The sequence below is a fragment of the Neomonachus schauinslandi genome, chromosome 16, assembly GCF_002201575.2.
Source record: "Neomonachus schauinslandi chromosome 16, ASM220157v2, whole genome shotgun sequence".
Lineage (NCBI taxonomy): Eukaryota > Metazoa > Chordata > Mammalia > Carnivora > Phocidae > Neomonachus > Neomonachus schauinslandi.
In genome coordinates, this window is record NC_058418.1 from 17,234,243 (window position 1) to 17,306,130 (window position 71,888).

Genomic DNA, 71,888 nt, shown 5'->3' on the forward strand with positions numbered 1-71,888 from the left:
GTCAGCCGCTTGGTCGGCCAGCCTATGATTGGAAGTGACTGCGGTAAAGAGGCCGAGCTCCCCATGCCCCGGCCAGCTTCCTTCGTCCATTCATTCATTGAGCACCTTCCACATCCCAGGTCGTGTTCCAGGTGTTGAGGATACAAAGTGATAAATAAAATATATGGGGGGGTGTGTCAGAGGCTGGTAGGTGCTACTGACAAAAGGAAAGCTGGAAGGGGTGATGGGAATTGGGATTGCAATTTTTTTTTTTAAGATTTTATTTGAGAGAGAAAGCATGAGGGAGAGAGAGAGCAGGAGCAAGGGAGAGAGGCAGAGGGAGGGGGAGAAGCAGGCTCCCTGATGAGCAGGGAGCCCAATGTGGGGCTTGGTCCCAGGACCCTGGGATCATGACCCGAAAGGAAGGCAGACGCTTAACCCATGGAGCCACCCAGGCGCCCCAGGGTTGCAATTTTGAATAGAATGGCCAAGGGAAATGACTAGTGGAGGTGACTTTTTGAGCAAAAGCCTGAAGAAGGTGAGGAAGTCAGCCAATTAGATGTCTGGGGGGAAAGTGTTCAGGCAAAGGGAAGAACAGCTGGAAAATTCCCCTGCGAACATGCTCAGGTGTTTCAGAAGCAGAAGGAGGCACGTGTGGCTGGAGTGGGGTGAATGAAGGAAAGAGAAATTGAGGTCAGAGAGAAGGAAAGCAACAAAACCACATAGAACTTGTAAATCCAGGTTGCCTGGGTGGCTCAGTCGGTCAAGAGTCTGCCTTCAGGGGCGCCTGCGTGGCTCAGTCGGTTAAGTGTCTGCCTTCGGCTCAGGTCATGATCCCAGGGTCCTGGGATCGAGCCCCACATCGGGCCCTCTGCTCAGGGGGAAGGCTGCTTCTTTGTGTTCCCTCTCTCACTGTGTCTCTCTCTGTCAAATAAATAAATAAAATCTTAAAAAAAAAAAAAAAAAGAATCTTCCTTTGGCTCAGGTCATGATCCCAGTGTCCTGGGAGGCATCAGACTCCTTGCTCAGGGGGGAGCCTGCTTCTCCCTGTCCCTCTGCCTGCAGCTCCCCCTGCTTGTGTGCTCTTGCCCTGTCTGTGTCAAATAAATAAAATCTTAAAAAACAAAAACAAACTTGTAAGTCCTTGTGAAAATTTTGGTTTTCTGAGAGAGATAGGAAGCCATCGAAGGGTTCCAAGCAGTGGAAGGACATCATTTGACAAGCTTTACAAAGGATCAGACCCACAGTGTAGCAGGAATGGAAGTAAGGAAAACAGATAAGAGGCAGGCCAGGGAAGAAGGTGACTGGGTCAAGGTAGTAGGAGTTGGGCATGGTGATCTAGACACACTGAGTGAAGAACTGAGAGACAGAAAAAGAACAGTCAAGGTAACATCCAGTTTTTAACGCAAGTCCCTGGAAAAATGGAATTGTCCTCACATCTTGGAGAGATGAAAGTTCTTTTTTGGCGGCGGGGGGGGGGAGATCACAAAATCTGTTAGAAATCTAAGTGTAGATATTGAATTGGGTATTTCTTACTGGAGTATGGGGAGAGAAGTTTCGAGCTGGAGGAAAAACTTGACAGTCATCAGTGGATAGATTGCATTTGAAGTCAGGAGCCTCGGTGAGAGTCTGGATGAGACAGTATGTATATATGGCCACAGAGGAGCAGAGGTCCAAGAACTGGGCGCCCAAATTGAGCTTCTCCATTGTCTGCTTCCCCTAGAGAGGCCAGCCATCTGGGACTGAGCCCTGTCCTGCTGCCACCCCGGCCACCTCCCAGCTCCATGGAGTCACTGCCCCCTCTGACCTCTGCAAATGGCTTTTCCCTTCCTGCCCAGGAATATCCTGCCCAGGGGTCCTAAAGATTCTGGAAGAAAATAGGGAAAGGCTGAAGACTGAAGAAATGAGTGGTCAATAGGACTTTACAGGGAGCCGCCCTGTCCACATGGGCCCTTACTCACCCAGAGTTTTGAGTCAACTGTCAACTCTGAGATGTAACTGAACTTTCCAAACTCAGCACACCCCTGACAGCACTGTTCTGTTCTCCTGGAGTCCCTGAGAAATACTCCAACCAGAGTTTCCCATGCAAGCCAGTGCCTTGTCTACACAGAATAGCACATCCCATCGCTAAATCCTGTGTTTCATAACCTCATCCAAAAGGAAGGCTAGCCTCAGTAGCCACTGCCCCATCATCACTTGCCCTGTGATTCCTCAGATGACCCTAGCCCAAACGTAGCCACTGACTGCCTTTTTCTAGTAGGCTCTTTCTGGTGACCACAGCGGATGTCTGTTGTCTTTATCCAAAACCACTGCATCCCACTCCCGTGTCTCTTTCTTTGCCTCCCCGATTGCATCAGCATGACCTAAGTCAGCCAAACAAGTACCAGCAGGAGAAACTCAGTTTTGTGTAGGGTTAAGTTGCCCCTTCTGGAAGAGTAGGCTGGAGGATCAGTCCGGTCTGAAGGAAAACAATGCAGAGAGCAACCCCCGGAGAGATGCCAGAGTCAATTTCACAGGGCTCGAGTTCCTGGTGCCAGGCCACCTCCGTCTGTGGCTGGAGCATAAGTCAGTGATTTCCCTTAGTGTTGATGTTGTTTGGAGCTGGGCTGTCATTTATAGCTGCAAGTCTTTCCAAAGGTTTTCTGGGTGTTCACCTAAGTACTGCCACACTGCTTCTCTAATGTGGTCTCCTGGCCACTTGAACCCCACAGGTACTGCTTTGGTTATGAAGAAGAGGCTGGACATAAGGCCTGATGATTGCCTTTTTGAAGGCTTTATTTTCTCTTTGACATTCTCTGATATACACCTCCGGCAGTTTGGCCTCTGTGATTCCCAGCAGGTTCAACTACTCCAGATTTCCCAGTAATATTTTAAGTTCGACATTGTGCTTTGAAAACCCAGTTACATGCATTTTCTTTCTTTTTTTTTTTTTTAAAGATTTTATTTATTGGGGCGCCTGGGTGGCTCAGTCGGTTAAGCGTCTGCCTTCGGCTCAGGTCATGATCCCAGGGTGCTGGGATCGAGCCCCGCAACGGGCCCCCTGCTCCGCGGGGAGTCTGCTTCTCCCTCTCCCACTCTCCCTGCTTGTGTTCCCTCTCTCGCTCTCTCTCTGTTAAATAAATAAAATCTTTAAAAAAAAGAGAGAGAGCGATAGGAAACAAATACGAAGAGACAAAGGAGATCATTATTACTTGAAGGTCATGCATCATCCAACTACTAGCATTGTTACTGCTTCTGCTAGTTGACTGTGTTTGGAGCTCTGCGCCAAATGCTCTCCCATATAATCCTTACAGCAGCCCTGTTATCCCGCTGTCCTCCCCACTTAACAGACAGGTTAAGAAATCTGAAAATAGCCACTCTGTTGCTACGTGGAGCAGCAATCCAAGGTTGCCTGATTTCTTTATCACAAATAAGAGCCCTGTTCTTTATCACAACCCTGTCCTGCCTGCCACTCTCTGGCAATTCCCCATCATCCCAATTCTGTTTTAACCTCAATTAGGCCTCTATGATATTAATTCCAATTGACAGGGTAGAATTTTACAAGTGGAAAAGGCCAAGAATGGCATCTCAAACAGAAAGGACAGGAGCTTAATCATAGGAAACAAACTGAGGGTTGCTGGAGCGGGTGGGATGATGGACACTGGGGAGAGTGTGTGTTGTAATGAGCACTGGGTATCATATAAGACTGATGAATCACAGACCTGTACCCCTGAAGCAAATAATACATTACATGTAAATTAATTGAATTTAAATAAAATAAAAAGAAAGGACAGCAGCATGGAAAAAGTCAGAGAGGTAGGAAAATCCAACCACTGCGTTAACACTGGTCCCTTTGTACCGGATCTAAGGATTTGTGTAGGGCAACAGGGAGAAACCCTCCAGGGAAGGTGCTGTGTGTGGGAGGGTGATCAGTTACTGGAGTGTGAGGTTAGCATCCCGGATCAAATCTCGCGGGATGGTTTGGGATTTGGAGTTTGGAAAATTTTCAGTGTAAGGTAATTTTACGTTCCCACAAAAGTTAAACCCTACTGTTTTCTACCACCATGACCACCATCGCCACCACATGTTGTGCCAAAGCCCTGTGTACAACTACCCAGAGTATAGTGTTCAGATACCTTAAGATCCTGAGGGCAGTGAAGCTTGGAGGGCTGGACTAAGCCACAGACGAAAGAAAACCGGGCTCAGAGCCTAGTGCAGCCTTGGAAAACCTGATGGGTCCCGCTGAATATTTGCGAAACTAGCATTTAGTGAGCCTGTGGCGAGCGAGCAAAGTTCCAAACAAGAGCCCTGTTCTGTAGATGGGGAAACTGAGGCATGGGCGTTTAGATAAGTCAGGCCTTAATTCGGGACAGCTGGACAGGAGTCAGGCAGGATCTGGAGCCTAGGGAATCACCCACTAAAGTCGGAGATGGTGCGGGGGGAGGAGAGGGGAGAGGCAGTTCTGCGGCTGAGTTGAAGGAGCCCACGGGAGGTCGGGCGCGGGGCGATCCACGCCGACGGATTTTCGCCAGCTGCTCTGGGGAAGCGCACCCACCGGGATGCCAAGTCATGGCGGCCTGGCGAGAGCCAGAGAACTGCGCCTCCGAGGAGCCGCACGGAGCTCCTACCACGGTAGCCACTCTCAGGAGAGGGCGGTGCGTACGAGCCTACGTGCAGCCAAGGCGGGATCGGCGCAGGTCGGGGGCGGTTGCGCGCACGCGTCTGCGTGTGGGCTCGCACGTCCGGGGTGCACGTGTGCGCATGTCCCCGCGCCTAGGGGGTTGGGGGGCGCTGGGGCGCAAAGAGAACTAGCAAACGTCTCCGTCCGCACGTCTGGAATGGACGTGCGCGCGCATGTGCGCAAAGTCTGAGTGGGGCGGGTGTGCGCGTGCGCACGCGAGCAGAAACGCGAGTGGGGTCGCCAGCGCCCCCTGCAGGCCGCGGGCTTGTTCTGCGTCGCGATGTTTGCCTGCGCGACAGAGATTTGTCGCTTCGGGATGTCGCCCCCAGATTTTCCCTGTGACTCCATGGTTAGGTGCTTGAAAAAAATTCCTTACCGCACAAAGGCGTGGGTTTCCACAAGAATAGAAAACTATAGTTACTAAAAAGCTATATAATCCTGCTTGCAGTTCTAATGTCAATTTCACGTCACAGTTCTGGTACAAACTCTGGTCATCATATATTATTCTTTTAGATGTGAGAGTTAATTCTAAGTCATTTTTTTGTATTTTTTTTTTTTTTAGCATTAGAATTTGCTCAATAATTTGCCCATCAACACCTCGTTTGGTCTGGCTCCTCTGGAATTGCTTCTCACTGTTCTGCACCCCGGCCATGTGGCCGTGAACAAGACTTGTCCCCTTCTCACAGGAGGCCTTCGTTCTAGTGAGAGGGACAAAGGCAAACTCAATTCCAGGGGAGGGCTAAGTGCTGTAATGAAAACAACGCGAGTAGAGGCTGGACTCTGGCCCAGAAGAGAACAAATGGAGGCAGAAGCAGGGAGCACTGTGGGAACAGAACGCAGGTGGGCACTGGGGGAGGGACGCTGAGGTTGGCAGAAGTGTATGGGAAACCCTGAGGCCAGAGAGGGAAAGGCAGGAGCCAGGTGAGGACCAGATTGTTGGTAGAATATTTAAGAAAATGATAGAATTCAAATGTGCTTGAAGATAGATTTGTGGGACCTCTAGATGAGGAGAGTAAAGAAAAGAATTAAGAATGTCTTCTAAGATTTCTGCCAGAGCAGCTGGGTGGATGGATGGTGGCACCTCTTAGCAAGGATGGACAAGATGGGGCTGTTGCCCCTAAAAGACTGAGTTTTAAAAGCAGAGACTGCACCTTCTTTTCAGCCCTGGCTCCTAGCAAAGGCCTTGCCCCTAGGTGACTTTAGATGTTGAAAGGAACATGACCTCCTAAAACAATCCTTCCTCCTCACTTAAGCCCACATTCCAAACTCAGCCCCAGTACTAGCCACACCCAGTCCCCGCACCAGACACGCAGAGGCCTGAGCCCAGCCAGCCTACCCTTGTGGAATCAGAAGGCCAGCTGTGTGTGTTACTTCCAGGAGCCTGCCCCTGGACGTTCCTCAGCATATGTGGCTGGGAGGCAACCAGTCATGCTTTCCATGTACATGGCTTCTTGGCATTTGAGGAGCTGGTCATTGGAGGGGTCTATTTTCTCTGTGTCTCCAGATCAGAAAGCAGGTCACAACAGTGGCCACACAATGCACAAAGGGCCATCCCCTCAGAGTGCCACATCTGTTCAGGTTTCCACGCTCACCCATCTGGCACGTAGCCAGGCCCCAGGACTCCTCTTCTGTCTCCACCACTGCTGGGAATTGAAGTCCGTGAACAGCACCACGTCCTGGTGTCAAACAGGCACATGCTTGAATAAAAGGCTAGCATTTTAATATGCACTTTTAGTGTATTTCCTAGCACACTCATACAACACAGCTGTTACTAAGTAGCCTTGTCCTGAGGTGCATTTAGAAGGCTCTGGGTCTTGGTCCCCATGCTCAGCTTCTGGGCATTTCAGCAGAAAGAAGCCTGAGTGGTACTATGTTCATATCCATTTTCCTGAGTTCATGAAAGAAAGTTTTGATCTGTCTTGCTGTAAGTGAAAAGAAGTTGAAATTCCCCTGTAACCCACCCTCCTTTTGTGGTTCCCACTGAACAAGCTTTCCTTTTGCTAAGCAGGATGACATCATCCAATGAGACAAGTCCTCGTCCCTGAAAGATATGGTCTCTTTGCCAGACATGGGGTCCCTGGCAGAGCAGGGGGAGAGCTTATCCCTGGGTCCGTTCCTTGGAAAAGCGAGCTGGGCAGTTCACAGTGCCCATGGTTGGTGGAATGTGGGTGCTGGCAGACCACAACCCAAGGAGAGAACTTGCATCCTTCCAGATGGTCTCCTTCACCACAACACTGGCTCTGGCCCCACAGAGGCCTCCCTCTCCCAGCTTTGGCCTTAGGAAAGCCGACTGGAGAGGTGTGGTAGGTTGTCTGCTTCCTGCCCAACCACCGCAGCTCATTCTAACACTCTCAGTGGTCTTTCCTCTCGCAAGGCCTCAGAACCAGAGGACGAACTGACCTAAAAACCAATGTGGGTGCAGCTTGTCAAAGTCATGAACCAGGCAGGGCTTCTGGCCTGTCTGCTGCAGTTCATTTCAAACAGAGATACAAAATATTATTAAATGTATATTTTTAATAAAGCCAATAGTTATTTTACTTATAGGAGCTTTAAAAGGAAGATACAAAATGTAGAGTTCCAGTTTGGAAGCGTTTAACTATTCACACAATGTCCTGCTGATGCCCGAGCAAGGCAGTCACGCCCGGCCATGCAAAGGACACACACACACACACACACACACGCACACACATGCGCTTTGGCGAGACCCCTCTGCCCAGCGCAGCACCTGGAATTACCAGTGTTCAGAGCAAGGCGGTGCCGAGAACACAGCACCTACGAGGAGACCACACAAACAGCTTCACACAGTCTCACAGCCCACGGAGATGGCGATTACAAAATGTCCCGCTTAATCGAGAAAAACAGACTGGAGAGTGACAACGTGGCGGTATCAATGTCACCTGCACTGGGGCGTCAAGGGCTGACCTCCGTCCAGGGTGAGGTCTTTGGGGAGGCACTATGAAAACAAGAGTACTTCAGTATAATCGAACTTGAAATACAAGGTACTGTGGACACGTTACGGAAGGAAAACAGAAAACTATCCTACAAGGAAAAGAGCCACAGACATCGGACAGATTAGTGCACACACTGGGACAGCGAACAGACAAGAGCCACGCAGGGTCAGTGCAAAGCACGTGCCTGAAGAAGTCTATGTACAAAAGAGTTCTCTGTAAACATGGTGAGGTGAACGTTCGGAAGCCGCGGTGAGAGGATCGTAAGTGCAGGCAGCAACGACATCCCCACACAGCACAGAAGACGACACCCGAGGCCTGGAAACAGCCGGGCAACACAGTACTAAAAGGTCAGATGGCTGGGCTCAGACACCCGAGGGGGCCTCTCTCATTAGTGTGTATACATACATATACATATATATTTTTTCTTTTTGGTATTTTTAAATATAAATTTACTTATATCCGTAGAAAAATGAGAACATAAATGTGTTATTACAATGTCTGCTGGAAAAGCTTATATGGAGTTAGAAAGAATAAACCATTTATTAGTAGTTAACATATATATTAAAATGGTTTAATGATTTAAGAAAATATAAAAAAAATATTAATACTGTCAAACTTTCATACCAGAAAATATTATGGATTTTTCTCAATTAGACTTTTTCAAAGATGAAATATGAAAAATTTAAATAAGTTTTATATAAAGAACTTCTGAACCTCGATTAATATACAGTGGGATGTCTACTCTATAGAGATATATGTATCATTATTTCTCAATTTAAGCACCATTCAATTCTTCTGGATCCATTCTGGCTGGAAAATATCCCTAAATCCACAGGATGTTATCTCTTTAATGGCACATGTTAACTGAAAATGAGGTGGTTTTGTTCTTTTTTTTTTTTTTTAAAGAAAAGACTTTAAATTAATTCCTATCTACGTCTTAATTGGTTTGTCTTGAGCCAGCTCACAAATGTTACTGCAAGTTCAAGTGCAGGTGTCTCTGTGCAGCCTCTTGACCACACCCCCATGTTTGGAGACTGTGTCAAAGCCTCTGGCCACGTGTGGATCTGAGGGCAGCAGGTGCAACTTTATCCCGCACACAGACGCAGCCAGCTGGCTCATCTCCATGCACCATCAGGAATATGCCTCTGACATCAGTTTTACGATCCTGCTTTTGTAAATCCGGTCAGGACTGCACCCCTTGGGTGCTGCTTGGGGTGGCGAGGGGCTGCCCACCCACAGAAAACCCCAGTGATTGCTTCCAATCACAAATATTCTGTATTTTGCCCGTTTTGTATAAGCTTAAATAAAGATAGTGTTGAACAAACCTCCAGCCTCTATATCTGTTATCTTAAAATATTCAATGCTTTTTAGGCGGGAGATGTTTTAACTAGAAACCTATATGAAAAATAGCTATAAAATACAGTGATTGATGTGGTCATCACTCAACATGTTAAGAAGGGGGAGGGGGAGGGTTTCAAAAGAATGGTCAGTTTTGCTCTCAGCCTTCAGGCCTGATGCCTTCCCAACACACACAGTGGGACTACAAACTTGAGAGCCGTGTTTCTCAAAGTGCGGCCTATGGCCCACCTGCATCAGAACCACTGGGGGAGCTTATTAAGCTCAAAGATCCCCCAGCATCTCCCTGAGGGTCAGAAACCTGTTTCTAGCTGGCCCTTCAGGGCTCTGATGCCTCAAAAGTTTGAGAAGCCAGGCCTTAAAGGCTTGGAGCTGCCAACTACCCTCATGCCCAAGGATCCCTGCCTGGGACAGGGGTGCACTGGTCCTCTGGGGGTGTGGTGCCAGCTAGTCAGCCCTGGGGTGGGGACACTGGCCCCGACAGCTCTGGGCAGGCAGGCAGGCAGGCTGGCCCTGGGTCAGTACTGGGGCAAGTAGGCTGGCCTGCGCTCAGCCTTCCCGGGGAAGGCCTTGAAGCCCTTGGGTGCTGCCTTGTGTGCTGGTGGGGGCGGGGGCTGTGGTGGGGTCTGCACATAGGTAAAGGAGGCGGTGCTGCAATCGCTGGTCGCGGCCCACACTGGTGACTGCAGCATCTGCATGGTGTCGTTCCACTGGCTGCCAGGGCCGGCAACTGCGTAGAGTGGTGCGCTCGGGCTAGGCAGTGTGCTGGGCAGCGGGGAAGGGTGTTGCCAGGGTGCTTTGGGTGGCCACGTTTTGGTTTTGTTATCCTGAGAGACAGAAGAGGGTTCTTAGTGGCATTTCTGGCAATTCGTCATCTTTTCCCACCTCCCCAGGTCTCTGGTCCTAGTTCCACCTAGGAGACAGGGTAGGAGCCCCAGCCCTCCCCACAGCCCTGGAGCAGCACTGTCCAGCTCAATTTGCAGTGATGGAGGTGATCTGTGTCTGTGCTGCTCCCACGCAGTGGCCACTCACCACATATGGCCAGTGCCACTAAGGAACTCAATTTGTATTTATATTTGATTCATTCCAATTTAAATAGCCACATGTGGCTAGTGGCTATCACAGTGGATGGCACAACCCCAGGGCTTCCTCTACATTTGGCTCAGAGATGAGATGGTTAATCATGGCAGAAAAAAGTTGTTCACCACAAAGAACCCATCGTTGCTCTGAAGCCCTCTTAAAACTTAAGCTTTGGAACCTCGCTCATGGTCTGCACCCCATACAGCTGGCCCTCCGTGGCCAGAGCAGGGCCCACGGTACCTGGTTCATGTCCTCCACTGCGGTAAGAAGAGGTGGGGAGGGCAGCGTGCTGGTCTCCTGCTCTCCACTGCTGTGTTTCCTGAAAGAATCAAGAGCGCAGTGCAGTGGGCACCTGGCTTGCTGCCCCACTGACCTTGACACGCTAGCCACCTGGTTCTGGGCACTGGTTCTAGGTGGGGAGACCTTGGGCCCAGTGCATGCGGGGGGATCGGGTGGGCGGCCAGTGAATGGAGCACTCCCAGAAGCCATTCCCGGACTTGGGGAGGGGCGGGGTGGCAGATGGTGGCTGTTTCAGCTGCTCTGATCTACTGGCTTGGGCTTTTAACATATTCAACAGATACTGTTCACCATGCCCTGGGGAAGTGGGACTTAAAAGACTGTTAGTTTTAACTACAAACATGAAAAATTTCTGTTATAATGTTGAATGAAAAAGGCAGGACGGAGCAGGCTCCGAGCCAAGTAAATGAGTCTGTCCGTGCTCCTGTCCGTGCTCCCGCCTGCAGACAGCAGTCTCTGTAGAGGCGGTTCTACCATTGGCTTCCTCGGCATCTCATCGGCCTCTCCGACTGCCCTTGTCTAAAACAGACATCTTAGCAGCTACCCCTGGCTCAGTCGTGCTCCTCCTGCATCCTCCTGTCTCAGTTCATCGGCACCCCCTTTCATATAGATGCTCCAGCCAAAACCTTACATATCATCCCCGATTCTTCTCTCTCACACATACCCCATTGCCAATTTCTCACCAGTTGCTCCCTCATTTTGTTCAGCTGTCTGCTCATCAGAGGCCTCCCTGACTCCCATGTGTGTATGTGTGTATATATATATATATATATATTTTTTTTTTAAGTAGGCTCCATGCCCAATGTGGAGCCCAATGTGGGGCGTGAACTCATGACTCAGAGATTAAGACCTAAGCCAATATCAAGTCGGATGCTTAACCGACTGAGCCACCCACGTGACCTCCATATTTTTCTTCATAGCAACTAACCCAACCTGACATGTTTGATTTTTCCTTTTTCCTTTTCCTTCCTTCCCTCCCTTTTTTTTTTTTTTTTTTTGGAGTAGCCTTCATGCCCAACATGGGGCTTGAACTCATGACCCTGAGACTAGGAGTCTCCTGCTCTACCAAAAGAGCCAGCCAGGCACCCCTACTTTTAAAAACTTCTTAGACCTGAATATACTCTATTATGTTTTCTTTTCAACTTTGATGAAGAAACTAAGGATCAGAGAGGGCCAGGTTCATCTCCAGAACCCTCCCTTGCCTCATACTGGTATTTTTGGCTACTACTTGCGTGAGACTGTTCTGCCAGCAAAGCCTCAACCCAACGTTAAGTCACCTGGGCTACAAGCAAGCCTGCATGGTAGCCACAGAAGATTCAGCAAGGCTGTGCTAGCAGAAGCCCTCTGCCTCTCTCACACCAGGCTGACAGGGAGCCATGAGGTTCCTGAGCTTTCCAGAGGAATAAGCTAGGGATCACATTCATGTGCCCCTCTGTCCTTTGTTTGTCTTTAGAAATCTCTTCCTACCTTCTCTGCTTGACAGCGGCCACGAGGTCAGGCCCTGAAAACATGGAGAACAAGCTGTCCCCGTTGGCGGAAGACGTCTCATCACTTGAACTGGCGGAGTCCCCCTGAGCACCTGACCAGCCGCTGTGCAGCCCGTCCCTGAAAGCCAGAGAGAGAAGCTGGTCCCGGGCCTCCTGCAGCCAGCCTGGACACCAGCCGGACAAGCCTGAGGCCGCCCCCACACCACCAGCCCAAAAGGAACAATCTTTACCCTGCACCCATCTAACAACCAGATGGCAGTCTCTTGTCTCCCCTTCTAAAAATCCAAGCTTTCCTTCCTGTCCTCCCTTGTTTCGAAAATAACATGTACTTGTCGCTGCCCTTTATTCTTGCCAGAAGCCTGTGCTTTGCATGTGAAATTCATGTTAGAGCAAAAAGCTGAAATGGTCTTTAGCTGTCCAGATTTATTAACTGGGTAGCAATAAGAGATGTGAAAAATCAACCTCCCGTTGTCTTTGGGATGCAAATCCGCAGTTCTCTGGGTACACTGGCATCTGAGCCATACACCTTTGCTTTTTGGAGGCTACAAGGATCTCATTCCATGAATCGCACGGGTTTCACAGCCATGCCCATTTCAGCATAGAGACCGTGTTAAACGCTCAATGACCTCACAAACATCGTCAAGTAAGTTCCTGGTTCCGGGCAGAAAAGTCTGTGCTGAAAATCATCACTTCCTACCAATAGTGTGTTCACAGGGACCCATCATGCCACTTGGCATCTTCGGGTCTGTCGCAAAACTGTGACCGCTTGAAGATCTGACCAGATGTCACTCTCTCACAGGGGGCCTCGGAATCAAGTTGCCTGATAAGAGTGCACGAGGGCCCCCTGGGGGATACCCAGTCCCCAAACTCAGTTTCCCTGCCACCCCCAGCACTCACCCTTCTGTGAAGAACTCCGGGAAAGGCCAGGTCCGATGGGCATCGTCCATGGGGGGCCAGTGGCCCCGGGGGTGGCCTGGGCGGCGGCCGTGTTGCACTTGCCGCTTCTGCTGCATTGCCTGGCTCACTCCTGCCACATAGCGAGCAAACTCGGGGTCCGAACCCACTGCGTTAAGACAAAGGGACAGAGAGGGGCTGGGGCCACACTGGCCTCTCGTTTCCTTCCCTGCCTCCCGAGCATGTGTTGGTCACACATGCAGTGACAAGCGGGGAGGTGCTGCCAGGCTTGTGGCCCCGAGAGCCAAGGAGCTGGCTGCAGGATTGGGGCTTTCAGCCAGGTGTCTGACCTGGGGTACAGGGTGTGCACAGGGACTGTCAAGAAGGGTTATGCCTAGGACAGAGGCAGGCTGAATGCGACCGAAAGACAGAGAGAGAGAACACAAAAGAATCCATGATTAAAGTTTAAAGACAAATACCAGATACTTAACAATGTTCCAATGTCTGTTGCTACGTACATAACAACTTAGAAAATCACATGCTTGATGTCTTTAGCGAACTGATAACCTGCAAGTTGTAAAAGCATCAGGGTCAGCCAGATAGAGGTATGTCATTGCCACGTGACCCAACTCGAATCCAGGATTTTCCTGGATATTGGATGGCAGACGTACTCATTCCGTGTGAAGATAGTGAGAGTGGTAATGAATGAGATGACATTTCAGAATTTCAGAGGTATTAAGAGGTGACTGGAAACATAGTGGCCAGAGCTGAGTAAGGATGGGCAGGACAGTACAAGTGGGAGAAAAAACAGCATAGAGGACATTGAGAGAAAAAGTCAAACAAGAAGATACGGCAGGAGGGCGCCTGGGTGGCTCAGTCGGTTAAGCGTCTGCCTTCGGCTCAGGTCATGATCCCAGGGTCCTGGGATCGAGCCCCACGTTGGGCTCCCTGCTCAGCGTGAGGCCTGCTTCTCCCTCTCCTCCCCGCTCATGCTCTCTCTCTCTCTCTCTCAAATAAATAAATAAAATCTTTAAAAAAAAAAAAAGATGCAGCAGGAAGGTATCTATTGCTCACAAGCTGAATATGACTCAGCAGTGTATACTTCTCAGCTTCCGGCTGGGAAAGATACTAGGGCAAAATCTCATTCTTAGCTCATCCTCAGGGCACTGCCACAGGACTGCTGGTGAGTCTGCGCACTGCACAAAGATGCCCACACCAGGGGAGGGGAGGGGCTGGGCCAAAATCAAGGCCCCCTTCTCAGTGGGTCAAGCCATGCCTCCAGGGGCTGTGTGCCCTGTCCAGACGGGGCACTCTGCTCTCACTGGCCCTGAGAGGGGGCCTTCTGTGATTCATCTATCGGGAGGAGTGCCCTTCCTTTATTTGGGGAAAGGGCAATGTAGATCTTATGCCCTCAGGGCGGGGTCTGCAGGAAGCTACATTAGGGACCTGCAGGTCAGATAGGAACTAACTCAGGGAAGACAGAGCTAATAGGATTTGTAGCTTAAAGACATAGAGGCCATCCAGGCCTCATCAAAGATCAAAGACGGTAAAATTCTGCCAAACACTGTTTATACTCTGGATTTAATTACATGACTATCAAAAGATGTAGACTGTTGAATAGCAGTTGAAAAAAATGTGCCGTGCCACGCCCACCCCAGTCAGTGGCAGCTGGGTGGGGCCTGCTCTTCTAGATTGGGGTGGAACCCTGTGCCCTTCCTGTGCCCCAGGGTCCAAGGATGCTCACATCTACCACCCATGGGGAGCAAGAGCAAGAAAGCGTGAGCAGCAGCATGAGGGATTCTTAGAAGACCTAAGAAAACATTTCTTTTCATTCGTAGCTAATGCTGGGTTGTTTTAGCAGGGAATTCCTCTTCTGCTGGTTATTTATATAAATATTTGCAATAATTATATATTTCACAGTATTCTCCTTAAATGAAATATATTTTCCACCTGTATACCTTTTGCTAAATTAGAGAAAAGAGTAACGGATTTCTACATATTTATCTTGTATCGACCCACCTTACCAGATTCGCTAATTCTAGGGTTTTTATTTTTTTATTTTATTTATTTTTATTTTTTTATTATTATTATTTTAAAAATTTTTTTTAATTTATTTGACAGAGACACAGCGAGAGAGGTAACACAAGCAGGGGGAGTGGGAGAGGGAGAAGCAGGTCTCCCATTGAGCAGGGAACCCGATGCGGGGCTCGATCCCAGGACCCTGGGATCATGACCTGAGCCGAAGGCAGACGCTCAACGACTGAGCCACCCAGGCGCCCCTAGGGTTTTTTTTTTTTTAATCAAGGAGTCTCGTTGAGTTTTTTCCCCCCCTCCAATTCTATTGCCAGCAAAGAGATGTGCTTTTCAATGTATCTTTTTCTACAGCTTATACATGTCTTGCTATGGTTGCTAGCAAGTCCAGGACAAAAAGTTAGTTACACGCTATTGGCAGTAACAGTTGCCACCCTGTCGTGATTTTAACTGGAATGATTTTGTTTCACTATACAGAGTAATACTTGCTCCCGGCCCTTGGGACATAGTCTTTCTTTAATATTGAAGAAATTTATTTCTATTCATGTCTTACTTGGAGGGTTTTTTTTGAATCACTGGTGGCTTTTACCAAATGTCTTTACAGCATCTGTTGTTGTCTGGCCGCTCCTGCAAGTGGGGTGATGCCAGGCATTACTGAGCAGCGGCAGAGCTGGTCTGCTGCCCCACCTGCCACCCCCGCAGTACCAGAGCAGTAACGGAGCTGCTCTTCCCATCACGGCTCCGGGGTCCAGCCTCCACCCACACTCCTACGGAGAGGACTACGGTTTGCTTTTTAAATAACCCTTATAATGTTTTTAAATCTTTTTTTTTTTTTTTATTTGGCAGAGAGGGACACAGCGAGAGAGGGAACACAAGCAGGGGGAGTGGGAGAAGCAGGCTTCCCGCTGAGCAGGGAGCCCGATGCGGGGCTCGATCCCAGGACCCTGGGATCATGACCCGAGCCGAAGGCAGACGCCCAACGACTGAGCCACCCAGGCGCCCCAACCCTTATAACGTTTTTATGGTAAAACCATGTTGGCTTCATAATTACTGTTCCAATTTCTTCCACTGAAACAGATCTGGGCAGGTTTTCCACTTCTTGGTACAATTTTGGTGATGTGCATTGTATTAGGAAAGAAGCCATTTTTCCAATCAGTTTTCAAAGATGTTGTCATGTGTAGAAACGTCTTAAACTTCTTTTACTCTCTCCTGTTTCTGGAATGACATCTTCTTTCTCTTTCCTTTTTTTTTTTTTAAAGATTTATTTATTTATTTATTTTAAAATTTCATTTATTTATTTGTCGGGGGCGGGGGGAGAGCATGCACACAAGCAGGCGGAGCACCAGGCAGAGGGAGAGGGAGAAGCAGGCTCCCTGCTGAGCAGGGAGCCCGATGCTGGACTCAATCCCAGGACGCCGGGATCATGCCCTGAGCCGAAGGCAGAGATTTAACCGACTGAGCCACCCAGGCACCCCTCCTTTCTCTTTCCTAAATCTCGTTTCTCTTTGCTCTCTCTTATTGAGGCTTACAATAAATTGGTTTATCTATTTTGTTGGTCTTCAAGAGACCCTTCTTTTAGATTTTTATAATTTATACTATATTTTTCTTTTAAATTTCATCCATCTTGGCTTTTCTCCTTAATTACTTCCTCCTCCTAGTTTATTTTTGTTTGTTTCTAAGTTCTTTTTCTAATTTCCTAAGATAACTCTGGTGGTATTTTCACACTGTTCAGGCCAGGAGAAGCCATATTCTCCGAAGGGAGGAGGGTGCTCTACCACCTTTCATAGGTCCTAGTGTTTAAGCAAAGAATCACAGAACAGGTTATGTAATCAGAAGTGCAGCTCACAAAGGGCCTGCCCCTTGGCTCCCACAAATAGGAGGGCCCACACAGGAGCCCACTTGAACTATGAGACATGGAGCCATTCAAGGAACTTCTCTTAGCCTCAATCCAAGCTTCTGTACAGTGAGAGAAATAATGGTCCTGACCTTCTTAGCCTCACTCTCACCAAGGCTGCCTACCTTTGCTGGATGTGTCCCATACTTGCCATCCGACAGCGAGAAAGGGTCTTTAAAGAGAAATTAGGTCACTTGCCAAGTGTCCTAAGTAAGTAGGCTGTGTCAGATGGGCCCTATGAAGTCCTCAGTGATTATACTGATGTGAAAACCCCAAGGGGAGGGGAGGCGGGTCCACATACCTGCAGGATCAAAAGGCAGAATCTCTCCCAACATCCCAAAGACTCCATCACTTTGGTCACGGTTTGGCCAGGTGTTATTTCTAGGTCCCTGCGGCTTCTGCCCTAAAACCTCCGACATCACATTATCCATATAGCTGCTCACCAGACCCAAGCTGTACAAGTCAGAACTGAGATCAGATATGCCAGGCCACTGGCCAAGAGGAGACAGACCTGCTCCAACAGGCTGGGCTGGCTGCTGGGCTGAGCCGTGCAGCCACTTCCCCGGGGCCCGAGGCTGGGGCGGGGGCTGCTGAGGTCCAATGGGCTGGAGCAGGGGTTGGTAGTACTGGACCTGCGGTTGCTGCTGCTTCGGGGACTGCTGCTGGGGCGCCAGGCCCGGCTGGGGGGTCAGAGGTGTGTGGGCCCCAGCCGGGGGTGGCCGTGGAGGAGGGGGCACTGGCAGTGGCGGCTGCATGGCTCCGGCCTTCTGTTCAGTCACTGTGGCTGCGGCAGCGGAATTACGCCTTGTCACCAACGGGGAGCCCTGATGTGACTGGCCCATGTTAAAGCCCGAGAGAAAATCGATCACCTCCTGCATTTCCTGATCGGTTGGTAGGTTCATGCCCTTCTCGTCCTTGCCATCATCCCCTGGCAGGAAGCCATCACGCCTCTCCAGGAGAAAACCATTGGCCGTCTGGTTACCGGAACCCTGCGCTGACTGTGAAGGGTCTGTAGTCCTAGGGAAATTACCAATGTTCAAAATGCTTTGTAACCTTGAGTCAATACTGCTGGGCATTTTGGCCTTCTCTTCTGAACACCCAGCTACGAAGAGGTTTTTGGAAGGGGTATTTGGGATGGAATAATTTGTGCTGCTGCTGGAGCTGGTGCATGAAGCTTTCTTGGTGAAGCGGGATGTCAGTTTGGAGAAGGTCTTCTGCAGGCCGCCTGAAGATTTGTTTCCGTTCCCAGAAGGCAGGTCGGCCTGATTCCCAAAATCGCAGATCTCCCTCTGAAGCTGGATCTGTATACAGGGTAAAGCTTGTTCCCTATTTAAACAGAAACGTATTGAAAATTACAAAAAAGACAAACATACAAATTGGACAATGAAATGGATCTCTCTGCATCTAAGAAAGACTCTAAGGAAAAAAACAGTCTCTCTGGTTGGTTGGTATCAGGTACACCTATTTTACAGATAAATAAAATGAACACCCCAGACTTTTAAGTGTACGTAAGACTGATCCAGCAGAGGGATGTGGGTAAATACACACAGCAAGGGTGGGGGTAGTGGTGAGTGGGACTCAGTGACACCATGGGGAACTGTTGACCTTGGAAGGAACTTACAGACAGTGCCAAGAACAGACGCTGGTTACTTCCAAGGTTTTCCGAGCACTTTCCTAGTACTGAAAGAGAGCCCCAGGGATGGAAAGTGGTTGGGGCTGAGGCAGGCAATGGCTGCTGTGACCCGGGACAAGCCACCGCAGTGTTCTGGGCCTCAGAGCTCGTGAGTTCAGAAAGGGGGCCCATGGCTGGATGTTCGAGGTCCCTACCATTCTGAAGTTCGTAATTCCCAGAGACAGTCTCGCAACTGTCAGCTGCTTTCAGATAGAAATAAATTTCATGCAGGATATAAGTAAATTTTCTACACATTTCTCTGGTCTTCGTTCATGAGGAGAATATGAGTTGGGCTAAAATCCCCTTGATGGACTTACTCTCAAATGATAAAACAAATGAAGACAAACATGGTAAGTAACTGAGGAATCTGGCTAAAGGTCAGAGAGCAATTCTTGGTACTACTGCAACTTTTCAGTAAGTTTGAAATTTAAGTGACCAAAAATTTCTTTCTCGCCTTACTTCCTCACATACAATCAGTGATGTGAGCGCGCAGGAGACTGTACGTGGTCACACTGACCCTGAGTATGGGCCTGAATGTAAGCTACTTCAGGTGACCGGCAGGGACACCTACCTCCCTGCCCTCCAGCGGCTGAGGTCCAGCACGGCTGTGTAGAGCACGTCCACCAGCCCCAGGGTCTTCTCGGGATCGAGGCTTCTCTGCAGCAGGGACATGGTAGCGGGGTCTTCTTTCAGGCACCTAGGCAGGAGACAGGCCGCATCAGTTTGGGCGGCTCTGCTCTGAAAAAGTGTCTCAAGTAGGCCTCATACAAAAGGTGACAATGTGTACATGCTTTTGGCACCAAATAAAAATTCAGTAATTAAAGACCAGTTAGAGAAAGACAAGGCTAACATTGGAACGTGCTGCTCTGCAAGAGGAGGAGCCACAGGGGCCAGGATCTCCCTGGATTTCTAGTCATCTAGAGTCTGTTTGGTGGGAAGAGAAGGGTTCGGTGGAAGGGCTACCTTCTGTGGCCCTGATGCCCTCTTACTGTCCACACTGGCTCCAGCCTTGACTTTCTGTCCCACTGTGTTCAGAGTCTGGGATCAGTATCTACTCCTCTGCAAACCCTTTCTAAAACACCCCTGCCCCCAGGAAACTAAAGGTCAATGGAGGGAAAAACCCGGACTCACTGCAAACTTCCGGTAAGCCGCAAACATAGCCTTCTCACGTAAGTGACAGTTTTCCCTTTCCAAGCTGACCACTTGAGCCCGCATCCCCTCTCCTCAGAGCTCGGCCATCCCTGCCGCTTCTCCTCTTCTTTCCCATCACAACTCTCACATCACTGAGAGGAGGTCTGCTCCCCACCGTCCCCACTAATTCACCAGCTTGAGTGCCCGTGCTCCCAATGTGCCTCTCTGGTCACGGTCAAGGTGGAAGACAAGCCCCACTCTGCCACCGGCTGCCCCTCCAGCCGAGCACTGCAGGCTCTTGTACCCTCCTGCTTTCCCGAGGACCCCGCTCCCCTAATCTCCCCTCTCTCCCCGTGACATTCCCCGGGGCCAACAAACAGGCCTCACGGACCAGCTTCTTTCTCTTGGCTCCACATTCCCCTCCAGACACTGCCGAGTTCTGTGCTCCCCCTTTTAGCAAAACACTTGGTCTCCTCCTCTTCCTCATAGTCTCCCCTCACCCCACTCCCGCTGGGCTTTGGTCCCCATAACTGCACTAGAATGGCTTTGATCAAACACCTTTGATCTCGCCAGTGTCAAAGGTCAATTACCTGTCTCCACCTTACTCAATCTCTCAGCAACGTGGTGCAATGCTTCTTTCCTGCCCGAGCACTATCTTCTGTAGCTTGGTGACCCCAAACTTGCTCAACTTTCCTTCCACCTGGCTGGCAAGCGCCTTCCCGGTCTCCTCTGCTGACTCTTCCTGCTCCGCTTCCCCACTCTGTGTGGCAGCGCGTCCTAGGCTTTGTCCTTTCTCCCCACAAGGCTGCATCTGGGCCTGCAGCTATATAGACCATCCTCCACTCAAGACTCAAATTTCCTTCACCAGCCGACCCCCTCCCCCTGAACCCCACTCTCCTGTATCTGACTGCATACTCAACATCTCTTGGGTACACCTAACAGGCAGCTTGGTCAGCACGACTGCTTCCTCTCCTCCCCAAAAACCACTCTGAACCTATACACTTCCTCTGTAAGTCCACACACAGCTGTCTACCCCAAACTGACACATCATCCCTGGCTACCTACAGCCCACGCCAATCCATGAGCAAACCAAGCACCTCTCTTATTATGACTCTACTCCAAGAAACCACCAGCACCTGTGTCTCAGGCCCAACCTCCCAGCTGGTCTCCTGTCCCTACTCCTGTCCCTCCCAACCCTCTGCACAGAGCCAGAGTGAGTCCCTGGTAGCACAAATCAGAACACATCACTCCCCTGTTAAAAACTCTCCAGTGGCATCCAGTCATGATCGAAATAAAATCTAAACAGCCCTCGAGGGTTTCTGTGACCTGTCCCTCCTGCCCCTGGCCACAGGTCTCTCCACTGTCACCTCCATTACCCTTGTCCCAGTCACAGGCCTTGGCTTGCTCCCTGAATATGTTGGATTTGCCCACATCTCAGGACCTCTCCTTTTGCTGCCTCTGCCCAGAATGCTCTCCCGAGAGCTGCTTCCCACCATTCAGGTCCTCACTACCCATTCAGGGTACCTCCACCACGAGGACTCTTCTGAGAGGCAGAACCAGGAAGATGTTGTCTGCTGCTAGGCACTCTGGGAGTTAAATGGTGAAATCGACACTTGCAAAGCCATCCTAAGGAGGCAGCAGCACTCCCCAACGTGCCTTAGGGCTTGAGAAGAAATAGGTCTCTGAGGATATGAGCCAGCCAGCCTCAGAAACACTGCAAAAGGCAAGCTCTGCCAGTGCCCAACCAGACCCTGGACTCCTGGGAGAGAATCTTGGTCAGTAGACCCGGCCAGGGTTCACGGACCCGATTCTCTCAGCCTGGAATTGCTGATTATTAGGACATCCTTGCTCTGCGCTCCCAAGCCACTGATGGCTGTGATTTGGCTGGTCACATATGTTTGCCCACTAGGGGAGCATTTGCTGGTCATGCGGAAAGAAGCACTACACTTGCTGGTGAGAATAATTTCTCTTTCTGAAAATCAACAAATCAGCACTTTTATTTAATTCATCAGTTCGGAGAGTTGATCGACAGAATCCCCTTAAGAGACTAAACCCATTCTTTTGGCAAATCATGTAGACTTGCTTAAAACCCTCTACCTGCTCTTATATAAAAATCCAAGTCCCTCGGGGACCCTGTAAGCCCTGGTTTCTATGACTCTCTCTTTACGACCACCTACCACATCTCCAGCCATGCCGGTTCACTCCCCAGAAATCCTTTCCTCATCTGCTCTCTGCATGGCCGGCTCCTCTCCAATGTCATATCTTCAAGGAAGGACCCTTCGTGACTGACCTCATCCCAAACAGCCTCCCCTCCCCAGCGCCACCCCCGTTATTCTCCATCATATGACAGCATTCTGCTCTTATCCCGTCATACATGTGCTGGGGTTTGAACTGAACTCTTATGCTTGCTAGCTGTCCCCTCACCCTCCCTCCCGTTACAAAGTCAGCTCTATTAGGGGCAGAGACCCCATCTGTCTTGTTTATCCTTAAATTCCCAGAGTCCAGGCAGTGTGTGCCACACAGTAGGTATTTAGTAAGTATCTGTTGAAAGAAAGAATGGACGGACTAAACTTAAATAAGACAGTTTAAAAAATCTAAATAAGGTATTTGTTTGGGGGAAAAAAACATATCTGGCAGTGGGACACTCCATTTTATTAAAAGCAAAGCATATAATAAATTCTTGACTGCCTTTGCTAACAATTTCATTTTTCCGAAGATGGAGTAAAGCAATCACTTCTGCTTGCATTCTTCTCAACAAGCGTGTAATTTATACTTTGAAAGAAACAAAAACATGTATTTTGGAAACTTTGTATTTTTACTAAAAGCAACCAGCAGAGGGAGCCTCTCCAAGAAATTATAGTCTATAAGGTCTTTCGTGGAGGTTCAATGAATTACAAAGGAAATCAATCATACATGGAGAGTTCTGGAAGTAAACTGCAGTGTTAACCATTTTAGTACTAGTCGTTTGTATTCACCCAATTATTCAAAAGTTCAAACTATTTTCTCTGCAATGAGAATCCTGGTTAAGTTTAATATTTTTCAGTAAGAACCTGAATAGGAAAACAAATTAAGAATTCAGGGACACAAAAATCTTACAGAAAAGTGAGCTTTTGGTGGGAGTGAAGATATGTGTATAAATTACAGGTATGTCATCTCGGGGTGCCTGGGTGGCTCAGTCATTAGGCGTCTGCCTTCAGCTCAGGTCATGATCCTAGGGTCCTGGAATCGAGCCCCGCATCGGGCTACCTGCTCAGCGGGAAGCCTGCTTCTCCCTCTCCCACTCCCCCTGCTTGTGTTCCCTCTCTCGCTGTGTCTCTCTCTGTCAAATAAATAAATAAAATCTTTAAAAATAAATAAATAAATGTATGTCATCTCAATAATCAAATAAAAAACTCACGGGGGGAGGAAACTGAAAGAAGGGAGGTTTTGGGACATGAAGTGAACTGCTCACCCTTACTTGATACATCAACAAGTCCTAAAACTTCTGGCAGAGTCTACCACTGGACCCTCACATTTCAGGACAAATGGTTTAAATACAACTCGAACGCATTATCCAGCTACCATTTTAGTCCACAAAGGCACCAAGAGTGCCATCATGCCTTACTATCTCTCTCTCTTCCTACCAAAATGTTTCAAAATTTTTCTATATGGTTAAATACTCATTCATATCATAATCTTACTAACAGAAGTCTTCCAACACATGCTCAATTTTTATTATTTTTTTTTTTTTAGATTTTATTTATTTATTTGACAGAGAGAGAAACAGTGAGAGCAGGAACACAAGCAGGGGAAGTGGGAGAGGGAGAAGCAGGCTTCCTGCCGAGCAGGGAGCCAGATGTGGGACTCGATCCCAGGACCCTGGGATCATGACCTGAGCCGAAGGCAGATACTTAATGACTGAGCCCCCCAGGCGCCCTTCAATTTTTACTATTAATAAAGTTATGATGCTGCTCCTTTAGCTGGATTCCTATGCATATCACAAGGATAAATCCCCAGAGGAGGAACTGTGGAACTCCTGAGGTCAGATCTCTTATTTTAGGCTTCTCATACACTGAACCCCTCCAGAAAGGCTGTGTGATTTATCCACCTCCTGTGCCTGTTTTTGCACAGTCTGGCCGAAACCTTATTTATTTTTTAAAAATTTGTTTATTATTCTAAAACAATTTAACAACATCTGGGCAAAATGACATCATATTGTTTCTTTACTTCGCCTTTATTGGGTGAGGTTACTCATTTTCTTCATCTATGTGTTGACAGCTGTGCTGTTTACTATATTTTTTCGTTACCTATTCATGCATCTTGCCCATTTTCTTACTAACTTGTAGGAGCTTCTGTTTTAATAAACTAAGAAGAATACTTTATCTACTGTAAGTTTATAAATGTAATTAAATAATTAAAAATAAAAATGGCTCAGTCTGTCCCCACACTTGTAATGGCATGAGCTCAAGATCATCAGGGTTGTTACTGGAACAGAGAAGAAGGGATTCTATGTTCTGTGCTCAGCTTTAGAGAAACACTGGTGACTTAGAGAAAATGATGGACTCAGTAACAAAGAGAAGATAATATTGCTCATTATGATCCATGAGTACATAACATTTTACTTACATGATTGGTCAAAAAGACTATTTTTCAGACATCTTGGCTTCCTTATCGTGGCCTGAGAACCAGGACATACCACTGCACGTGTACCTGCCCAAGTAGCAAGACCTGATGTGCCACCTAACATGGGGTTTGTCCAAAACAAAGCAATCTTTTCAAAGATGTGCAAGCTTCAATCAGAGCCTAGGCTTGTGTTAATATAAGAGTCACGTTACCATGTGGACGGGACTTGAACCACAATTCTGGAGCCCTCTAAACTGATCTGGGGGGCATAGGCTTCTTTATTTTCAATCTGTGCTGTGTCAACTACCACCTAAGAGAAAGAGAGAGAGAGAGAGAGAAACAACAATCAGCTTTCCGAGAGGAAAATGGATCACAAACAAATCTAATACATGAGCCTGCTGATGCTGAGTGAGTCTGGCAAGAATGATTCCCATGGCAAGGAAGTTGTACAGAGGCCAGTCAAGAGTCCCAAGAAGACAAATGCAAGTAATAAAGATGACTGAAGACAGTAATACTTCAATGAACAGAAACCAAATTCTGCGTGCAGGATGTACTGAACTTTGTAAGCGCTTTCAGTACTTTTTCCAAGCCATAAATATGTTAATTAGGAATTATTTTGTTTCCTCTTAGTTTTTTGTTGTTTTTTTTCTTTTTTTACTTTACGCACTGGAAAGAAGTAAACCGTTTTTAAAAATCTAACCACAGCTTCAGAAAAGGCCATTTGTAATGCCTGAACACAAACTAGAAGTGGAGGAAGCTTTTTTAAAAGATCATTTTATCCTCAGCCATCAATAAAAACAGAACTAGCTCAGAAAGGTAAAGATGATTCTTCTCTCAATGATTTATTTTCTTTTCCTTTTTTTTTTTTAAGAGACAGAGAGAGAGAGAATGCATGAGCAGGGGGTAGGTAATGAGGGGCAGAAGGAGAGAGAGAATCCCAAACAGGCTCCACGCCCAGCATGGAACCCGACATGGGGCTGGATCTCAGAACCCTGAGATCATGACCCGAGCCAAAATCAAGAGTGAGAGGCTCAATTGACTGAGCCACCCAGGTGCCCCAGTGATTTCTTCTTATTTGGAGTAGAGTCTTTAATATTACAGAGATGATGTAGTAGCCTAGGTAATTTAGAGACTTTGACAAAACCATGAATATATTTTCAAATAACTAAAAGAATTTAAGAAAATAATCACAGAGTGCTTTAAAAATAAATCTGTTATGGCGTGCCTGGCTGGCTCAGTTGGTAGAGCATCCGACTCTCTTGATCTCAGGGTCATGAGTTCGAGCCCCACACTGAGTGTAGAGATTACTTAAAAAGAAATAAATAAATCTGTTAGATTTCAAAAGCCATGCAAAGCTGCTTATTATGATTCCAAATTCGGCCTCTAATGGAGCTGATTTCCACTGCTGTAAACAGAGTTCCCACAGCTGGTCTGCAATGTCCTTTGGAAAAGACTTCCTGTCCAAGTAATAGCCATTGTCGGACCAGGCAGGTGTTTCCTCTCTCCGCCCATCTCTAGAGCCATAATCTAAAGGTTCTTTGTCAGTCACACACAAAGGTGCCCTGGGAGCAAGGAGTAAGGAACTGGAAGAAGTTTCTGCTCTCTCAATAACATGGGCCTTTTTTTTAACCGACAATGTTTTCCCAAAACAGCCTGTGTGTGCTTCTGCCTTACTTTTTACTCCTTTCTGGAGAATTTACGCCATGTTTCTCCTAGTTTCAGCTAAAATGATCTCTGGGAATATGGATCAATTTCCTAGAGGCAGCAGGCTCTCACATACTTCAGCAGGGAGCCTCCAGCTTACTCCTTCTCTTAGGGTGTTTCTGTATCAAGAACTACATCCTAAAAAAGGTATAACTTACCACTGTGGACAGGCCCTCACCTGGCCCTACATAAGACAGCGCCACCCTGAGCTAGGCCACCTGAGCCCTCATCCGCATGAAACAAAAGGACAGCATCCTCCCCACAGTTCCATTCACGAATAAAGTAGGAATTAGAGTAAGAAACGGTTTTTTAAAATTTTCTTAATCTCGAGTTAGTTTCCTTTAACCACTGACTGAAATGCTGTATCTTCTCAAAAAGTAGTCATTTAGTTCTAGAAAGTGGGATCAAGTATGTAAGGTTTTATGGGTCTTAGATGCCAAACAAAAAGCTAAATGGTGCTTTCAGATGCTGATTTCCTGATCCCGTGCAACTCTGGCAAAAACGTCACTCTTCTCTCCTAAGGTGAGAAGACCAAACCACCTTCTGAGTTGATGCTGTTATTTTACGGCTAAGAAGGAGATGAACAGAGCTGGGATGCAAAGTGACTGGTGGGGGGACTACTTATACCACGGAGGTTTCTCAGAGCCGACATCAGGGAGCTCAGGCGTGAGTCACGCAGAGACTAGAGGGCAGTATTCTCAGGTAAAAGGGGAAGCCGAGGGCAAAGGCCTGAGACGGGAGAAGCTTGGCATGTTTGAGCATCAGAAAGACATCCACTGTCAGTCCAGGGTAGGCAAGCGAGGCAAAGAGGCCTTCCCCACCAAATCATTATGAACGTACAGGTGTCTTTAAAATGAGGAAAACCTGCAACATCATCTTGCAACTAAGATCCCAGCAAATACACACTATATTATCAATCTATAAGAGAAAGCAAAAAGGCTTTTTAATGCTGCTGTTCCTTTACCTTCTCCACGTGGTCTGCACCCTGCAGGACCGAAGAACTTTTAAAATTATTCAGTATTTCCACACCTGTGCCCACACCACATGTTCCCCTGCTGGAGGCATGGCTCCTGGATCTCTCTCCCATGCATCCCACACGTCTGCTCACCAGTCCAGCCTGGCCAAACAGCAGCTGCACGGCAGTCTTACAGGCGCCCCGCCACGTGGACGGGCACACCTGGTTCAGTACTTCGGTCACAGGAAGATCATCCCTGGGTGTGATTCCATTGTAGCAGCCCGCCTCCTTGATCAGCTGTAACATCGTATGCTACGGATTGAAAAGACGAGAGCTCACTGCTCAAGATAAAGCTGTACAAGATTCTAAAATGTGTTGAAATGAATTTACAGGCACACGATAGCCCTCAAGAAGAAAGCATTTTGTTTCAGTCCCCACCCCCCCCAAATCATGTCATTTTAATGTCTCAAGTAATTATCATCAGATACCCTCAGAGAATACGGATACATGTTCATTAATATGTACATGTGATTTCTATACTAGCAAAAAATACAGCATCATATAGCCATTTGCTGATGCAAGATGGTTGAGGAATTTTGAAATTCTGAATCCCTCTAAATAAGGAGACAAAATCATCTGGTAAAAACAAATACCAATGAAAACCTCAACTTTATTTTGGATGACCAAGTGGTCAGGTATGCAGGCTCTGGAAACAGACTACATAACCTCAAATTCCAGTCTACTCCTTTCTGGCTGTGGGAGCTTGGGCCTTCGTCCTTCTATCCGTCAAACAGAGAACAGAGCAGCACCCACTTCATGGGTGAACATTAAACAAGACAGTGCACGTGGAGCCCTTGGCTCCATGCCTGGCACACATGATGCCCCACGAATGTGCATAGTTACTGCAGTTGTATGACAAGACTTCTCATTTAATTTGTGTAAGTCCACTAAACCATCAATTGTAAATAGCATTTTATAGTGCACTTTCAAAACACTTTATGTTAAACATTTAACAAAATTATGAATAAAACTTGCCAGATGTCTCATAAGTCACCATGGTATGTTTTTTTTTTTTTTTTTTTTTAAAGATTTTATTTATTTATTTGATAGAGCGAGCGAGACAGCGAGAGAGGGAACACAGGCAGGGGGAGTGGGAGAGGGAGAAGCAGGCTCCCCGCGGAACAAGGAGCCCGATGCAGGGCTCGATCCCAGGACCCCGGGATCATGACCTGAGCCGAAGGCAGACGCTTAACGACTGAGCCACCCAGGCGCCCCACCATGGTATGTTTTTAGACACCAATTTACTAATAACACCAGCTTTGACTTCAGTTTTGTTTAACCTATATTCTTTACAAGCCCTTAGGTGTCCCTGAAGCACTGTTTCCACGTTCACACCCGGTTGCTGAAACCCCATGGAAAGCTACCGTCTTCAGTTTCAGGTTGTCGGTGGCCGATTCGTTGAAGGAGACGCCCTTCAGGAAGTGGGATCCTATCTGCACGGGGACGGTGGGAAGCTCACACTGCATGGGCTGCGGCGGGGTCTGCCGCCGCCCCGTCTGCTGTGCCTCAGCCTCGCTGCAGCAGCCCTGCGAGAGGTTTGGAGAGGAGAGGTGACCCACGGCACACCTGCCCAGATACCTGGTTCACTTGGGGTGGCGCATCTGCCATACCACAGCTCAAGAGCAACCAGAGAGAAAAGCATACCTGTAAACTGGCTTCAATTGCCTTTGGATTCAGGTGGAAACCAGCTTTCATTGCATATTCACAGTGGCCTAAGCTTTCCAGAGCTATTTTATAAGCCTGCAAAGAAATTGTTTTTTTAAGAATCAAGATTATATGGCAGATCATAAAATGACAACGTCCAGTGACAACAGAAATGGAAAATTTCTATAGTTAATTAAAAGACTTCATGTCAACTACCATCTTACTCATCTTTCCAACTGGTTCAACATCACAACTTGACCTCCCTCCCATGTTCCTGTCCTCGGATAACTATGTGCCAGTTCTAAAACACTTACTTGCAAAGCACTGTCGATTTTCACGTTCAGTTCTTTGAGCTGGTGCTCAGGAATTGCTGCGCTCTGAGAACAGAAGAGCTGCTGAACTTCAATGCCTGCCAGGTGGCCGTCGCAGCCTCTTTCCCTCAGTCTGGATGTTGCCTGCAAGAAACAATGACAGGTAGGTGACAGAGATGTGACAGACATTAGCAATATTTAAAAAACAAGAAACAAGGGGCGCCTGGGTGGCTCAGTTGGTTAAGCAACTGCCTTCGGCTCAGGTCATGATCCTGGAGTCCCGGGATCGAGTCCCGCATCGGGCTCCCTGCTCGGCGGGGAGTCTGCTTCTCCCTCTGACCCTCCCCCCTCTCATGTGCTCTCTCTCTCATTCTCTCTCTCTCTCAAAATAAATAAATAAAATCTTAAAAAAAAAAAAAAAAAGAAACAAAAAACAAAAACAAAGTTAAAGCGAGGAACTATCTAAGCATTAGATGTACACCAGACTTTCCGGATTGTCTGTATTACCAAGTGAGCAGCCAGAAATTTAGGAAGATGAAATCAAGCATCTTTTTTTTTTTTTAAAGATTTTATTTATTTGACAGAGAGAGAGACAGCGAGAGAGGGAACGTAAGCAGGGGGGAGTGGGAGAGGGAGAAGCAGGCTTCCCGCAGAGCAGGGAGCCTGATGTGGGGCTTGATCCCAGGACCCTGGGACCATGACCTGAGCCGAAGGCAGACGCCTAACGACTGAGCCACCCACGTGCCCCCGTTTTTTTTTTAAGATTTTATTTATTTATTTATTTATTTGACACAGAGAGAGAGACAGCGAGAGAGGGAGCACAAGCAGGAGGAGTGGGAGAGGCAGAAGCAGACCTCCCACAGAGCAGGGAGCCCATGCGGGGCTCGATCCCAGGACCCTGGGACCATCACCTGAGCCGAAGGCAGACGCTTAACGACTGAGCCACCCAGGTGCCCCGCTGAAATCAAGCATCTTGAAGAGAAAGCAAAGCTGACACAGCACCACTTTACTTAAGAAACCCTCGAAAGAAGATGTACCCATCTGTTAATTTTTTTTATATGTCAAACCTACACATTTTTTTTTTTTAAAGATTTTATTTATTTATTTGACAGAGAAAGACACAGCGAGAGAGGGAACACAAACGGGGAGTGGGAGAGGGAGAAGCAGACTCCCTGCCGAGCAGGGAGCCCGATGCGGGACTCGATCCCGGGACTCCAGGATCATGACCTGAGCTGAAGGCAGTCGCTTAACCAACTGAGCCACCCAGGCACCCAAACCTTCACATTTTTTATTTCTTTGCTTTAAAAGACAGAGAAGCTAGAATATTGGCACTTGGAGTTTCAAGAATAATAATAATAAAAAAGAACACATAAGGTTAGGTGCTCCTCTACACCAAAGTAAAAAGCTACACCAACACAGAACAGGAAAAAAAGGTACATTGGAATGCTAAAGGAAAAACAGTACTTCTAAAATCTGCACAAAAAAATTAAATACTTATTTTTCGGTCATTAAATATTTATGAAGAGCACATAATCAAGACAGAGAAACAAGAAAAAAATGAATCAATGTTTTGTTGCGATGAAATGTAAGTTACCTATCCATGTGGGTCAGGACCAGAGAATACAGAAAAAAATATATTTAATTTCTTAGATGGGAGGAAGAATTCAGGATGAACTGTCTTTCAATTTTTCCATGTCTATTTTTGTTGCAACAATATCTGTGCCACAAATGACATTTTTTAACAGCTAATTTTTGTTCTTCTTCTGTTCTTCTGGTGTAGGAGTTGTAATATTTAACAAGATTGCAGGAAGGTCATTAGTAGCTATAATGCTATAAAGTTCCCAAAGCTCCACAAATTACCTATGACTACCATTCCAACCAGTCCCTGAACTCTTAACAGTTTCACAGTTTAAAACCATTTGACGGGCGCCTGGGTGGCTCAGTTGGTTGAGCGACTGCCTTCGGCTCGGGTCATGATCCCGGGGTCCTGGGATCGAGTCCCACATCGGGCTCCCGGCTCGGTGGGAAGCCTGTTTCTCCCTCTCCCACTCCCCCTGCTTGTATTCCCTCTCTCGCTGTCTCGCTCTGTCAAATAAATAAATAAAACCATTTGACTCTCCTTCTAAGACTGTTTCACTCAAATATTTAACCCGCAAGGTCCTGTGTTGGGTGTCGCTGGATAGGCAGTCAGGTCCACAACCTGGTCCCTGCCATCTTGGAGCTGACAGCCTCATGGGCCAAACAAAACATTTACAGCATCTAAAATGGAGGAAAACACACCAAGGAAAACAGAACTGTAACAGGGAGCATCCTAGACACTGAGAAATCAGCATTTTGGTTATGAGTTTACAGAGAAGGAGGCAGTCAGCGGAAGTGTGGGATGGATGAGCAGACATGTCAGCGAAGAAACTAGAACCCAGTGAGCAAGGAGGAGAGTGGCCACAGATAAGGCTGCTGAGCAGGGCAGGAATCAGACTCTGTGGGATGAGGTAGGTCAGGGTGAAGGGTCTATACTTTACCCTAAGGAAATAGCATCATCATCCACTTTTTTTTTTTCTTATAGAATATATATTTTTTTAATTTTATTATGTTAGTCACCATACAACACATCATTGGTTTTTGATGTGGTAATCCATGATCCATTGTTTTCGTGTAACACCCAGTGCTCCATGCAGTATGTGCCTTCCTTAATACCCATCACCGGGCTAACCAATCCCCCCTCCCCTCTAAAACCCTGTTTGTTTCTCAGGTCCATAGTCTCTCATGGTTCATCTCTCCCTCCAATTCCCCCCCCCCCCCATTTTTCCCTTCCTTCTCCTAATGTCCTCCATGTTACTCCTTATGTTCCACAAATAAGTGAAACTATATGATAATTGACTTTCTCTGCTTGACTTATTTCACTTAGCATAATCTCCTCCAGTCCCATCCGTGTTGATGTAAAAGTTGGGTATTCGTCCTTTCTGATGGCTGAGTAATATTCCATTGTATATATGGACCACATCTTCTTTATCCATTCATCTGTTGAAGGGCATCTCGGCTCTTTCCACAGTTTGGCTATTGCGGACATTGCTGCTATGAACATTGGGGTACATATGGCCCTTCTTTTCACTACATCTGTGTCTTTGGGGTAAATACCCAGTAGTGCAATTGCTGGGTCATAGGGTAGCTCTATTTTTAAATTTTTGAGGAACCTCCACACTGTTTTCCAAAGTGGCTGTACCAACTTGCGTTCCCACTAACAGTGTAAGAGGGTTCCCCTTTCTCCACAACCTCTCCAACATTTGTTGTTTCTTTCCCTGTCCATTTTTGCCATTCTAACTGGTGTAAGGTGATATTTCAGTGTGGTTTTGATTTGATTTGAAAGGCCCTTTCTCTTGGATTTACAGAGACTGTAAAATGCTGATGGCTAATGATGATGAACATTTTTTCATGTGTCTGTTAGCCATTTGTATGTCTTCTTCAGAGAAGTGTCTTTTCATATCTTCTGCCCACTTTTTGACTTATTTGTTTTTTGGGTGTTGAGTTTGAGAAGTTCTTTATAGATCTTGGATACCAGCCCTTTATCTGTAGTGTCATTTGCAAATATCTTCTCCCATTCTGTGGGTTGCCTCTTTGTTTTGTTGACTGTTTCCTTTGCTGTGCAGAAGCTTTTTATCTTGACGAAGTCCCAAAAGTTCATTTTTGCTTTTGTTTCACTAGCTTTTGCAGATGTATCTTGAAAGAAGTTGCTGTGGCTGATGTCAAAGAGGTTACTGCCTATGTTCTCCTCTAGGATTTTGATGGATTCCAACATCATCCACTTTTAAATGGAGAGTGATGAAGGATGGCAAGACAGGGAGGAGAGAAGGGAGTTCATTTATTGCAGGGGTCAGGAGAGAGTAGTGATTCCCTAAACAAGGGCAGTGACAGAAAAGGACAGATCTGGGATAATACTTTGGGGGTGGGACCTTCAGGGCTTATGGACTGGATGTAGATATGACACAAAGACAGGAAGAGAACTCTCAAGTTTTTTGCACAAAGGACCCAGTGTGGGATAGCAGCACTTGCTAGCCTGGGGAAAATCTGGGGATCCCCAGGGGTGTGGGAAAAAGCTAAGCCTGAGCCACCTGGATACCTGAGGTAAGCAAGAGCTGAATACAGAGGCCTGGAGCCCACAGAAGTGGATGGGTCACACATATCTGCGGGTCCCCAGCACACAGGCAGTTCTTAAAGTCCCAAGGGTAGATGGCGACCCTATAGGGAGAAGGGCACCCAGAACTGAGCCTTGAGAAACTGACATTCGTAAGTTGTGTTGGAGAGTGGAAGCTAGCGAAGTAGACGGAGAGGATGACCCAAGAGGTTAACACTTGGCTCAGGGAGGCCACAGGAAGAGAGAGTCTCCAAGGGCCCATATTGCCGAGAGTGCCGACTGGAGTCAAACGGTTCCCTGGATTTGGCCACATAGAAGGCACCGGTGACCCTGACGAGTTAATGCCTGTTCTTGTGTAGGAGTGGAAGCCAGATTTCAGTGAGCTGAATGATGCCATTTATATAAAGTTTTGTACTGGGCAAAATAATAACTTATGTTATCTATGGATACATGCAGAGTAAAAATACAAAAATATGCACAGGACTCACAAACTCCTAATTCAAAAGAGGCTATCACTACAAAGGAAGGGATGGGAGTAAGACTGTAAAAAGGTACAAAGGGAACTCAGCTGCATTTGTAAATAATATTTTTTTTCTGTTAAAAATAAAAGGCATGGGCGCCTGGGTGGCTCAGTCGTTAAGCGTCTGCCTTCGGCTCAGGTCATGATCCCAGGGTCCTGGGATCGAGCCCCACATCGGGCTCCCTGCTGCTCCGCGGGAAGCCTGCTTCTCCTTCTCCCACTCCCCCTGCTTGTGTTCCCTCTCAGGCTGTGTCTATCTCTGTCAAATAAATAAATAAATTCTTTAAAAAAAATAAAAAATAAAAAAAAAAAATAAATAAAAGGCATGAAAGGGGCACCTGTCTGACTCAGTTGGCAGAGCACGCAACTCTTACTCTTGGGGTCGTGAGGTCAAGCCCCATGTTGCACATGGAGCCCACTTAAAAATAAGTGAGTAAGTAAGTAAATAAAAGGCATGAAGCAACTGGTAAAAAGTTAAGATTCACTTGAAGAAGCTAAAAGGAAGACAAGAGGGTATATGGGACATTTCCTAAATGCTTGAACTGTTTCATAATAATGTCTTTTAGAATGACTCAAAGGTGAGGTGGACAATTCCTCCAAGAAGCTGGCTGTGAAAAGAACAGAAAAACAGAGGCAGGACATCTCCAGACACCAAGGAGTATTAAAATGCCTACAAGAAATGTGTTGTCCCTGACCACATCCCACCTGGCTGCCTGGCTGAGCACTTACCCTCCGCAGCCAGCTCTGGCCCGTCTTTCCAGACTGAGGCTCCAGCCTCTTCTCCCTGGCCCCTCTTCCTTGAAGCTCTGCGGCCCTGCTCCTAGTTGGAGGCAGGGCTCCTTCTCTGGGCTCCTGCACACCTCCATCACAGCCCTTTCACCCTGTTTTTGTAGGCCCTTTCTCTTAGGAGGCTGGGAGTAGAGGCTGTCACCCCGGTGCCTGGCCTGCGCCCGGCACGAAGTGGGCATTCACAAAGGCATTCACTGTCAAATGAATGAACAAGCGAACGGTAACAGTTTAAAACTAACACCTCTAAATAAAACACCTCTTTTAGGAACCAACAGGCAAAGGTCCAGTGGAGCCTCCGCTATTTGAACACAGGGTTCCCATCTCCCCCAGGTCAGGGTTACCTCAGCAGCCCCCCGCCAGGAGCGCACAGCTTCCTCCAACTCAGGCGTGTGGCTCATGCTGGAGAAGCCGCCGCCACCGCTGTTCTTTTTCTCTGGCACAACCACCTCGGCAAAGCAAGAGTGAGCCACCGGCTGGACCTTCTGTAAGGCCTGGGTCAAAAACTGGAAATGGACCTGCACCACTGTCAAGAAACATCGCCCCAACACCTGTGAAAACAAGAAAGCCAGGGGGTTTAGCTTGTGCGTGCTACTGCATTCGTGCGATACACTGTTAACTACCAATGTGGGCAGAAAGTAACAGTCCCCGGAAACCTGAAATCACAGGGAATTAGAGAGTCACCATGCTTTAGAAGGATCTTTGCGCTCACGTATGCACCTGGGTGCCTGATGTCTACAAGACAAAATGTTTCAACCAAATAGCAAACCTCAAGGTTCAAATGGGTCTTCCCAGTTCCCACCCAGCCCCCCACTCCTCGTCTCCATTCCCCTCACGTGCACTCTGGCTCACGCTACCCCTGGTTGTCTTTGGGCTCCTAATGAACCAGAGGAACTCACAGTACCAGTTATGTACACACAGCATTCAGAAGGCACAGTAAAAGCCATGTGATTGAAAATCTGAAAGGTCAGTTTGACTCTAAGAATTCTATTAGAAATGGAATCCAAAGATACAAGTTATTTTGGTAACAGTGTTATTAACATGGCTCTATGTCATAATTTCAGTCTTAGGAAACAAAGCTGACAGACCAGTCTTCTAGAAGTCAACAAAACATACTGGATGACTCTATTTATCACAACAGTATAAACTCACTCTCCTGATACATATCAGTAGTTAGTTGGTCGATGGAGCACTCCATTAAAGTAGGGAATTCATTAAAAAAAAAAATACTATATACAAGGGCGACTGGGTGCCTCAGTCGGTTAAGCGTCTGTCTTTGGCTCGGGTCATGATCCTGGGGTCCTGGGATGGAGCCCTGCCTCGGGAATCCCTGCTCAGCAGAGAGTCTGCTTCTCCTTCTTCCTCTGCCCCTCCCCCCTTCTGTGCTCGCGAGCTCTCTCTCAGGTAAATCAATAAAATCTTTAAAAAAAAATACTATATATATAATACTATGCTAATATACACTGTTAGTATGTAACTATAATAATTTATATGCCAAAAAAACTATATACCATAAGTATTTTAAGATACAAATGTGCATTTATCTGCCACCCTTGGCAATCGCCAAAACTATTCTCTGAATTTTTTTTTTTTTAGATTTTATTTATTTATTTGACAGAGAGAGAGAGCGAGCACAAGCAGGGGGAGCGGCAGGCTGAGGGAGAAGCAGACTCCCCGCTGAGCAAAGAGCTTGATGTGGAGCTCGATCCCAGGACCCTGGGATCACGACCCGAGCCAAAGGCAGCCGCTTTAACCAACTGAGCCACCCAAGGTGCCCCTATTCTCTGATGTTGTTATTCCCTGTTTGCTTTCTTGAGGTAACCCTAGCTACAAGGTGTTCTCTATGATTTCCTACTTCTTTTTCTTTAAAGGAAAGCAAGAGAAGTGCCTGGGTGGCTCAGTCAGTTGAGCATCTGCCTTCGGCTCAGGTCATGATCTCCAGGTCCTGGGATCGAGCCCCACATTGGGCACCCTGCTCAGCGGGGAGCCTGCTTCTCCCTCTGCCCCTGCTCTCTTTCAAATAAACAAACAAATAAATAAAACTTCTCTAAAAAATTAAAGGAGAGTAAGAACTTGTCACTCACAAAGCAACTTGAGCAGAGAACTTCCAGATTATTGACATCTTCCCTTAAATTTTTACAGTTGTTTTGCCCATACTAAATTTGACAACAATAACAAAACTATCTGCAACTCTTCTATCATGTTCCATAACATTCACATTTTTTCCATGGAGGGTCTATCATATTTCATTGGCTCACACAGTAGATTACTTACTCAAGAAATTACTGTACTGAGTTTGCAATTTATTCAACTGTTAGGAGCACAGCTGAGAAGGCCCACTTGCTGCCAGGACTCAGTGCACTGCCTTGGGGAGGCAGTAACGGTTGGGGAATGGTTTCCATTGCTTTTACAAGGAACTAAAATCCGACCCCAGTGCCCACCCTCCGGCCTAGTCCTGTCCCTTGAAGCACCTAAAAATAAGACCCAAGTCGGGCCCTCTCACCTCCCAGCACACATTTTTTAGATGCTGTCCTTTTCCATCCCCACTGGTCAGAGCTCTGCTTCCTGGAGAAAGAGTCAGGCAAGTCTCAGGGGTAACTTGTAACCACTTATTCCCTCTGATTTTCCCCTGTGGAAGTCACCAGGGCCAGACTAAAACAAACAAACTCACACAAATCTCACACCAAAGCATCAGCCCTCTACGGAGAACAATTAGAATTGGAGGCTGAACTCTCACCCAAACCTCCTGGGTCTCCACTCATACCTGCCTCAAGGCTCCTCCCCATCAGTGATTTGTGCCAGACAGGGCAGGGTGAGGGACACAGAGGAAGCAGCCCTAGCAACCTAGAGTCATGTGACAGGAACAGAATAAACAGCATATATTTTGTCTTGTACATACTAGCTGCCAGCCTTCATTGAACACTCCCCATGTACTTCACCTATGCTAAAGGTCTACCATGAATTATCTCATTTCATCCTAGGAACAATTGTATGAAGTCATTCCCATTTTATGGACAATAAGACCAAGGCACAGAAAGGTTATGAAACTTTGTCACGGGAATACAAATTGGATGTAACAGAGTGGTCACTTGCCTCAAGTGTCTGTGCCCTTTGCCACTGTGCCCCACTGCCTCCAACAGGCTCGAAACAGCTGGGTACAGCTGTGGGCTGGCAGCGCTGAGACCAGGCACACGACAAACTCAACCTTAACTGGCCTAGGCCAGAATGAGGGTATCCCGAAGCCCCACACAGTGCAAACACAGGAGGAGGAGTGGAGCTGGCTCCTAGGACACACAAACTCTTCCTCAGCCTCTTGGCAGGCTATGGGGAAGAGAGGAAGGGGGAAGTGGAGATGCCGGGTACCATTTGCTCTGGGGTCACATTCTTATGGCTTCTGACCAATACAATTAAGTCATTCATTTGTTCAATAAATATGTAATATGTGAATGTCTGATATGTACAAAGCATAACAAAAGGCCAATGGATACTACAAGAAAGACAATGAGTAAGTCCTTGTCCTCATGAGGGTTTCTTTCTTTGTGTGTTTTTTTTTTAAAGATTTATTTATTTGTTTATTTATTTATTTATTTATTTGAGGGAGAGGGAGAGAAGCAGACTCCCTGCTGAGCGTGGAGTCGGATCCAGGACTCAATACAGGACTCGATCTCACGACCCTGAGATCACGACCCGAGCTGAAATCAAGAGTCGGATGCTCAACCAACCAAGCCACCCAGGTGCCCCATGAGGGTTACTTTCTAATGGTGGGGAACAAACTGCTAGGTTGATATGCTAAGTCAGAGGCTAATGGAGAAGGAACACAAAGGGGCGAGGTGGGAAGGAGAAGGCTCTCTGAGGGAAGGACTAAGGGAACAGGAAACTACCCCTCCCCCTTCTAAAAGGGAAAATTCTGGGAAAAGCCTGATGCAGGGTCCCCGGGTCCAGAATAGGACAGTGCTGCTTGATGGGAGGATGGGGCTGGGGCGGGTGTCCCTCTTGGTAGGATGGTGGAAGGAGGATGCTGCTGCAGGAGTAAGTGGGGGAAAGATGCAGGACAGTTTAAAAGGCAGACATTTGGTATGTTGTCTCTACCGTTTTTACATGTTTGACCTTGGATGAGTCATTTAATCTAAATTTCTTCCCTGTAGACAAGGAATGATGAGAACCAGAGCTCAGCAATCTTCCTCCCCACCCTTCCTTCCCCCACCACCACGATACATGGAACATCAGTTCTAATTACAGCTGCAACAAAATATCTGTGTTGTGAACAATTCACTAAAAGCCAATCAAATCAATGGCCACCCTGGACTTTGGAAAAGCTATTTCACAGGATATCTGCTCTAAAGGCTTAAAGTAATAGATGCATAAACACTACTTTCTCTTGAGAGAGGACAGAGCTCAACCTCCAGCCTGCCTCTGCCCATCTCCTGTCACAGCCCAGGTCTCCTCCTGTAATAGACCCCACCGGCCTCCCCCCAGACCTGGGCCAGTCCCTGGGGCCTCCTGACAAACCTGGAAGGAAATACAGACTCTAACGTTGTGAATTCAAAAGCATGCGACCGCAGGGCCGTGGGCAGCTATTTTGTCCTTCATGTGGAGAACACTGCCTGGACTGCGGGATTCCGTGAGGCTGCAGAACAGATGTGACAACCTGGGGAAACGGGTGAGTGGGGCGGTCAGAGACACCGGAGTTTAAAATGTCAGCAGACAGACACCTGCAGCTCTATCAGCAGCTACCGTTCATTGAGTGCTTAAACCCATACCAAGCACTTTACTTGCAGTGAAGCAACTCTGTGGGGAAGAGAAATGCATCCATTTTACATATGGTAACACTGAAGCTTCGAGAAATAAGCCGGCTCCAATGCCATGCAGGTGATAAGAGGTGGAACAGAGACCTGATGCCAGATATGTTCCAAAAGCTGTGTTCCTAACCACCAGGCCACTCTGTCTCCATAGGATAGGATCCAGGATGCAGCCATAATAGTGGTGGCTACTAAGAAGAGGGGAGGAGCCCTGTGCAGTAACCCTGACTTCTCCTGCATGGTGTCAGGCCCTGGGGTGGGAAGAGAGACTGAGAGGCATGGCTCTGTCTTCTCTGGCAGTGGAAAAGGGCCTGGGACAAAAGTATCAAGTGGGGTAGCCTGTGGCACTCCTGGATGGCATGAGTCTCCAAGTTTATGATTCCACAGCAGAGCGCAGCTGCAAAGACTGGCTGGAAACAGCAATGTGAAACAGGGAGAGGGTACAGAAGGCTTGGGAGAAAGAGAAGCTTCTCCCACCTCTTGAGGAATTCCAAACCCAAAAACATCTGTTCAGTCCTTCAGCCCATCAGTCTCATTTAAGAATTATGAATAAAGCAATCGGAATTAATTGGCATTTGCATTTTTAAAAGATTAATCTAGGGGCGCCTGGCTGGCTGTCGGAGAAGCATGCGACTCTTGATCTCAGGGTCGTGAGTTGGAGCCCCAGGTTGGGTGTAGAGATTACTTAAATAAATAAAACTAAAAAAAAAAAAAAAAAAGGATTAATCTATCCATAGCATCTCGAGTTGATGGAATTTCAGACTTCTGCATTAAAAGAAACCTTTTTACTGTGACTTAAATTTCTCATAAAGGCCCAAATCCTGAATAGAAACCATCAGTGACCTTGCACTCCTGCCTATCAATGTCCACGGAGCATTCTGGATATAAACAGCCTCAAGGATCTACCAAAAGGAAACCTTGTTTTCTGGAACTCCCTGATGGTGGCGGGAAAGGGTATGAGTTCACTTTCCCATATCCATGTACACATACCACATCTACTGCTAAGAGTGTTGTGTTGATGGACAGAACCAGAAAACCTTTTCTTTTTGGTGATGTTTACATTTTATTAATTAAAACAGATTTTAGTTTAAGGTCATCCTATTTTGAATCCCAAAAGAAACTCACGCTTTCTACATCACCACTGATGTGGAGGATCAGTGGAATTCTACCTTCTTAGAATATTTCAAAATTTGGTTTTAGTTACTGCTGTTCTATGGCCAAGCAAGGCCTAACTCAGCCCTGAATATACGCCTGTGGTGGGATGATGGAATGCCCAAATCTACTCCATCTTCCAACATGCCTTGTGATTTTCACATTAAAACACACAGTGTCTCACCAAGTTCATTTTCTACTTAACCTCACTTAACAATCTGTCTTTCTCACATCCCCAGAGTGAAGAACAAATAAAACTGTCACATACACCACACTGTCAAACATTTCCAGGAATTCTAGCATTTATTTCTGATCAGTTTAAAAATCTAGAGTGAATGGAGTCGATCTGGACTGGCTGCTTTTATTAGAAATTCCAAAGTCATTCAATCATTTCTTTCTCTGTAATATTTACTTTTACCTTAAACATAACAGTTGGTTCCAAGTATCCTCAACCTTGCTCTTTTGTTCATATGATAATTCCAGAGTTATTACATAATGACCTAACCAATAGACCAGAATGTGATATAGAGACCTAAATGTGTCTCCAGAGAAATAGAGAATGCAGTGGACCATGCCCAGGCTATGGAAAGTGCTCTGCAAAGATTAGATTACGGTATAAAAATGCAAAAAACAAACTTACTGAAACTATGTATAGTCTGACCTAAAAACCGATTACAGCGAGTGTTTAAATATTTAAAAATTTTTAAAAAGGCAACTAACAAAACAACAAAGATCTCTTTGCAGTCGGTATTAACCTAGAGCAAGCTGCCATGCTATGTATAGGAGAGAGAACAAGGAAAGGAAAGAAAAGCTAACACGTGCCCAAGGGTGGCTGAACTAACACCAAATGCTAATTATTCACACAAGATTATTTATATTCTGCCTCTGGACATGCTGCTCTCACCTGCTGGTGAAAATATCAACAGAGACAGTTTCAGAACTCCTACTTCATGGGCTGAGCACTCTGGTGCACAAAACCTTTCACATCAGTAATACATAATCACTGCAAACAAATTAGGGGAAAAAAGATCAGCTAAATAAAAATCTACCAAATAGCACTAAACAGATATAACCACTGAATATATGTTTCCTATACAGCCTATATTTGTACCTGTAGATGTTTGTTTTTGTAAAAACTAGATTATGTTTATATGTTCTGTTTTATAGCCTGCTTTCCAAAAGAAAATATATCAACAATTTATTACCATGTCAACACACATAGGAAGTTTTATATTTTAGCTACATTGCTATAAATCTTAACATAGCTAATAAGGATAATTATAAAATATCATTCAGGACATGAAAACGTGAAAGGCTACTCAAGGTAACTAAGTCCACATTAATTATGGTAAACAAAGGACTCTGCTCTTCTAGTAATTTTTCCCATTGAAAATGCAAGTTTCCTCCATAAACAAGCAAAGTAATACTGTGGGTTTCTACAGGGCAGAGATAAAATATATTTAAGTCACCCAGACAAGTTTATGGCCTGGGAACCTATTAGAGTTCAGGAAATTCTTTTTGTTGATATGAGTGTATTTTTCATTAAAAGTTGTCACTTCAGGGACGCCTGGGTGGCTCAGTAGGTTAAGCGTCTGCCTTTGGCACAGGTCATGATCCCAGGGTCCTGGGATTGAGTCCTGCCCGCATCAGGCTCCCTGCTCAGCGGGGGCCTGCTTCTCCCTCTGCCTGCCACTCCCCCTGCTTCTGTGCGCTCTCTCTCTCTCTGACAAGTAAATAAAATCTTTAAAAAAAAAAAAAAAAGGGGCGCCTGGGTGGCTCAGTCGTTAAGCGTCTGCCTTCGGCTCAGGTCATGATCCCAGGGTCCTGGGATCGAGCCCCGCATCGGGCTCCCTGCTCGGCGGGAAGCCTGCTTCTCCCTCTCCCACTCCCGCTGCCTGTGTTCCCTCTGTCGCTGTGTCTCTCTCTGTCAAATAAATAAATAAAATCTTTAAAAAAAAAAAAAAAAAAAAAAAAAAAGTCATCACTTCAATCAAGAAGAAAATATTACCATTGGGACATCCGAGTGTTTAAGGCACTGGGACTTAAGAAAATACTAAACTGGGGTGCCTGGGTGGCTCAGTTGGTTAAGCGACTGCCTTCGGCTCAGGTCATGATCCTGGAGTCCCGGGATCGAGTCCCGCATCGGGCTCCCTGCTCGGCAGGGAGTCTGCTTCTCCCTCTCCCACACCCCGTTTGTGTTCCCTCTCTCGCTGTGTCTTTCTCTGTCAAATAAATAAATAAAATCTTTAAAAAAGAAAAAAAAAAAAAAGAAAATACTAAACTATCTCAACTGGGGGCGCCTCGGTGGCTCAGTCGGTTAAGCATCCGACGCTTGGTTTCGGCTCAGGTCATGATCTCAGGGTTCTGGGTCGGGCTCTGCGCTCAGTGTGGAGTCTGCTTGAGATTCTGTCTCCTTCTCCCTTTGCCCCTCTTGCTCATGCTGTCTCTCTCTCTAAAATAAATAAACCTTAAAAAAAAATTTTTCTCAACGGATAAAATGATTAAAAAGACAAATGGGGAATTCACAAGTGGAAATCCACTCCGTCAACATTATCTTCACCCTACAACACTGAGCAGAAGCCCTCTGCATCCCAGTGACATGTCAGTACAGGGCAGTACATGCCTCACCTCTTACTTCACTGAGCTAGGGTTCACCATGCCCATGTGACCGACAGCCTCTGTTATTCACTTGGTATTCCTCCTACCCTTGAGCGCTGTGGCAAGTGTTGGGCTGAGGTGGGGAAGCGGGTCTTCCACCTCTTCCCAGCAGCATGGGAGACAGTGGGCCGCTCCCCCCTTCCTGAAACACTGGCTTCTCTTGGCTTCCAGGACACTGCACTTGCTCCATCTCTACCTCACTCTCTGGCTGCTTCCTCAGCAGACTCCTAGGCTGCTTCCGAGTCATCTCCTCACCTCTAAATACTGGAGTGCCCCAGGGCTCACTTGTCCTTGGATTCTCCCTCTGGCTCGCTAGTTATATTCACTTCCTTGATGACCTGGTCCAGTTTTACAGCTTTAAATACAGTCTATTGACTCAACTGTTCCCAAGTTCCTATCTCCTGACTGGACTCAGCCTTGAACTCCAAATCTGTATATCTGACTATCCACTTGACATTGCCCCTGGGATGTCTAATAGGCACTGCAGACCTTTATTCCAACACACTCTTGCCCCACGGCTCCCCATCTCAGTAAAGAGCACGACCAGTGGTCCAGGTGCTCATGCGGTAAACCCCGGAGTCATCGTCGACCCCTCTTTCTCTCATGCACGCACACACATGTCCCACAGTGCTATATTCAAATAAAACTGCTAGAATATCAATCGGCCTTAAAAAGGATGGCAACTCTGACACATGCTACGATATGGATGAGCCTTAAAGACATAATGGTAAGTGAAAGCAGCCGGTCACAAAAAGACAAATATTGTACCATCCCACATATAGGAGGTACCTAGAATAGGCAAATTCAGAGAGACAGAAGGTAGAAAGGTGGTTTCCTGGGTGGAGGAGGGTGGAATGGAAGCTATTGTTTAAAGGGAACAGGGTTTCAGTTTGGGAAGATGAAGACGTTCTGGAGATGGATGGCCCTGAGGGTTGCATAACAGGGTGAATGTACCTAATGCCTCCGAGCCATACACCTAAAAACAAGTCCAACTGCTTCCAGTCACCTCCTCTGCTAGCATTCTGTTCCAAGTTATGATCATCTCTTGCTCGGATTAATTACTATAATAGCCTCTTAACTGATCTTCCTGTTCCATTCAATTAGGATTAGGTCTGTCTACACACAACAACCTATGCAGTGGCTTAAGCAAGAGTGATGTTTACTTCTTTCTAAGGGAAAAAATAAACCTAGGTTTTGGCAGTCCAGAGCTGGGATGCGGACTCCCGGGCATTCCAAGGAACCCAGTTCCCATCTTTCTGCTCTGCATCCTCATGCAAGGCTGACATTCTTCCATTGTCTCAGGTCTAAATGGCTAAATGACCTTCAGCCATTCACCTGCATTCTAGAGAGCAGCAAACTGGGGCAGCAGACTCATCCCAAACCTCTAGTTACATCTTCACAGACCAGAACTTATTCAAGCGACCCCTAGATGGAAGGAAGGCTGGGAGCATACTCCCTTTTCTGCGCACAATATGCCTGAAAACCAAACAAAACACAAACAAACCCAGAGTTTTGTTGCTAAGGAAGAAGGGGAGACTGGATTTGGGGAGGCAACTAGCAGCATCTTCTCTCTCCCCTAGAGTCTACTTTCCACACAGGAAACAGATTATTATAAAACAGAAACCAAACTGCACTCGCCTGCTCAAAATCTTCCAATGGCTTTTCACTGCATCAGAAGAAAATCCATAGTCCTCGTTCTGTCCTACAATACCCTCCATGATCTGGCCCCTGACTATTCTCTGAACTTATCTCCTATCCTTCTCTTAGCCCTGGCCACCCCGCTTTTTTGCTGTTCCTCAGAAATTCTGAGCACAGCCCGTCTCAAGTCTTTTGCATAAGCCAGTTCCCACTACCTCAGGGTTTCTCAACATCAATGCTATTGACATTTGGGGCCAGAGACGTCACTGTTGTGGGGGGCTGTCCTATGCAGGGCTGTGTGTTGTCAGCGGCATTCCTGGTCTTTACTTAGGAGATGCCAGCAGCACTGTTTGGAGGTGCAGTAACCACGACCTCTCAGATCCTATTGTTTTGAATACATTTTCAAATCTTTACTTTTTTTTTTTTTTTTTTTAACAAGAAGCAGAGGGAAATCCCTTCCCCCTACAGTGACTTCTGAGAGACCAAGAGCTGCAGAAGAGCACGAATGTGGCAGCAGAGGGGAGCTTTTGAGTATCCACACTTCTGCTCCGCTGCAGGACTGAAACACAGCCTGATGGGCTATGAGGAGAGTAATACCAAGATTCCGCCTTCTCCAAATAAATTTGAATTGAAAATCAGATAAATCGAAGAGCTTTGTGCCCCTGCACACTTATGTCTTTCAGGATCTGGGGCCTGAGTCTGGTTGCCTAATGTTCCATGGTTCCTTCAGAAACACCATCCCACCATGGGTGTGTATGTGTGGGATAGGAAGGATGGGATATTGGTCAGAAGCAGAGAGGGAAACTGAAGTCTTAAAAGATGGCAAAAATTTGTTCCTAAAATATACAGTGAGTCAGTGAAACTCTGACTCCCTAGCATGCAAGTTCAAACCTGCTCCTTCAAACCATTCTGGGCCCTCTGGGGTAACAGTCAAGTTCTTCTCAATGAGTAAGACTTCTCTTACCCTACCCCTAGCATGGAAAAAAATGGGAGATGTCATTTTTGTGACAATCAAAAACACTGCTAGACACTGCCAAGTGTCCTCTAAGGGACAGCCTATCCTGACCCACTGGTGAATGAACCACTACTCCATCTGGAGCATACTGGCCCTTGGAATTCATATGGTCTGATGGTCTTTGCTCAAATGTCCCATCCTTAGCCTTTCCTCTACCTCTCTCTCCCCCCTCATCCTTCTTCATCTCTCTTCACAGCACCCCCTACTACCCGACATTACCTTTGCATGTGCTATTTATTTTTCTATTTTCCCACCTAGGAGCTAAGCTGGATGAAGGTAGGGTCTTTGTTTTGTCTCTGTTGCGTTCTCAGTGCCTGGTGCATAGTAGACAATCCCTCCTATGTATCTGTTGAAAGAAGGGAAGAAAGCAGTTGCTACCCTCCACGTAAAAGTGCCAAGCCAAGGGGTGCCTGAGTGGCTCAGTCTGTTGAGTGTCCGACTCTTGATTTCAGCTCAGGTCATGATCTTGGGGTCCTGGGATCTAGCCCCACATCGGGCTCTGCACTCAGTGCGGGGTCTGCTTGAGGATTCTCTTTCCCTCTCCCTCTGCCTCTGCCTCTACCCCTGCTCACACACACGCTCTCTCTCAAATAAATAAATCTTAAAAAAAAAAAAAAAGTGCCAAGCCAAGCCAGGAGCAGCATGGTGACTACAGGGCTGAGGGCAGGGCATCAAAAATGCCAGTATCTTTGTGCAAATGACATCGGATTCTTCCCCCCAAAACTCTTCCTGCTTTCTTTCCCTGGACAGCTCTTCAGCAACCAGCTCGCCGCAGACACCAGCTGCAAACCTTGAGATGACTTTGAGGGTGACACTACCAATAGGCATAGGGGAGATCACAACTATTATGTAGCAAGGAAGTCTGTAAACCATGCAAGTCTTTCCTGTAAGCAACACACTCATCCATGAATGAACAATCAGGTATAACATTTGTTATGGCTTGGAACTGTATGCTTATTCTTTCAAACTAAGAGCGAGTATGTAATTAATGGGTATGCTGTCTAGAGATATGCATAATGGAATAAAAAGATGTATTTTCTCTATATGTTTCTGTGTACATATCTATTTGCTACTACCTACATAGATACATAAGACAATAGTAGTTATATCTGGCACTGGCATGGAGTTGGAAGGGAGAGTCAGTATTTTTGAAGAAGGAGACTTAGGTCATTCAGAAATATTTGAATTTTTTACCATAAGCACGCACCACGTATAAGAAAAATTAATTTGTTAAAATCAATAACTAACAGTAATATATCCAATGTATTCCCATTAAAATAAGGACCAAAACAAGGATGCTCACTCTTAAAGCTGATTATTTTATATATTAAAACTTACCGGGGTGCCTGGCTGGCTCAGTCAGTTAAGCATCTGCCTGCGGCTCAGGTCATGATCTCAGGGTCCTGAGATGGAGCCCCACCCAGTGTTGGGAACCACGCTCTGCACTCAGCAGGGAGTTTGCTTCTCTCCTTCTCCCTTTCCCTCTGGCCCTCCCCCAGCTCATGTGCTCTCTCTCTCAAATAAATAAATCTTAAAAAAAAATTATGGGGACACCTGGGTGACTCAGTCGGTCAAGCATTCACAGATGAATAAATAAAATCTTTAAAAAAAATTATGGTCAGCACAACAAGATATATAACTATTGGAAGGGAAGAGATATATGCAGATGGTATGACTACATATGCCAAAAAACCCCAAGTAAACTAATTGAAACATCAGAATGACTGTATTCAGTCACATGGAAGGAGACAAAATCAAGAGTGTTTCCATAGCATAGAAAAAAAAAAAACTTTAAAATATTATTTCATTCATTATAGCTACTGAAATATAAATTACTGAAGAATTTTGTTTTAAAGATTTTATTTATTTGTCAGAGAGAGCACACAAGCAGGGGGAGCGGCAGGCAGAGGGAGAATGAGGCTCCCCGCTGAGCAAGGAGCCCAATGTGGGGCTCGATCCCAGGACCCTGAGATTATGACCTGAGCCGAAGGCAGACACTTAACCAACTGAGCCACCCAGGTGCCCCATAAAAATCCCATTTCATTCTCTATAAAACCTAAATTCTTAGCAGGGCCTACCTGGTTCTCTACCCTGCCCTAACCTCTTCAGGCCTGGGTAGGAAGGTCTGGGGTAGGGGCCTGGGTCCTGTCAGGGTGAGTGGAGCGTGAGAACACTGAACCAACCGGCAGTCAGCCTTGAGGCTATTCTCCACCTGCATCCCACAGCATCACACCTCATGTCTCAGTCTACACATTTATGTCTCGCCCACAAGGCATAGAGCACTTTTTTTTTTTTAAAGATTTTATTTATTTATTTGACAGAGAGAGACACAGTGAGAGCAGGAACACAAGCAGAGGGAGTGGGAGAGGGAGAGAAGCAGGCTTCCTGCTGAGCAGGGAGCCCGATGCAGGCGTCCTGGGATCATGACCTGAGCCGAAGGCAGACGCCCAACGACTGAGCCACCCCGGCGCCCCCAGCCTAGAGCCCTTCTGACTGCCCTCACTCATCTCTGCCCGCTCGCAGCCAGCTCCTGTGTATTTTCTTCCGGAGGATGGGCGGCAGCAGCTAGGTGAAGAGGAAAGCAGACCAGGGCACTGAGGCCTTCTCCAGGGGCTGGTGAGGCCTCAGGAGGGGTCCTGGAGTGAGCAGGGACTCCCGGGGGTTCCTTCACACCAGGCTATTTCTACTTTCCTGGCTCTGGGTAGGTCAGCATTAGCGAGAGGGCCAGGAAATGCAGTCTCATGGAGGAATGGACAGGGCAAGCCAGCCCCTCTGCTCAGAGACCGCACTGGCCTGAGGCAGCGGAGGGGCAGGGGACACAAGCCCTGTCTATGCGAGTCCCAGCATTGCCGGCAAATGTCATTTCACGCACATTCAGAATCCTGATTTGTAAAGATGAGGGAGGCTGCCAAAACAGACTGCTATCCAATCCTGTGAGATCTCACAAGCCGACCAGCAACCATAAACATTTAGAATAAAGAATAATTCAGGAAAGCTAGTTCTATGTAAAATTATTCTCCACGAACTCTTTTGTTTCTGTCTCCTTCTAATTCACCCACCAAACCTAGTATTTCCCTTATGTTCACTCAAACCTTTTTAGCAACAATGAAATTTTAAATCTTCTCCTCCTAAAGGAAAGCAACCTTGCCATTTTGGTCACCAAAATTAGGAGCACACCTGACTCCTACCTGCTACTGGGGTCCTGCCCAGGGGATGGGGTGGGTTCTCTGTTCTCATTTTCTTCCTTGATTCACTTTTATTTTCTTCATTTTTCTGAAAAGTACCTGCTTTTCTTTTCATCACTACAACTTACTCAATAATACACCCTGTGATACTGTGATTTACAGCAAGAAATGTCTATTTTGGTCTTCTTCCAAGGATCCCGGCACAGAGCTCCTAAAACCGTTGGAATTTTCTCGGTGATAAGGGAGATAAAGTGTGCTTTGTTATTCATAACAAGCCTCTCTGAACTATACCTGAGTTTATGTTAATGAGGTGACTTTTGAAAAGCCCCTAAGAATGGGGGCTGGTTGTTAGGGGAACCAACCACTGATTAGAGGTTTGGAGCTTTCAGCCCCACCCCTTTGGGGACGGGAGAGGTTAGAGGTCGAATCAATCACCAATGGCCAATGATTGAATCAATCATAGCCACAGATTGAAGCCTTGAGAAAGCCCAAAGGAGGGTTCAGAGAGCTTCTGGGTGGGTGAACATTTGGAGATGCTAGGACGGTGGTGTATCTAGAGAGGGCATGGAAGTGCCACCCCTTCCCATATACCTGGCCCTATGCATCTCTTTCACCTAGCTGTTCCTGAGTTAGATCCTTTTATAATTAAGTAAAATGCTTTTCTGAGTTTTGAGTTGCTCTAGCAAATTAATGGAACCCATGGTGGGGGTCGTAAGAACCTCTGCTTCTTTACAGCCAGTTGGTAAGAAGCATAGGTAATAACACCCTGGCCTTGCGACTGGTGTCTAAAGGGTAGGAGGACACTCCTGTGGGACTGAGCCCTTAAACTGTGGAGTCTGATGCTAGCTTCAGGGAAATAGTGTCAAAACTGACTCACAACTGCTTGGCATGGGAAACTCCCCACCACACATTTAGTGATCAGATGTGCCAGAAGTGGACTATTTTGTGAGTAGACACAAAACAGAAGAGTCTTCCTAAATACTCCCATTTCTGTTACAGACCACTTCGTATGCACAAATCCTCCACGGAATGGAACCATTTACAGGATATTCCTGATACGCTACTCCTTTCTCATTCCCTTTTTTTAAACTTTGAAAATACCCAAACAAACACAAAAGGAGAGTATAACAAATCCTCATATACCCATCAAAAAGCTTCAATAACCACCAACATTTTGCCATGTTTTTTTTCACCCTTCTCCCCACCACCACTTTTTGCTGGAATGTTTTGAAGCAAATCCCAATTAACCAAGACCTAGTACATGTTCAAACTTCCCAAATTATCTTTTAAAATGTACTTTGTTTGAATTTCAACCCCAAAAAGCGCATCTTATTTGGTTGTCGTATCTCTTTATATATATATATATATATATATTTTTTTTTTTTTTAAATATTTATTTTTTAAAGTAATCTCTACACCCAACATGGGGCTCGAACTCCTGACCTTGAAATCGAGTTGCATGCTCTTCCGACTGAGCCAGCCGGGCGCCCCTGGTTGTCATATCTCTTAACTCTGTTTTTAGATGCCTTCTACCTCTTTTTTTTTTTTTTTCCCTCTTATGCTACTTGACTTTGTTAAACAAATCAGGTCAACTGCCTATAGAATATGCTACATTCTGATTTGTCTAATGGCTTCCTTGTGGTGTTACATAATTTGTTCCACTACACCCCATATTTTAGGTAGACTGGGAATTCGTTCTAGAGGACTGATGAGATTATTTCAGGTCCCCTCCCACCCTGGGGAGAGGGAAGAAGTGTGAGAAGTACAAGAACATACTATGGGGGTACTGTGTGGTTCTTAGGATTCATGATCAACTAACTGGCTGTCTCATTTTCAGTGATGTTGAGGTGGACCAATAGATTTGGGTGGGAAAGGCCTGATCTTTCCCTTATGAAGTTCCCCAATGACCTTTTATCAACTGGTTTTATCCTCCATTGTTGACCACTTGCCTGAGTCAGTTAATCCACTATGGTGTGCAAAATGGTGATTTTCCTAATTGTATCATCCCTTTTACACTGAGATTCTTCTAAAAAGAAGAAACTTCCCCCATCCATTAGGGCTATTTGGTTACCCTGAAAAACAGCTGTACTAGAGAAGAAGGAAATTTGCTTAATTCCTTATTTTTCTTTTAATTAGCAATTTTCAGAATAATGAGGTGGTGGCATAGTGTGTCTTGGCCAATCAAAATCAAAGGATCCAGTGCCTCCAGAAGGGCAGATGCCCTCTGGCCCCAGTGGCTTCCACCCACACAGAATGGGCTCGGCAGACAGTACATCTTGTTCCACATGAAGTTTACAAAATCACTCAAATTCCAACTGCTTAAATTAATTATAGGTTCTTCTAAAACCTAAAATCTGAAGACAATTTAGATAATAGAAGAGGCACCTCAATAAAAGAATAAGCCAAAAAGAGTGGTTAGAAATTAACAACAGCCTGAAAACCAGAACTATATAAGCTATTTTCAGTTTCTGATTAATAGCAGCAATTTGGATTTTCATTTGGCACATACAGTTAGGAAATATTTACTCCACAATCTATTATGGAAGATCTACTAGTCAAAACAAGAAAGGAAAGAGAGAAGTAACACTGAATTTTACCTTTAGGCAAAAAAAAAAAAAAGAAACATGCAAATTTAATTCCATTCAGGTTAATGAAAATTGTATTTTGAAACCAGTCCCTAATACTTTCCATTACTGTTGCTCTACAGTATTTCTGGCATATATCTACCCAAAATAAATTATTATTTGGGTCTTATGAATTAAGGTTCTTAAGAGTCAGTGAGTACTCACAAATGAATTATTTCAAACAGATTCATGGGTAATCACACAGTTACACAAAAGACATTTGTCAGTGCATCAAACTAAGAGCCAAGGTTCAATTACATAAAGATTTGATTTAAGGTCTGCCTGCCCATTTACAAGGTGATGATACTTGGAAGGCAGCTAAAATCGTAAGAACTACAACTCATGGGATCCCTAGAGCTGCCCTGGGCTTCTGGAATGCACAGCACCTGCCCAGAGGGCCACACCCTCCCAACCCTGAGGCCCCAGAGGGAGACCAGAGCCCTGGAACAGTCAAAGGGTGGAGGCCAGAGGAGAAGTGACAGCACTGCTCACTCACACAAGGATCCTGTCCAGCTGCCCGTCCTCCACCTTCCCTTGAAAGGCTGACGCCACCCTTTTGCTGTTTCGGCCACAATAGGTCCCCTCTGCTCTCCATCAGGTTCATTCTGCCTCAGAAACTCCGCAGTAGCTGTTCCCTCTGTCCAGAATCCTCTGTTCCTGGTCATCAACAGGGTTTATTCCTTCACCTGCTTCAGGTCTTTATTCAAAAAAAAAACAAGGAGCCCCAGATGGAGTCACTTGTGCTAAGCCCTACATCAGCAAACAAAGACTGAACACTTAACCAAACTGCAATTTCAGCCTCTCCCAGGAATGAAACCTGTAACCTGTCACTCTGGAATGACCGGGTGAGGTAATTCACTGGAGAGACCCCTTCTGTCTCCTATAGGAAGGTGGCCTTGACTGAACCAATCCACTCTGCTCCAAACTTTCTTTTCCTGCTCCCTTCTGCCTATAAAGGCCTTTTGTTCTGAACAGCTCTTTGGAGCTCCTCTCCGTCTGCTAGATGGGATGCTGCCCGACTCATGAATAGTTGAATAGAGCCAATAAAATCTTTAAAATTTACTCAGTTGAATGTTGTTTTTTAACAACTCAAATGTCACCTTAGTGATGCCTTTTCTAACCCTCTTATCTAAGATTGCAGTCCCCTTTTAACTACCTGAAGGGAGGGATTTCTATCTTGTTCACTACCATATCCTTTGTGCGTAGAACGGTACCTGGTACAAATAAAGTGTGCAATAAATATCTGTGGAATGAAGGCATGAATCACAAGTCAATTTGATTCTTTTACTTACATTTCCATTGAAAAAGAATTCTATTTAAGACAAGTGACAGATGCTTGTAAAAAGAGGTGGACATTTGTGACTTTCTAATGAATAGAAAACCACATTATAGGGCTGTCTATACTGCTTTAATATGAACTACATGGTTTAATTTGCAAAGGATAACCCATTTCTCTGACAAATGATACTGAGGTAGATAAAAATCTAAGAGAAATCAGCCACTCAATTTAGCTAGCCTGGCATTTTACAGGAACACTGGAATTAACACAATCCTAACGACCACCAGTGGAGATGCTCCTAGACTCAGAGAAAGGACAGATAGCAGGTCCCGTGCAGTCTATTTCTAAAAAATGTGTGGGTGGGATATTCAAAGCTTTGTATAAAGAACAAATGCAGCATGGGAAACCATAGTTTTCCTGAATTCACATTCGGCTGGACTGATAGTTTGAGACATACAAAGGAATTCCCATGAAGCACTTAATTATGATCACATTTCTTATTTCGACAAAAATCTCACTCCATATACAATGTAAACTATGTATTTTCTTTTTTAAAAAAAATTATTTATTTATTTGAGAGAGAGAGTGAGAGAGTGTGCTCATGAGTGGGAAGGGCAGAGGGAGAGGGATAATCTCCAGTTGACTCCGTGCTAAGAGTGGAGCCTGACGCAGGGCTTGATCCCAGGACCCTGAGATCATGACCCGAGCAGAAACCAAGATTCGGACACTTCACCGACTGCACCACCCAGGTGCCCCTATATGTTTTCTATAAATCCAGAGGAGGAAAAATCCTACCTAAACTGTCACCTGGCTTATCCAAAGGTTCTTGGTTACTGCAAGGGTATTTGCTGGATACCCTACCCCCTACCCCAATGTCCCATTCTAGGCACAAGGCAAACAGCAATGACTATTGGTAGAAGAGGTCTCCTTGGGCTTTTATGATGAAAAGGCCCTCGCAGTTGCTACATCAGGCAGGTTGTACTGCGGCTGCCTTATAAGGGAGGAGCCTACTTCAAGAACCAGGGAAGAAATGAGCAGAGCTAATGTTCTGGGAGTGGCAACTCTTTCCACCTAAAAGGGTTTCAGTTAGAAGAATAACTTGCTGGAGTGCCTGGGTGGCTCAGTTGGTTAGACTTCTGACTCTTGATTTCAGCTGAGGTCATGATCTCAGGGTCGTGAGACTGAGCCCTACCTCAGGCTCCCTCGCTTAAAAAATAAATAAATAACTTGCCCAACATTTCTCTCTGATGTTGGGTTTGTACATAATTGTGCTCTGCACTTCAGAGAAGGGCTCATAGCACCTTCTTTTTTTTTTTTTTTTAAAGATTTTATTTATTTATTTGACGGAGACACAGTGAGAGCGGGAACACAAGCAGGGGGAGTGGGAAAGGGAGAAGCAGGCTTCCAGTGGAGCAGGGAGCCCGACATGGGGCTCGATCCCAGGACCCTGGGATCAGGACTTGAGCTGAAGGCAGACGCCTAACGACTGAGCCACCCAGGCACCCCTCTCAGCACCTTTCAAGCCATGTTGGAAGCAGTAAGAATGATGATGGCAACTAACTGGGTAGAGCCTTTCAGACACACTAACCACATCAGATTATCACGAAAACTTGAACCCACAATCCCGAGATCAAGAGTCTCACGCTCTTCCAACTGAGACAGCCAGGAGCCCCGATAATTCCATCTTATAGATGGGCAAAGTGAGGATTAGAGACGTTGGGAGCTTTGTTCAAGGCCGTACAGATGGTAAGAAGCAGAGTCATTTTTTAACCCAGATCTTCTGACTCCATGCCCCCTAACAGTGTCATAGGTGCCCATTACCTAGTGAAACACCATGGTCACAGCTCATTCTCTGAGAGTGAGATTTTTATTTTAACAGTGAGATTGTGAGGGTGAAGCACAAGGGTAGGGGCAAAGTCACTGAAAAGTACAGACGAGACAGGACCCACGTACACCCTGCCTGCCCCAGAGCACAGAGTGAGCAACCGGAGTTCCTAGAGATAGGCACCGGGATCAACGAGCATATCCCAAACCTAGCTGTAAGTAAGGGAACATGAGAAGCATCTCTGGCCCCCCCTCAGGGGTGGGCCAGTGGGATCAGTGCTTTCTCTTAGGTGTAAAATGGTTAAGGGGCACCTGGGTGGCTCAGTCATTAAGCGTCTGCCTTCGGCTCAGGTCATGATCCCATAGTCCTGGGATACAGCCCTGCGTTAGGCTCCTGCTCAGCGGGGAGCCTGCTTCTCCCTCTCCTCCCCCTGCTTGTGTTCCTTCTCTCGCTTTGTCTCTCACTGTCCAATAAATAAAATCTAAAAAAAAGGTCAAGCATTTAAGGGGCACTTGGGTGGCTCAGCTGGTTAAGTGTTTGCCTTTGGCTCAGGGTTGAGCCCCGTGTGGGGCTCCCTGCTCAGCAGGGAGTCTGCTTCTCCCTCTCCCTCTGCCCCTCCCCTCTGCTCCTGCTCTCTTTCTCTTTCTCTAAGAAATAAATAAAATCTTTAAAAAAAAAAAAAAGAAAAAGGGTCAAGATTGGAACACTGAGTTCAGGTTTTTCCTCACTCACAGTCCTGGACTAAGCACCTCAGAAGAGGTCCGTACCTAGTCAGTCAAGTTCAGCATCATTAGGCCTCAGGGATGAATGTTAAAAAGCCTCTCAGGGCCCTTCTGATAAAACCCTAAAAAGACCAACAGGAAAAAACCCAAATGCCCAGTCTTTCCATCTGAACTGGTAAATATTCTGAGAGTGAGACCCTTATTGGCCTAGGGCAGCACATAAGTTCCAGAAACAACAAACACTGCTCTGTGGAAAAGGTAAAATGTTAAGTCTGCAGGCCGACACTTGGCAATCACATTTTAGAATTTACTTATAAGTCAACTGTTTGAAACTCAGAATACACCCATAGAGTCTAAAACGCACCAATAGCACTGAGTTTCCAGTCTAGCCTCCAAAGCCAGTTTAGCCTATTATGTACAAAAACATGGTAGTATTCCAGCTCTCCTAATCGCATTTCAGTGGCAAAAGCCAAGTCAAAATTCCAGACCACAACAATCAGAAATATTTCTCCTTCTCAGCTCAAGTGGTCCATGCTGGTCTTAAGAAAGCAGAAGGGCCAAGAGAGGTGCAACTTCAGCCCAGTGGCTTCCTAAACCCCCAGTCCTCAGGGTCGGTTCATCCTGCTCTAGTGGTCCTGACTTGGGGGACAAGAGCGCTTGCCAGGCAGGGCTGGAAGGCAAAGGGCCACGCATGTCCAGCTCTGTCTCCACCAGCACCTGGAGGCATAGACTGAAAAAGAGCTCAGTGATGTTCAGGTTAAAATAAAAGCATTCGACCTTATTTTTCAAACCACTCTGGCCTGAAATTTTATTTATTTTTTAATTTTTAAAAATTTTTTAAAGATTTTATTTATTTATTTGACAGAGAGAGACACAGCGAGAGAGGGAACACAAGCAGGGGGAGTGGGAGAGGGAGAAGCAGGCTTCCCGTGGAGCAGGGAGCCCGATGTGGGGCTCAATCCCAAGGACCCTGGGATCATGACCTGAGCTAAAGGCAGACACTTAAAGACTGAGCCACCCAGGCGCCCCTTGCCTGAAATTTTAAATCAAGCTAAAAGTGCTGATGTCACAACAGGAAAGAGCTGTAACAGGCTGGGTCTAACACGGTATAACCCTTTCTGAGAGGGCAGAGTCCCTAACTGCTCTCTTGCCACATCTCTGCAAAGTAGCGAGCAGGCACACTGGTGGCTAAACAACACGGTCCTTTCTGTAGGACAAACAAAAGCTAAAGCTGTCCATTTGTGCATGCGCATGCATGTATCCAGACAGCAGTCTGGGAAGGCACACGCCGGCCAGCTAATGGCAGCCACTTCTGGGAAACGGAATGGGATGGGAGAGTAAGTCGGCACTTTTACGTTTCACCCTTTGAATTTCTTTTGAGAAGTCCATTTAAAAAAAAAGCTTTATGTATGCTTTACACGTGTTAACTCAAAAAATACTTTAAACTATCACAACCCATTTTAAAAACACTTCAAAACGGTAATTTCCCTGAATATAAAATGTGATCATAGAAATACTCAGAAATTTAAAATATACTTGGGATAGATTCAAAACAGAATGACCCATGGAGGCTATTATACATTTATACCAGCAGGTTCAGCAAACGACAGCCCGTGGGCCAAATCCAGTTCAACAGACAGGTCCACAAAGTAAGACTGGTTTTTACATTTTTAAAGGGTTATTAAAAAAAAAAAAGGTGACAGAGACCACATGTGGTCCACAATTCCTAGAATTTACTATTTGCTCTATACAGAAAAAGTCTGATGATCCCCAATTTACACCAATAATACTATGTTTTTTCAAGTACAGTTCTTTTCTTTTTCTTCTTCTTTTTTTTTTTTGTAGGCTCCATGCCCAAAGTGGGGCTTGAACTCATGACCTTGGGATGGAGAACTGCATGCTCTGCTGACTGAGCCAACCAGATGCCTCTCAAATATAGTTCTAAATTCTCTTGGACATGCCTTCAAAATAACTTTTTTTTTTAAGATTTTATTTATTTTTTTGACAGAGAGACACAGCGAGAGAGGGAACACAAGCAGGGGGAGTGGGAGAGGGAGAAGCAGGCTTCCCGCGGAGCAGGGAGCCCGATGCGGGGCTCGATCCAAGAACCCTGGGATCATGACCTGAGCTGAAGGCAGACGCTTAATGACTGAGCCATCCAGGCGCCCCTCAAAATAACTTTTAAACACGATAGAAATTAGTCATATTACTTAACAGCCTACATTTTTCCCCCTAAACCCACAGCAGTATAAATTAGCTTGTTTAGCTACCCCAGCCATCAGAGTTGGCTCAGAAGATGTGATTTCCTAAAATCAAATTCACCCCCAGGATGAGAAAGGGACATTCTCTCTCCTAGCATTCAAGAACCTAACCTCTGATGTGCTGCTAAAATGTACAAGGACTCAAGACATCAAACTCAGAAGAACTCTCTGAGCAGATAAGAATAATTTTTAAAATTTAGCAGTTACACTAGTGACACTAATCTGGCAGCAGATCAGTTGAATAAATGATTTCCTAAATGAAGGAAGGAAAAAGGTCATCTTTTATTCTGAATGAAAACTGTATTCTAATCTTACATTCTAATCTAGAGCCCTGAAGGAGGGAGGATATTTCACTTTGATTATCAAAGACCCTAAGAAATGTACTGAGTAAGAATCAAACACAACAAAATGGGAACAACTATGAATGTAGAACTGGAAAAATAATTTATCCTGTAAACATGGGTGAACTTTCTACATTAAACCAATGGTTCTATAGAATGACAACTCACAAATACAGTTCATAATCATATTTAGAAATCTCAGTCCCCACTAGGTACTTTTAGCAGGATGTTATTTGGAAATTAAGTTTCACCTTCAAAATGCAAAGAACATAAAATACCGGCTGATTTGCTGGTTTGTTTCACAGTCTTTGAACCTACTTAATTTGAAACGAAAGCAATTCAGAACCTGGAGTGCACCAATTTTATTTTTTATTTTTAAAGATTTTATTTATTTACTTGACAGAGAGATAGAAAGAGAGCACAAGTAGGCAGAGTGGCAGGCAGAGAAAGAGGGAGAAGCAGGCTCTCCACTGAGCAGGGAGCCAGACGTGGGACTTGATACCAGGACCCTGGGATCATGACCTGAGCCGAAGGCAGATGCTTAACTTGACTGAGCCACCCAGGCGACCCAACATGCACCAATTTTTTACAAGGACAGAGTATCAACAGAAAGAAGATGGAGATCACGATTATAGTAATTTGGGAAACCACGAAAACGACACTCTCACTTACCTCTGGGACACGTTTTCCTACCCAAGTATGACACAGAAGATACCCTACCTCAATGTCCTGGAGGCTGAACTCCTTCTGGTCTGTAAAGTTTGCGGCTCCAGCGCTAAGTTCCATCAGCATCTTGGCGATCTCGGGCTTTATGGCTGAAGTCAGCCGACTGGCTGCTTCCATGACGTGCTCCTGCACATCTTTAAGCTGCATGGCTGCCTTGGAGTAGTGAGAGTTCCTGAACACAGTGCTGAAGAGATCTGTGAGGAAGGTGCTGGCCCGGCAGAAGACGTTGAGGGCATCCAGGTACTTGGAGATGCCCTGCTGGATGTCGGCGATAGGCGTGGAGTGGGGCATGGCATGGTGGCAGCCGCCTGCAGCGGTCAGACTGCCCAGGGGGGCCGCGGGGGCCGCCGACGCCAGGGGAGCACTCAGCGCTCGGCCCAGCTCGGGCATCGGGTACTGCTGGTGCTGCTGCACCTTCTGCTTGGACCCGCCAAGCAGGAAGCGCCGCTTGTAGTCCATTTTACTGTCCTGGGCACTGCAGCAATACATGCGGGAGGGGGAGCTGTCCCAGTGGGTGGGGCACGGTTCGGATTCCTCTTCTTCCCCCCGAAACTGTAGCTAGGTATAAAAATAGTGGAGTTCTGCAAATCTAAGTTTTGAAAAAGGCATTTCCATGAGGCAGGTGACCGTGTGATCCAACGTCGATGGGAGAACGACGGGTTTATGTAAGTAATATTTTCAGGGTAGGCGGGACCTCTGACAAAAAAATAAAAGTGTGTCCAAAATGCTGTATAAGAACTGTTAGCATTCCGCTCTCTTAATAAAAAGATATGCTTGCGGAGAAAAACGTTTACCTATCATTGCAAGAATATTTCGATACTTGTATTTACAATGGCAGAAAAATAACTTAACTTTAAAAAATGTAATATAATGTAATATAATGTATCTTCAATATACCAGAAAAATTAGAACCCAAAAACCCACAAGCTGATCAACAGCGATTCAAAAAGCAGTACAGTTACTTCACACTAAGTCCTTAGGAAGGAAGATCAAACTGCTGCGGAGGTTTGACAGAGCCTGCCTGCCAAATCCATTCACCTGCAAATCTTATTCTCAATGCAAAAAATTTCCAAGTTTCCTTTAACGTTTTCTGAAAACAAGTGTTTTTCTTAAAAATGGCATTTGTTATTTTAAGTCTTCTCCTCCTTTCCTTCTGTTTGCTGAGGTAGCAGTTTCCTTGTAACAGTAACGAGAGGTGCTTCCAAGACTGGGTTGGCCCTCAATTGTAAAGTCTGAAGCAAGAATGCACAGATGTATTTGTAAGGCCTCTAAGTCATTTCCTGTGAGGGGGGAAAATAAGATAAAGTTAGGAAAATTACAGGATGATGAGTAATTCCAAAACATTAACTCCTGAAATGCTACAATCCACAAAGGCGGGCTTGAAGTAAGAAATCATATATAACCTTACCAAAGCAGGTGCGACAGTGAGAGTTCAACTATGACATGACGACTACTAGAAAATTCCTCAAGTCGTATAAAACTAGTGCAACCAAAAAAGTTTGATTCCGCACCAACCACTCCAAAGCTGAGGCTAATGGGGCCTGAACTCGTGTTTGTGTTCGGCATACCCTTGACTCCTCCTAAAAGAGCTCATAAATCGGCAAGAGGATCAGGAGAGTACCCAGATGGTGGGGAGGGCTGTCAGCAACCACAGCACTCCCAACACTTTAAGGGGGACTAGAACAGAGAGGGAGAAATCGGGAAGGCTGTGATAAAAGAAATGTTACTTTGAGGGAGGCCTCAACCGTAGGATAGGTTTTGACAAGTGCAAAAGGGATGGGTGGGGCTCACCAGGTCAAAGGACCACCACAGACAGCAAGGCCCTGAGCAGCATGGCATGGGGTCCACTCAGGATTCCCAGCTCGGCCAAAGTGCAGCGCACGGACAGAGCCTGGAGTGGTGAGTGGCTGACAGGAGGTCTGCATACAGGATTCTCCTCACCCTCTCCCAGGTTCCCTCTGGATGTTCAAAGAGAAGCCTGGCAGGTGTGCCCGTTCTTACACCCGGGGGTAGCTCCTGTAGAACCCCTGGCTCTGGATAGGTTCAAAGAGCAACGTCTGGACGTGTGCGGTAATAGTTTGATACCTCCAACAGTGGAGTGGTGGGATTCTTCTCACAGAGCTACTATTGGGGTTCCCATTTGCCTGAACTCTCAGTTCTCTCAAACATAACACGAGTTCAAGTCTATTTTACTGAGTGTTATATTTAGTCTACACTGAACTTCAAACCATGTGATATCTCAATATAGTTCGGACTACTTATTGATAACTAGGTTTTCTTTCTTTCCATCTTCCTTTTTGGTTGATTAAAAAAAAAAATACAAGTCACACTTTGTCCCTCATCATGGCCAACTACCATGCCTCTATCATCAATCGCACAAGGAACCCAGAAAGGTAGGGGGGTTAAAAGAGGAAGAGATGAGAGATACAAACACGTACCCTGAAAGTGTAGCAACCCTAACCCAGCTAGCATGTAAATGCAACTAAACTGGCCATCTGCAGCTCCAATTCAAGAGGATCTTGACTCAAAAAAATTTCAAAAACTTTTCAAGAAACAACATATCAAATGACTACTTGTAAGAAATCTGTTCCCAAAAGGTTTTTCAAATTTATGACAATAAAGAAATCTTATCTATCCCTACCCAAATGCTCTGTTGTAATCAGTGTAGCTTTACAAATTCTGATGTACAACAGATGCCCTCAACAGGAATGTTGTTCATACAGAAACTGTGAAGTATCTGAAAGAAAACCATTGCCTTGAGCTGGCTAGAATGAGCATCTTGAGCAGTCCTGAGGAGCACTTTCTTCCTTCTGTGTTGCACACCGCTGCCTCTGGCTCTGAGAGTCCACTCCCACTGCTCTGTTAGTTGGTCCTAGAAGGCCAAGTAAGACTCATCTACTTACCTAATTTTAAAGAAAGCATCATAACATTATACTTTTTTTCACTTTACATGTTTCCAAAATTTATTTGAATGAAACTTATAATGTTTAAAAATATACGTCACCAAATTCACCTACAAATTCAAAATCAAAATCTGAATCACCTTTTTTTAATAGAAATGGGCAAGCTGATCCTAAAATTCATATGGGAATGCAAGGGACCCATGATGGCCAAAACATATATTGGAAAAAAAAAATATGTTGGAGGATTCACACCTCCTGATTTGAAAACCTACTACAAAGCTATAATAATCAGCAGAGTACTGGCATCAGGAAAGAGAAATAAATCAATGGAATAGAAATGAGAGTCCAGGATAAACCATACAATTATGGTCAACTGATTTTAGACAAAGATGCCAAAGCCACTCAGTGGGTAAAGAATAGTTTTTCAATAAATGGTGCTGGAAGAACTAGATATCCACATGCAAAAGAAAGAAGGTGGACCCCCACCTATATCATATGCAAAAATTAACTCAAAATGAATCAGACCTAAAAGGAAGAACTCAAACTATAAGACCCAGAAGAAAACACAGGTGGAAATCTTTGTGATCTTGGATTAGGCAATGGTTTCTTAGATATGGCATCTAAAGTACAAACAACAAAAAAAATAGGTGGGACGCCTGTGTGGCTCAGTTGGTTAAGCGTCTGCCTTCGGCTCAGGTCATGATCCCAGGGTCCTTGGATTGAGTCCCAAATCGGGCTCCCTGCAAAGCAGGGAGCCTGCTTCTCCCTCTACCTGCCGTTCCCCGTTTGTGATCTCTCTCTCTCTCTGACAAATAAACAAAATCTTAAAAAAAAAAAAAAAAAGGTAAGTTGAACTTCATCATAATTAAAAATATTTTGGGATTTCTGGGTGGCTCAGTTGCTTGGGCGTCTGACTTCAGCTCAGGTCATGATCTCATGGTCCTGGGATGGAGCCCTCTGGCGGGCTCCATACTCAGCAGGAGTCTGCTTGTCCCTCTGCCCCTCCCTCCACTCATGCTTTTTCTCTCTCTCAAATAAATACAATCTTTAAAAAAAAAATTAAAAATGGGGACGCCTGGGTGGCTCAGTCGTTAAGTGTCTGCCTTCAGCTCAGGTCATGATCCCAATGTCCTGGGATCGAGCCCCGCATCTGGCTCCTTGCTCTGTGGGAAGCCTGCTTCTCCTTCTCCCACTCCCCCTGCTTGTGTTCCCTCTCTCGCTGTATCTCTCTCTGTCGATAAATAAATAAAATCTTAAAAAAAAAAAATTAAAAATGTAAAAAAAAGTTAAAAATGTTTGTGCATTAAAGGTCACTATCAAGGTGAAAGGACAACAATATTTGAAAACCTGGGGTACCCGAGTGGCTCTGTCAGTTAAGCATAGGACTCTTGGTTTTGGCTCAGGTCATGATCTCAGAGCCCTGGGATTGAGCCCTGCGCTGGGCTGTGCACTCAGCAGGGAGCCTGCTTGAGAGTCTGTCTCTGTCTCTCCCTCTGCCCCTCCCCCTGCCAGTGCATGTACGCATGCTCTCTCTCAATATATTCGAAAATCATACAACTGTTCAAGTTCTAGTATCCAGAATATACAGATTCAATTCAACAAAATAACCTAATTAAGGGGCACCTGGGTGGCTCAGTTGGTTAAATGTCTGACTCTTGATTTCGTCTCAGGTCACGATCTCAGTGTCCTGAGATTGAGCCCTGTGTCAGACTCCATGCTCAGTGGGGAATCTGCTTGAGATTCTCTTCCTTTCCCTCTCTCTGCCCCTCCCCTGCTTGCACACTCTCTCTCCCTCTAAAATAAATAAATAAACCTTAAAAGCAAATGAAAAGATGTGCAACATGATTGGTCATCAAGAAAATACAAAGCAAAACCATTTCACACTTGCTAGGATGGCTGCAATAAAAACAACAACAACAACAACAGCAACAACAAATAAATGTGGGCAACAATGTGGAGAAACTGGAACTCTCACACATTGCTGGAATGTAAAATGATGCAGCCACTGTGAAAATCAATTTGGCAGTTCCTCAAAACGTTCAAGAGAGTTGCCATATGACCCCAAAATTCCACTCCTAAGTATGTACCCAAGAAACCTGAAAACATAAGTTCATATAAAAACTTGCACAACTAAATAAAATCATAAATGAAAAACTTGTACATGAATGTCCATAGTATTATTCATAATAGCCAAAAAATGGAAACAACCCAAATGTATATCAACTGATAAATGGATAAACAAAATGTGGTATAGCCATACAGCATTATTCAGCCATAAAAAGGAATGAAGTACTGATTAATACTACACTGTGGATGAACCTTGAAAATATATGGTAAGTGAAAGAAGCCAGACACAGAAGGCCATATAATGTGAGATTCCACTGACATCAAACCTTCAGATAAAGCAATTCCACAGAGTCAGGTAAAAGTAGATTAATGACTGCCAGGAGTTGAGGAGAGGAAGGGAATGGGGAATGACTGCTAATTAACACAGAGTTTCTTCTTGGGGTGATAAGGATGTTCTGGAACTAGATGGTGGTGATGGTCATACAATTTTGTTAATACACTAAAACCCACTGAATTTCACACTTTAAAATGGTAAATTTTTTAAAAAGATTTTATCAATTCGAAAGAGCAAGCAAGCGCACAAGTGGGGGGGGGGCAGAGGGAGAGGGAGAAGCAGACCCCCTGCTGAGGAGGGAGCCCAGGACCCTGGGATCATGACCCGAGCCAAAGACAGATGCTTAACTGACTGAGCCACCCAGGAGCCCCAAAATGGTAAATTTTATGGCATGTGAATTATGTATCAATAAAAAAAGAGAGAAATAGGAAAACATATATACTACTGGCCTCCAGAAATGTTTACTTAGAATAGATGAACAAAGGTCTGATATGCTACTTCTGAAAAATGACCCACGGTTACTGGGCAGATCTGCAGCACTGTGGGTAGCTCTTGACTAACCAGGGTGGTGATTACCTGCATGTTTACTTGGGAGGTAAAAAAAAAATCAAACATTGTTAGTATACTTTGTGTACTTTCCTACATTATTCTTCAGTAAAAAAGAAATAAAGGAAAAAACAAAGAGTTAACTAGCACAGAAAGGAGGGAAGCTTGGGTAGGGAAACTGTCACTCCAAGCAGAACGGCACTGAGGGTGGGGGAAGGGGGGACCTGAGAGGGAGCAAGACAGAGATTACTGAATGGCCAGTCTCACTCAAATCTCCTTCCTTCTTTACAATAAAGCAGTGGGGCCAAGAATATGTGCACTGCACTACTCAGAAATGTATGTGTTTACATGACTAACTTGGGGTGTAAGTAAAAGTCCTAGATTAAAGGCTTTGGCAAACTCTAAGATTCAGACCTAATCTAAACTGCAATTTCACTATTAGGAAGAGAGCAACAGATTCATGAAAATAAAAACCTGAAAAGGAAGGGGAGGGGAATGATGTCATCAAAAATGGCAGAGTAAATACCTCAAAAAATTCTCTTCTCCATAAAAACAGTAAGAAAACTGGCAAAAATGGTCAGAATCAACTTTTTCCAAACTCTGGAAATTAGGAGACTTGCAACAATTTGGGGGAATATTTATTCTAGAAAAACAGCTGAATTTCAGTAAGAATAGTGAGCTTTGCAAGCATTTTAACTTGACCTAGTTCCCTTCCCTGTTCTCTAACTCTGCAGTAGCCTTGAAAACTAACAGCAGCATTTGCAGTGAAAACCAGAAGGCAGGCGGCCGCCAGAGGGAGAACTGGGTTAGAGCTCCTTCAAAGTTTCATTCCCAGGAAATTATCATTATTTGACCTATCTGGTGGTTCCCTGGAAGATCCCACTTCTCTATTTGAACGGACATGGAGCTCACTTGGAAAGGGGAGAAAATCTGCTTTCCAGAGTTCCCCCATTATATCATTTAAAATTTTCAATTTTCAAGTAAAGTTTACAAGACATGCAAAGAAACAAGAAAGTATGGCCCATACACAGGAAAACAAACAACAGAAACAATTCCTGAGGAAACTGGATTTACTAGACAAAGACTTAAAATCAGCTACTTAAAAATATGTTGAAAGAACATGTAACATATGTAGCAGATGTAAAGAACTAAAGGAAAGTATGATAGTGCTGTCTCAGCTGATACAGAATACTAATAAAAGATAAAAGGTGTATTTAAAAAATAGATCCAAAAAGAAATTCTGGAGTTGAAAAATAGAACTGATATTCTTGTGTTCCCTCTCTCGCTGTGTCTGTCAAATAAATAAAATCTTTAAAAAAAAATACACTAAGTGGTTCAACTGCAGATTTTAGCAGGAGTCAGCAAACCTGAACATAAATCAAGATTATTCAGTTTAAGGAGCACAAAGAAAGAATGAAGAAAAAAGAAATCAGCCTCAGAGACCTGCGGGGCACCATCAGGCATATAATGTGATTCCCATAAAGAGAGGAGAGAAAGGCACAATCACTGAACTCTACCTCTGAAACTAATAATACATTATATGTTAATTAGTTCAATTTAAATAAAATAAAAAATTTTAAAAAGGTACAGAAAGAATATTTGAAGAAATAAGGGCTAAAAACTTCTCAAATTTGATGAAAAATATGAATCTACACATCCATGAAGCTCAACAAACTCCAAGTAGGATAAACACAAATTATAATCAAGTTGCCTAAAGTCAAAGAGAATCTTGAAAGCAGCAAGAAAGCAACTCATCACATACAGCTGACCTCATTATTTACAGTAGTTATATAAGGTCACCACGTAAACTGTTATTCGCAAATACTGAATCAGTTCCCTTAGAAGACATAGAGAGTTAAATTCCTATGAGCCTCTGGTCATAACATTTTCATCAAGCAATCAATACATATGCGTGTTCTTTTCAAAGATATTTAATATATATTATTGATTCATTAACACTGAACTCACAGCCAACAGCACTATACCCCATACCTGAATGAAGCTTATCTAACACACACATTTTCTCCATATGGCACAATACCGCTTTCTTGAGCTTAGGAACACTTAATAGCCCTTCAGCTCTATGCTGAGGGGCCATTTTATTTTATTATTTTTTAAATATTTTATTATTTGACAGAGAGAGACACAGTGAGAGAGGGAACACAAGCAGGGGGAGAGGGAGAGGGAGAAGCAGGCTTCCCACGGAGCAGAGAGCCCGATGCGGGGCTCGATCCCAGGACCCTGGGATCATGACCTGAGCCGAAGGCAGACACTTAACGACTGAGCCACCCAGGCACCCATGAGGGGCCATTTTAAACAGTGAAACTGCCAACATAAAGCATAAAATGTAAAAAAACAAAAACAAAAACAACCCATGGCAGTAGATAGACTATGGAAAGGATACTTGTTTATAATCTGAGTTGAAATAAGAAGGCAGAATATCACCTTGTTTGACCTCAGCCAAGGGTGTGCACATTGGGCAATTTAAAATTTTCTGCCGCTCTGCACATGTTCACCAACGATCATGAGAGGTTCACAAGTACTGATTTTGTGTTACAAATAAATTTTAGCCAGTAAGCTAATCCACAAATACAGAATCTGAGAATAATGAGGATAGACTATATAAATACATGGCTTGAAATACTTGTATCCCCAACATAATGGGGTATGCCTCTTCTTTTTTTTTTTTTTTTTAAAGATTTTATTTATTTATTTGAGAGAGAGAATGAGAGAGAGCACATGAGAGGGGGGAGGGTCAGAGGGAGAAGCAGACTCCCTGCCGAGCAGGGAGCCCGATGCGGGACTCGATCCAGGGACTCCAGGATCATGACCTGAGCCGAAGGCAGTCGCTTAACCAACTGAGCCACCCAGGCGCCCGGGGTATGCCTCTTCTTAAAAAATCCTAAAAATACAGGGGTGCCTGGGTGGCTCAGTTGGTTGGGCATCCGACTCTTGATTTCGCCTCAGGTCATGATCTCAGGATCGTGGGATGGAGCCCCATGTCAGGCTCCCTGCTCAGCGCGTCTGCTTGTCCCTATTCCTCCCTCTCTACTCCTTCATACTCCTTCTAAAATAAATAAATGGATAAAATCTTTTTTTTTTTTTAAGGATTTTATTTATTTATTTGACAGAGAGAGACACAGCGAGAGAGGGAACACAAGCAGCAGGAGTGGGAGAGGGAGAAGCAGGCTTCCCGCGGAGCAGGGAGCCCGATGCGGGGCTCGATCCCAGGACCCTGGGATCACGACCTGAGCCGAAGGCAAACACTTAACGACTGAACCACCCAGGCACCCCATAAATGGATAAAATCTTTAAAAAAAAATCTAATATACAAAAACATCAACCTTTGAAACAAATAATCAGAGAGTTACTGAACATCTTAAAAAAGATACACAGAGGCTGCTCTTTAAGTAGTGAACCCTGAGTATATTTAATGTAATATATCAACAGTTCCATCATGTGTAACTTGTCAAGATTTCATTTTGATTTTTAAAGGCTCAAGCCTATATTTAAGGTACAATCCATGTGATAATTTAGAAGTGTGTAGTTTACAAAGACAAACTTAGGCTTTAGGAGAACAATTACATCTGGTGAATCATTTACTCCTTTTTCCCCTTTAGGAATGTATTATTTTAATTTTTATTTATTTTTAAATTCAAGTATAATTAACATACAGTATTATAGTAGTTTCAGATATAAGGAACATATTAATTTATTTTTTAAAGATTTTATTTATTTATTTGACAGAGAGATAGAGCACAAGTAGGCAGAGCAGCAGGCAGAGGGAGAGGCAGGCTTCCCACGGAGAGCAGGGAGCCCGAAGCGGGGCTCGATCCCAGGACCCCAGGATCATGACCTGAGCCGAAGGCAGACGCTTAACGACTGAGCCACCCAGGCGCCCCATCATGGAATTGAAATACCATTCAAGTTCTATCATTTTCAAATGGGATTTTGCCAAGAAATAATAAGCAGAAAAGGTGGTGACATCCATTTAAGGAGTTGTCTTCATGGCAGTGATCATTTCCCCTGACAAATACTGTTGGAAGCTGGGTGATGGGTACACGAGACCCATCATATAATTTGCTCTACTGTTGTGTATGACTGAACATTTCCATAACAAAAAGTTTAAAATGCATACAAACATGCACAGAAGCACCCCTTTTGTTATTTTTTTTTTACACAGAATTCTTCTCAATGCTTAATATTTTCCTAATGCTTTCCCCCCATATTTATCAGCCTGAAGGGCTAAAATATGTTCAATCAATTCAAGGACATTTCTGTATTTTTTAAAAAAAAATTTTCACTGGGAAAATATTCATCATGTATAAACCCATCATTCATATATATTGTGGAATCAATATACATTGTGAAGACCCCAGAAATTAGCTATAGCCAAGACTTGTAAGAGCTAAGTATTTATTCATAAATTTTAATGATGCCTGAAGAGTCACAAACACATAGCTAAAAAGGACATTTTAGGAGATAAGTCACATTTTTCCAACACCACAGCAGTTTGCTAAAATTCTCAATAGATTAAAACTGAACTCAGACCTGATTATGTCATTTAAAACATTCCTTTCTGCAACCAAAGTCATCAGCAATCTCAATATCACACAATAACAAAGAACATGCTTGAAACTAGACAAAGATTAAGTATAAAAGGGTTTTCTTATACCCATAACTAACAAGATATAAAAAGTGGTTTGGTCAGCCTGAGAAAATCTGAAGAGCTTCCCTTTATAGAGAGTACTGTGGATAAGAGAGTGACCTTGGGGTCCGACTAACTGGGTGGGATCCTGGCTCTGCCACTTACCAGCTATGTGACCTTGGGCAAGTTCTTTAACCTCTCTGTGCCTCAGTTTCATCGTCTGTAAAATAGGGATAATAACAGTAACTACTGTTATTGAGTTCAATGAGTTTATACATATAAAGCACGTAGAATAATATCTGGCATATACTGAGCACTGAGTGTTAGATGATCTTGTTATTATCATTCCCATACAATAAGTGAAAGTAAGCAAGCCTTGCTAGCTCTGCTTGTCTGGAAAAAAGTATAGACAAAGGTCCTGTAAAGTCACCTGATCCCTGAACTAAGTAGAAATCTATGTATTCTAGGGTAGGAGGCATCACATGCTTCAGTGATGTGATAGCTATGACTTGTGAACACAGAGAACAATTTTAAATCCATTTCGGTCATTAAGCCAACAGAGAAAATGGGAATGAGAAGCAGTCCTGTTGTCCGCAATAGGAATGGCACAAAGTAGCTTCATTTCAGGATGAGAGGCTAAAGAAACAGGCACATGTACTTACCTTCCCACTGGCCCCAAATCCTAAAGACATAATGGTAAAGACATTCACAAGGGAATCACAACATAACAGTGATGAGAAGGGCTGAGGGATATAGCCTCTTTAAACGCTGCTTACTTTCTAGAAGATGAAGAGAAAGCAGAGGGAACTGTATGATACAACGACCGCAGCAGAGTTGGACACTTCCCAGAACATGCAGGGCCAAAGGCAGGCAGAGAGGCAGAGCCCTTTTTCCTGGGGAAGCTGGAGAGACGCCCAGCTCTAAGTAGGCAGGTATAGAAATCAGGAGCCGGAAATAGGCTCATCAACCTGATTTCCTCCACACTTCTCACTCCTGGTCACTCACTCAACCAACTCTTACCAAGGCAAAAAGACTGCTAGAAAAACAAGAACAGGGGCGCCTGGGTGGCTCAGTCGTTAAGCGTCTGCCTTCGGCTCAGGTCATGATCCCGGGGTCCTGGGATCGAGCCCCGCATCGGGCTCCCTGCTCCGCGGGAAGCCTGCTTCTCCCTCCCCCACTCCCTCTGCTTGTGTTCCCTCTGTCGCTGTGTCTCTCTCTGTCAAATAAATAAATAAAATCTTTAAAAAAAAAAAAAAAGAAAAACAAGAACATTTTCTCAATTACCTGTATCATCAACCCACTTTTTCATTGATAAGGATCACCAGACAGTAGGAAAAAAACCCAAAAACCAAAGGACAATAAAGGACACCTAAGATGAAAAGCAGATCAGACTCCAGAAGAAACATATATTTTAGGTCCCTGAAAAGAAATTCCAACTGGTATCCTCAGAGAGATATAAGATAATGCAACCTTAAAACAATAGCAAGCAAACCATAAACAAGAAAGAATTCTTGGAAATAAGAATTATCATTGCTAAGGTAAAAAAGAAGGGAAAAAATAAAATGAGAGTGGAGTAGGGTGCACACATTTGCTTATATATTTTAAAATAAGCAATGGAAGAATAAATCAAAAACCAATAAAAATTTTACCTATGTGGTATAGAGAAGAACAAAGGCAATGAAAGGAAGCCAAAATTCTCTCAATCTACCTTGCTTTATAGTTTTATCTTTAGAATCAAGTAAATATTTTATACAATTAAAAAATAAAAGTCAAAAAGAAAACAATCCCTAAAAATAAAAAAACAGACAAATGAACCTGAACTATTTATCAAATTGGTGGCATAACCACACAGAGAAGGATTACCTGAAGTTTAAACAGTGTTTTTTACTATACCTCTCCGGTGTTACTGTCAACAAAGGAGAACAGACATAAATATAAAATCAAAGAAATAAAAATCCTTTAACCCTTCATTTGAATTTGAAATATCAGTCTGAAATCATGATTTACCTTTTAATTTCTCTGAACATATTTACTTTACTGAAAAGACCTAGAAGGATTCAAACTCCAGTTGTAATGAATGCCCCTAATTCTTTTTCCCACCAAAAAATCAGAGCTCCTAATAAAAATGGCTGATTTTAGATCTGGGGTAAGAAACAAAAAAAGATAAGCCAGGAATTCTTATCAGGTCAGAAAGCAAAGAACCCCTCTAATCTGGCTTGTGTCAAAAGGACTCAGAGTGAACCTGAAGAGTAAGCTGTCCTAATGACCAATAATGGGACAATTTAAGCATACAAACAAAACAAAGCAAAAAACCTCCCCTGGAGCAAAAATCATTAAATACATAAAAATTAATGAGTTTGGGGGCGGCTGGGTGGCTCAGTTGGTTAAGCGTCCGACTCTTGGTTTCCGCTCAGAGCCTGATCTCACGGATCTCATGGGTCGTGGGATCGAGCCTTGTATCGCGCTCCATGCTGTAGGAGTCTGCTTGGATATTTTCTCCCTCTGCCCCTTCCCCCACTCATGCTCTCTCTCAAATAAATAAAATCTTTAAAAAAAATTAATGAGTTTGGACTTGGCAATAATTTCCTGGATAAAACACCAAAGCACAGGGACGCCTTGGTGGCTCAGTCCGTTAAGCGTCTACCTTCGGCTCAGGTCATGATCCCGGGGTCCTAGGATAGAGCCCCGCATTGGGCTCACTGCTCAGCGGGGAACCTACTTTTCCCTCTGCCTGCCGCTCCCCCTGCTTCTGTGCTCTCTCTCTGACAAATAAATAAAATCTTAAAAAAAAAAAAAAACAAACAACCCACCAAAGCACAGGCAACAAAAGAAAAAACAGACAAACTGGACTTCATCAAAATGAAAACTTTTGTGCATCAAAGGACACTATCAATAGAATGAAAAGGCAACACACAGAATGGGAGAAGATACATGTAAATCATACCTCTGAAAAGGGATTCATATCCAGAATATATAAAGAACTACATACAGCTCAAGAACAAAAAACCAAACAATCCAATTT

At 45.2% G+C, this 71,888-nt stretch overlaps 1 protein-coding gene across 2 annotated transcripts; it reads right to left on the minus strand.

Annotated features, from left to right (window-relative positions):
- Positions 1–7,460: 7,460 nt before the first annotated feature.
- GARRE1 (granule associated Rac and RHOG effector 1) lies at positions 7,461–59,513 on the minus strand. Of its 2 annotated transcripts, XM_021701026.2 has the most exons (13): positions 58,363–59,513; positions 34,488–34,694; positions 28,712–28,852; positions 28,398–28,493; positions 28,118–28,279; positions 26,847–27,005; positions 24,247–24,344; positions 18,873–18,998; positions 16,931–17,955; positions 12,708–12,873; positions 11,791–11,928; positions 10,267–10,345; positions 7,461–9,773 (listed from the first exon to the last, which is right to left on the minus strand). In XM_021701026.2, the coding sequence occupies exons 1-13, from the start codon at positions 58,855–58,857 to the stop codon at positions 9,465–9,467; spliced, it is 3,201 nt and encodes a 1,066-aa protein (XP_021556701.1). In that variant the 5' UTR covers positions 58,858–59,513; the 3' UTR covers positions 7,461–9,464. The 2 variants fall into 2 exon arrangements, with proteins under 2 accessions (XP_021556701.1, XP_021556702.1); XM_021701027.2 differs by lacking the exon at positions 34,488–34,694.
- Positions 59,514–71,888: the final 12,375 nt, after the last annotated feature.

What these genes read in the sequence shown, in the direction of transcription:
- GARRE1 (XM_021701026.2), bottom strand. Translation starts at nt 58,857, where the DNA reads ATGTATTGCTGCAGTGCCCAGGACAGTAAAATGGACTACAAGCGGCGC. An exon ending in CCTGGCGGGGGGCTGCTGAG is followed by an intron (nt 28,853 to 34,487) that starts GTAACCCTGACC and finishes TGTTTCTTGCAG; the next exon opens with GCAACATCCAGACTGAGGGA. An exon ending in CCGGAGTTCTTCACAGAAGG is followed by an intron (nt 11,929 to 12,707) that starts GTGAGTGCTGGG and finishes TCTGGCTTTCAG; the next exon opens with GGACGGGCTGCACAGCGGCT.